Source organism: Eptesicus fuscus, chromosome 14 (genome assembly GCF_027574615.1).
Source record: "Eptesicus fuscus isolate TK198812 chromosome 14, DD_ASM_mEF_20220401, whole genome shotgun sequence".
NCBI lineage: Eukaryota > Metazoa > Chordata > Mammalia > Chiroptera > Vespertilionidae > Eptesicus > Eptesicus fuscus.
Genome location: NC_072486.1, coordinates 26,727,275 through 26,799,363, shown reverse-complemented (window position 1 = coordinate 26,799,363; position 72,089 = coordinate 26,727,275). Strand labels below are relative to the sequence as shown.

The window sequence follows — 72,089 nt, the reverse complement described above, 5'->3', positions numbered from 1 at the left end:
ATTTAAGGAAGAACACAGCTTTGTGTCTATATCATTCTATACTGTTGGATAATGAAAAAAAATTGGATTTTTTTCCTTAATCTATATGTCATTTTGGGGCCTTTTAAAAAGTATCCCTTTAAATAAGATAGGAACCCTAAGATCTGGGAAATAACTTATTTAGGCTTAGGGAAAGGAGGTTCATGGGAATTGCTAATAAGATTGTTCATCAAGAATGCTCTCCCTGTTTGAAAGCTGCCAAAAGAATCTATTAGAAGGACATCACCCATGGTCTTGGGATTTTAAAGAAAAGATTTTTTGTGAAGAAATGTGAGATGGAACTCCCAGATAAAATGGAAAATAGAGGAACTCTTTTAGGAAAAGGTACCAGATGTCATAGAAAGTTTGTTGAGAGATGAAACATAAAATAAATCTCTCTTCCTTCTCTAAATGACCATGGCACTAGGTCAGAAAGAGACAAAAGAGTCCCATCTAAGGTTTCATTTTAGAAAAAGGAATTCAACTCCTATAATTGGGAAACCATTGGATTACATAGTATTCATGTTCTCTTTCTGCTATAAAATTCTATAAGCATTATAAGAGCAGAATGTTTATTAAGTATTACTCTTTATAGTGAAAAATGTGCTCTGGGCAGAACATAATGATTATCTCCTAGGCTTTTCAAAAAGTTAGACACCAATGTCCTCTTTAGTGGCTTTTGTCTAGCCCCAGGTCCTCTGCCTAGGAGGTGGCTGGTTTTGCCAATGGGAAGTTACCCTCTGGAATGAGCAGCTCCCAATTCATAGTACCAAAGCCATATCGTTGCAAAGATCTCTCAGGAACACTGTTTCAGTGCCTATCTCTCGCAGGAAGGTGAGAACTTAAGCAAATGAACAGAGTAATAATATTAACACTGTTAAAGCCCACAGCAAAGGAAACAGACCAACCAAGAAAATACCATGATGCTTCTCTTCAAGATTGAAGGGAAGTCTGATGTCCTGACACCACAATCCAGGACAAAGCAACAACCTGATTAATAGTTGTCAGTAGGAAGGGCAACACCCAGCGACAGAATGTTATCCGTTTTAATGGACACCTTCCATTCCCATTCTCTCACCCAGGCACGCTTCCTGTTCTTCGTAGGAGGAAATGTGGTCATCCAGAGACTGACAGATGTGAAATTCTGCCTGTCAGACTTTTTATTTGGCAACAGGATCTGCCAATATTGCGTGTGATTTTATGCTTACGGGAATCTTCAGAAACCCACTCTCAGCTCTATGAATGACAAATTCTAACAGCTGTTATTTTCCTGTCAAACTTTCCATTCCCCTCATGACTGTTCAACAGAGACCACCCCCAAGCCGAAATTTGACAATTCAAATTTATCCTTCTCCCACACTCCTGTACCTCTCCTTCCCATATGTGTTCAGATTCCTTTATGATGTGGGTATTGTGGTCCTAAAAATTCATTCTGTGTCTTTCTACTGACCCACCTTCCTCTAGACATATGAAAGTTTCTATTCTTTCTGTCTCCATGTTCAAAATCTCTTGTCCTTTTCTCTTACAATCCTGAATATATGTCCTACGTGATATCCTTCTTATAGTAGTTAATTCTTTAAAAAATATTAATGCCTTTCTCTTCTGGTGGTAAGCTCCTTCCAACCTAATTATATGAGGGATAGGATCTGAGACATTCAGGTAGGAAAATAGTTTTTAAATAGCAACCCTCAAAAAGTTACTCAAAGGATTCACCAAAAACTGTGATGGGCCTTACTAAGGTTATATTTACCTCACTTGTAGGAATCTATTGTGGTGGATTAACCTTTTCTCTAAACTATCCCTTATCATTTGTAGAGTGTCTTTGCCCAAATTAAAGGAATTATTGGGCAAACATCTGGTTTCTGTAATGACTACAAAATATTGACTTGGGTGACTTCCTTCCCCAAATGCATTTTTGTCCAAAATTATTCAATTTGATTATCTTCATACCTTAATTTTTTCATAAAAAGTACAAGAGTTTTCTTTACTTTAGCATTATAAAAATAGTTTATGTAGTTTTGATATTTTTTTCTGGAACTTAGACTACTCTGTATTTCCTAAGATGCCATTGTAAACATGGGGTCAGGAAAGGCAACAAGCCAAGTGAAGGATTTCCAGGTTGCCATGGACAAGATACATTGCCTATGTGTGTACACAGGAGGATTGGCTTGCCCTAATCTCACCAAATCCTCCGCTCTAGAAGGAAGAGTTGTTGCATCGAGTCTCTCTCAATTCTCATCAAATACTCACTGGTAACAATGGTTGGCATAAGAAATCACCCAAAGCAAAAATTCCATTTTATTTCTGTGACTCCATCAGGGATTTACATGTATAACAAGCAAATCAGAACTTATTTCTTATTATTTGCTAACATCCATTTAGCTTATTTTATTCAAGTAATTCAAAGTGATTAAGCAGTTTAAAAATAGCTAGAAGTCAAACCTCCATTAATTTTGTTTTGAAAGCCCGGCCAACATGGCCTAGTGGTTGAGCATCGACCTTTGAACCAGGAGGTCACATTTCCATTCCCTGTCAGGGCACATGCCCAGGTTTGGGGCTAGATCCCCAGTGGGGGCATGGAGGAGGCAGCCGATCAATGATGCTCTCTCGTCATTGACATTTCTATATATCTCTCTCTCCCTCTCCTTCATCTCTGAAATCAATAAAAAATATTTTTTAAAAAAATTTGTTTTGAAATATTATAAGCATAGATGTGATGTGTTTGCTAGGAAAGTGATTTATAGAATTTATGAGCTAATTATCTTAAATGTGTTACTTTCAAAGGTAAATTGAGAATAAAAATCAGATACCTAACTATTTCAACTATTCATCTTTGGATAACCTCTAGTTTCTGATGGAAAAATAATTATTTTGCATATTTCCTCTAAGTCTGATTAAGGTACCTAATACCCTCTCAGAGCAATTTACTTAACATGGGCAATTATGTACGTCTCAAGCATCTCCATTCACAAGACATGTTTTGGGAATTCGGAAAAGGTGACCTCATTTCATGTTAATTAGACTAAAATTTAAAATCTCACCAGAAAACTAAGGTCATGTTCCCAAGTTTCACCTCATTTCCTTTCTGTGAGTCTACACATGGGAAGCTTTGCCATGCTTCTACATGCAGCAATGAAACTTCTAAGCAAACTAATCTTTAGTATCTAGGATGGATTTTGTCTGAAAAAATATTCAACTTTGTCAGCAGACTCAGTCAGTTTTAATCATTGTTGGAAGGCTAAATGTGCATACAGTTCTGTTGCATCGTGGGAGCGGGGCAGGGAGAGAGAGAGAGAGAGAGAGAGAGAGAGAGAGAGAGAGAGAGGAGAGAGGGAGAGAGGGAGGGAGGGGGGGGAAAGTGCTTTGTTGTTTCATCAAAAAATACAAAAGATCATGATGTTGCTTTTTAGAGGTTGGATGAGAAACAGCTCCACCAACCCCCTTCAGAGGATGGTGATCCTGGAGGTCTTCATGGTGAACTCCCTTCTGATATTATGTAACAATTTGTCCTTTCTCTTTGGCAATACCATGTCATTTCCACTGTAATTATCATTTACAAGTTATTTGCTTAGATTATTTTGGTTTGTGTTCAGTGAGGTTTTTGAATGGTTTTGTGGGGTAATTTTTATTTTTTCAGGATTTGTGGATGCTAAGTTGACTCTTATCATTATCAAAATTCATTAGAATAATATAATGACTCCTTATTGTATTTTGCATTTCTCTTCTTCAATTGGAGTCTTTGGCCCTTGAGAATATATGAACCCAATGTTTTCAGTTTTTTTCCCAACTGTTTGCTTTATCGTTAGCCCTGAGTTCATCCCAAATTTTGCATTTGATTTGGTCTTTAACATATTTTGCATTATTGGGTTAGGAGGACTGTGCATGCTGAACAGATAACTGACGTCTTATATTCAGGTTCACATAATTCCAAGGGACCTGGTCTTTGAAAGGCAAAAAGTGCATAGGAAGAAGATTTCTAGATCGTCCAGGTATTTCTTCAACCTTTAAATTGACTCAGCATAACTATCTATAATGAACTGAGTTTAAAATTTAATCAACATGGCAAAACCAATTCCATTTGTTAGGTTAAGCACAGAATCTTTGGGGGATATGATATTGTAAAATTGCACCTTCCCCTCTTGGTTTATATGGCTGGTTGAATAATTAAAAAGACATAAGGCAAATTAACAGGAGAAAAATCAAGTTTTAATACATACACACAAGGGATTACATAAGCATGAAGAATTTTGAAAGGTTAAGGCCAAATTAGGTATATTTGTTATGCTGGACTAATAAGGAGTGAGGAGCCTGGGACTTCACATGGAAGTTAAGTTAATTTACAGGTACATGAAAAGAGTTCATGTTTAGTAAACAATGTTTGCTGGGCCAAACATTGATGCATATAGAGACAATGCATCAAAGAAAAGGCTTTGATCAAACCTCCTGTCTACCACACTTAGGAATTTTCTATAGTTATCTGTGGTGATAGCTCCTTCCTGGAACAGGCCTTTAAAAAAAAAAAATCTTTATTGTTGAAAGTATTCATATGTTCCCTTTCCCCTCCCCCCATTGACTCCTTCCAGCCCACCCCCACCCCCACTCTAGGCCTTCTCCACCCTATTATCTATGTCTATATGCATACAAGTTTCTTTTTTAAAAAAACATATGTTTATTGATTTCAGAGAGGAAGAGAGAGAGAGAAACATCCATGATGAGAGAGAATCATTGATCGGCTGCCTCCTGCACGCCCCCTACTGGGGATCAAGCCCACACCTGGGCATGTGCCCTTGACCAAAATCAAACCTAGGAAGGACCTTTCAGTCTGCAAGCTGATGCTCTATCCACTGCGCCAAACCAGCTATGGTCATACAAGTTCTTCGATTGATCTCTTCCCACCCATACCACCCATCCCACCTTCCCTCTGAGATTCGACATGGAACAGGCCTTCTGCCTTAAATTATTTTAGATAGCTAGGAATAAGGTACAAAATTCTTCCTGAGCCTTCTGGGCCTACAAATTAACCAGCTTAAAATAATCAATATCCAAAAGAGGCATATTTTGGAGTGGCAAATTCTGCTCTTCTTCAATATAAAGGCACCTGGCTATATCTTAGGGTTCTATGTGAACATACCAGATTTGTCATTATGGCCATTATAGAAATCCCAAAGGAGGATCTCTGTGATGAGTTGACTGTGCTTTGAGTATGTTCAAAGACATGCTATTACTCCTTTGGGATGTTTCAGGAGACTTTCTTGCACTTTATTATAAGGTAAACACAACAGTTATTACAATTTTGTTCTTCTTTTCTGTGGTTATCATCCTGTGCTTTCCCAATACTGCCAGATACAGCTGTTGGACTTTTATTTCTTTCTTTACAAGTTTGGCTTGAAAGCAAGTTTCAGGGAAGGAAACAGAAAAATTTCCTCCTGCCCAATAAGTCTTTCTTATCTATTAAAATAAATAATGCTGCTACTGTTTCCTTGGTATGCTGTGTTAATCAACTTTAGAAAATTATATTTCCATTTTACACGTGAAACTATGAAGCACAAAACTGGACCACTTTTAAGGAAAAGAAACCAATTATATACAAAGATGTGCTTGAAAATAAGCAGCAATCATGGCAAATTATTTGTTTGCATGCTGCAATCTAATCCTTCTTGCTTTCAATGAACTTAGAGAGTTTATTGGCATCCACATAATTTACTCTGGAGATAATGACATAACAAGCAAACCATTTTATTTTCTCTTGGTTAGCTAAGTGAACATAATCAACAAAAAGATTTTATATAACCGTACAGTCTGAGTGGAAGATTTTTTTTCAAAGATATTCAAAATCCAAGGTGCCAAGAGAGAAAACTCCATTACTTCAAATTGGTTATTTCCCCAAAGTTAAATAATAGGCAGTGGTTGAGCTAAGAATATACAAGATGGTATAACCAAAAAAATTAATCATTGTACACTTGAAACCTATTTAATCTCACTAACCCAATAAACTTAATTAAAAATGCACTAGAAAAAATACAACTTTATAATTTTACCAAACTATAATAGAGTATAAGTTTAATCTTTATAAATAACAGCACTTTAGAGGTGACATCCTATCACCTCTAAACAGGAAGAATATTTTTGTATCAAGACAGATCCATGAAAGCTGAAACAACTAACATGACAGGAAGGGGAAAATCTGGGGAAACAATGATGTTGAGAATATTTGGCTACAATTAAATATTTAATATTCTGTAAGATTTACTTTGACCTTGTGGATTGCCTTAAAATATATATATATATATATTAAATAAAATGTCACCATATAATATTATTTGTAATTATATCATGCAGCCAGTTTTCTGTTCCAGATATCAGCAGAAATTACTGGCCGTGTTAGTGCTATATCTTTATTGAAGTTCTTATACATGTTTCTAATAAGGTAGGTGTTGTTATCAAGGAAACCATTGTATTCTACCTCTTCTACTTACTACATCCCCACTGAGCCTCTGAATTATTTGACTTAACCAAAAGAAATAAGTGTGTGCTTGCAAGTTATTTTCCATTACTTAAAAGTATCAACAAAAATTACAGTTAGCTATTATAAGGCAACACAAGCCACTGTCTAACAAATCTGGTTTGTTGGATCAAAAATATATTTTAAAACACACGTTCATGGAAAAAAGAAAATAATGGGGAAAAGAGTGTTTCTTTGGTGAAAATTTCGGAGAAACAGCATTAGGTACTATTTAAAATCATGCTGACAAACCCAAATCAATACCTTGACAGATTCAAAGTTCAAACCAACAGGAGAGGTGATTAAAGTTACATCTATCTAGATCTAAGACATTTGGCAATTTAGCATCTGTGTTCCCAATAAAGGTCAATAAAATTCCTTTTCCAAATTGAAAATCAGGTTTAGGAAAGAGAATCTTAACTATACTGTGGTCTCAGACTCATGTTTCCAAGAAATGGAGGAATTATAACAATTAAAAATTTTAAAAAATCAAATGAAATATCAGATTTGATGGGGGGAAATACACTGGCTCAAGATTCAACCAGTATATTTTTCTGAATTTTTACATAAAACGCAAAATAATGTGGAATATGCATTAAGGAAAGGTAGGCTGAAGTACTTTGAAAAGGTCATAGATTACATTGCCCAAAGTATACAGTTCTCAAATTGTTCAATGTTATTTATTACCCAATAGCAAGCAAGACAAGGAGTTATAAATATAAATATAAATATATATTAATATGTTTTAACTATTATCAGTGCAAATAACTGATAAATATCTGTCTTTGGGCAGAAAACAACTCTGGTTATACATCAAAGAAAACTGATAACTTGTTAGATCCAAGAGTGGATCACTCAATTATTTGTATTCCACCCTATAATCAAGAGTACAAATATGCTACACAGAGATAACTTTGTAGAAGCTACATTTTTTTTTGTTATTTTCTTCCTTTGACATAGTCTGTGAGTTAGTTCAGTCACCAGAGTGGCATAGGAAGCTGCATTTGACCAATTGTGGATGCAAATGAAAAATTTAGATAAGAAATATATGTGGACTGCTCTAGTTCCTCTTTTTAATTTGCATTGCTTCTCTCTCTCTCTCTCTCTCTCTCTCTCTCTCTTTTTCCATATCATTTGGTCTTTCACTTTGGTTCCAACTCTTCATCTACTTTCTATAAAAAGGTGACATAATTTAAAACTGTTTTCCAGCCCTAGCCAGTTTGGCTTAATGGATAGAATGTTGGCCTGCAGACTGAGGGGTCCCAGGTTCAATTCTGGTCAAGGGCACATGCCTGGGTTGCAAGCTCGATCCCCAGTGTGGGAGGCAGCCAATCAATGGTTCTCTCTCATCATTGATGTTTCTCTCTCTCTCTCTCTCCCTCTCCCTTCCTCTCTGAAATCAATAAAAATATGTTAAAAAAAAAAACACACCAAAACTCTTTTCCTTACCTGTGATGGTACAGTCCTAAGAGATACTTCACTGGTTCCTTGCTTGTGGACAAAGGGTGTCTCAATCCATTTGAGTTCTTTAGGCAGAAGGGATGTGATTGTCCTCAAATCGTTGAAGAGCTCCAGAAATTATAAACACATGATTAACATCAAAGATAACATTTTCTCTTATATTAAAAAAATGTAAATTACTATGTAGTTCAAAATATATGTAGATGCAATAAATGACAAAAATAGCATAAAATATATGAGTTGCAGAACTAAAAAATATATTTTTGTAAGATTTTTATATTTTGTATGAAGTAGTGCAAAATTAACCCTGAGTAGGTGGTAAAAATTAAGAATATATAATGTAACCCCTGAGCCAACCAATAGAAAAATAACCTAAGGATAATAGCTATAAAAGATAAGAGAAAAATAAAATGCTAATATGTATTTCATTAACTCAAAAATAAGGCAGGAAAAGGGGAAAAGGGAATGATAAAGAAAAGAGACAGAAAAAAATAGCAAGTGGTAAGCCTCCATCCAACTATATCAATACATATTTTAAATTAATGTATCAGTTATTGCCATTTTTTATTAAATCCAAAAGTTTTCTTACAAACAAATAGTTAATCTTGTCTATAAAACAAATAAGTAATTGTTTGGAAAAATAATTACATTATAGGAAATAATTTTAGATTGGATAAAATAGCAAGATCCCATTATATGGAGTCTACAAGACAGGTACTATAAATAAAAAGTCAGAGATAGAAATAAAAGGAAAATAGGTCATGAAAGCAATCAGTATGTATAAGAAAGCTGGAGTGGTTATTTTAATATCAGAAAGAATTTTCATGTTAAGAAATGTATTTTACAGTGAGAAAGATTTATTGATCAGTAATGCAAAACAATTATAAATATATATGCATCAAATAAGAGTTTCAAAATGCATGAAACAAAAACTGACAAAAGTGAAGAGAGAAATAGGCAAATCCACAATAATAGTTAAACATTCTGGCCCTTTCACTGTAATTGATAGAGCAAGGACACAAAATTTAGAAAGGATGCAGATGTTAACAACATTACCCAGGACCATGACCTAACTGACTTTTATGGGACATTACACCTAAAAACTGTGAAATAACACTTATTTTAAAATGTTTTGGAACATTTACTATAGGTTGTATCATAAAACAAGTCTTAATAAATATAAACATTGAAATATCACAGAGTATATGATCAGATAAAGAAAAATTAAATTGGAAATCGATAATAATAAGATATCTAGAAAGACTGATTATCCGAAATTTAAACAGTGCACTTCTAAGTAATCCATGGGTCAAAGAAATAATGTCAAGGAAAACTAGGAAATATTTAAAACAAATCAAAACTGATGAAATACAGCTAATGCACAACTTAGACATTTACATCTTTAACTACTTATATTAGGAAAGCAGGAAGGCTTAAGATCAACTATTTAAATTTACATAATGAGAAGCTTAAAAAAGTGAACCAAGTAAATCCAAAGTAAGTAAAAATGGAAATAACAAATATAAAGACAGAAATCAATTAAGTAGAAAACAGAGAAACAATGGAAAAAATTAACAAAGCTAAAAATGAATTCTTTCAGAATACTTATGAAACTGATAAATCCACAGTTAGACTGATTTAAGAAGACAGACAACAATCACAACTAGCCAATATCAGAATGAAAGAGGAGATCCCGCAGAAATTACATGAATAATAAGAAATTATTATAAACAACTTCTTGCCGATATATTTAACAACTTGTATAAAATAGACAAATTTCTGGAAAAACACCACTTACCAAAACTCACTAAAGAAGGAATAGCGAGAAATATTCTCAACAAAATATAGATGATCATTGCCATCTGGGGTATGTAAAATATGTTTTCAGTCCAGAATTATAGGGGGAAAAAACATTTAAAAAACTGATAAATTGGACTTAATTAACATTAAAAGTTTTACTCACCAGAAAACTGTTGGAGCCCAAGATAGTCTGTCCCAAAATATCTCGTAATGGTGAATTGATTACTTTGAATTAAAGTTACTTAACAACAGCCAGTGCCCAAAGGGTATCTTGATTCTCTCTTGCCTCATGAAAGGTATCCTCCTGGCACCTGGAAGACACACCTTGTCACTAGACCCAAACAATTCAGTGCCCAGAATTCTGTGTAATCAACCTTATTGCCTCTTTTCTAATTTACTGTGGGTAGGTTCTTCCCTAACAAATACCCAAACCTTACTTAGATTCCTTTCTCGTGAGTACTAACTTTCTTTGTCCCTGTCAGTTTCTCATCAATTTATTATTTCTTTATCTGGAAGTATAAAAGGTGCCTGGTTTGATCATTTCTCTGAGCCCTGTATTTATGATCTGAACATCATATTGTGGTTCTCCCATGCGTACATACTAAATTGGTTTTTCTCCTGTTAATCTAGTCTCGTGTCAATTTTATTTTTATTATTAGTCCTGCTAAAGAAGGGTAGAGGGGGAATTCGCCCCTCTCCTGACAACTCTATTAAGAAACTGAAATGTAAGCCATAGACTGAGAAAATATTTGCACAGCTTTTATCCAGCAGTGGAGTTATATCTAGAGCTTATGAGGAATCCCTGCAACCTAGCAATAAGAAGACTAACCACTCAATTAAAAAGCAAGCAAAACACTTCACAAAAAAGATGGGAGGGAAAAAACCTTAAAAAGTTGCTCGATGGCATTAATCATTAGGGAAATGCCAATTAAAGGCACAGTGAGATATTACTATTAGAATGATTAAATGTAGCCCTGACTGGTTTGGCTCAATGGATAGAGTGTCGGCCTTCGGACTGAGAGGTCCCAGGTTCGATTCCAGTCAAGGGCATGTAACTTGGTTGCGGGCACATCCCCAGTAGGGGGTGTGCAGGAGGAAGGTGGTCGATGTTTCTCTCTCATCGATGTTTCTAACTCTCTATCCCTCTCCCTTCCTCTCTGAAAAAAATCAATAAAATATATTTTTTTAAAAAGAATGATTAAATGTAAAAGGGTGACAACCCTAAAAGTGTGAAGAAACTAGAACTTCTATACATTGCTAGTGGATGTGTAAAATGATAAAAACCACTTTGGAGAACTGTTTGGCAGTTTTGGATAATGTTAAACATTCACTAGTGACCCAGCTATTCCATTCTTTGTGTTTTCCCAAGAGAAATAAAGCACATCCTTATAAAATGTGTACTACTCATCATAGTCAAACATTGGAAAAAAAATCTAAATAAATTGTGTAATATTCATATGATGGAATATTACTCAGCAATAAAATAGAAAGGACGTCCTTGGCCCTGTGGCTCAGTTAGTTGGAGCGTCATTCCGTGCACCAAAGGGTGGTAGGTTCAATTCCCAGTCAGGGTACATCCCCAGGTTGCTGGTTGCTGGTTTGATCCCTGATCAATGTTTCTCACATCAATGTTTCTCTCTCTCTCTCTCTCTCTCTCTCTCTCTAAAAAGGAATCAATAATAGTAACAACAATAATAATAAAGGACTACTGGATACTATCTCACAGGTGTTATGTTAATTGAACGAAGCTGGATACAAAAGAGTACATATTGGATGGTACCATTTCATTAAGTTCCGATTAAGCAAAGTAAACTAGAGGGAAAAGTATCAGAAATGTGGTATCTCTAGGGGGGATGTAATTGTGTGGAAAGTTCTGTGAAGGAACATTTTAGGATGATGAAACTATTTTTCTTTATTTTGATAGGTTGAGCAGAATTATCAAAATTCATTGTATTATACTTTAAAGTGTTGTGCATTTTATTGTATACAAATTTTACTGTTAAATACCTGAAAACAAAAATTAAAGAAACAAAAAGTAGGCGAGTTTGCCTTATATCATGAAGGTAATAAATGTGTACCTATAGGATGGTGGGAAAATATCTGTCAGGATGCTGTGCAAAGGGGTACCAGTAGCTTAGGAAAAAATACTCAGTGCCATACCACCCATGGAGTCAAGGAGCAGTACTTCTCAATTTAGACAGAAGTAGAAAACGATGTAATCTGACCAACATAACTGATTTCAACACACTCTTTGAATTGATTTTATAGATGTGAATCTAATCTAATAATAGACAAATATGCAAATTGACCATACCTCCAACACACCCAGAAGCCACGCCCACAAGCCATGCCCACCATCCAATCAGAGCGAGTATGCAAATTAACCCAAACCAAGATGGCTACAGCCACAGAGAGCAAGGTTGCCTAGGTAACAGAGGAAGCCAAGCTTTCTGCCAGCCGTTGCAGGCCTAAGCCTCCACTCAAGCTACAAAGTTTCAATTATAGAAGGTAAACAAATTCAAACAAATGGCGGCAGAATGGAGCTTGAGAGAGCAGGCCAGGGTTGCCACCAGCAACAGGGGTAGCAAAGCTTTCCGCACACCCTGGCCGGGCCCACCCGCTTAAGGCAACAAAGTTTCAATTATAACCCCAACACAAATGGATTCGAGCCTCGGAGGGAGCCCCAGGCTTGGCTCTGCTCCAGGCTACAAAGTTTCAGTTGTAGAAGGAAAATAAATTCCAGATACCAGGGTCTCCACTTGCATCCCAGGGGGCGTGGCCGGCCTTCAAACCACCACAGGCCCCTCGCTCAGGCCGCCCCACACCCCAAGGGAACCCCACCCTGATCAGGGACACCCTTCAGGGCAAACCATCTGGCCCCCACCCCTGTACCAGGCCTCTATCCTATCTAATAAAAGAGAACTATGCAGATTGATCATCACTGCAACACACAATATAGCTGCCCCCATGTGGTCAAAGATCCTGCCTCCATGTGGACACAAGATGGCCACCACAAGATAGCCAGCAGGAGAGGGCAGTTGGGAGGCACCCGGCCTGCAAGGGAGGGCAGTTGGGAGGCACCCTGCCTTCAAGGGAGGGCAGTTGAGAGGGACCAGGCTTGCAAGAAAGGGCAGTTGAGAGGGATCAGGCCTGCAAGGAAGGGCAGTTGGAGGTGATCAACCCTGCAGGAGAGGGAAGTTAGGGGTGACCAGGCCAGCAGAAGAGGGAAGTTGGGGGCAAACAGGCTGGCATGGGAGTGGTTAGGGGGTGATCAGGCTGGCAGGCAGAAGTGGTTAAGGGCAATCAGGAAGGCAGGCAGGCAAGCAGTTGGGATCCAGCAGTCCTGGATTATGAGAGGGATGTGTCCGACTGCCCGTTTAGGCCCGATCCCTGGGATCGGGCCTAAACGGGCAGTCGGACATCCTTTGAGGGGTCCGAGATTGGAGAGGGTACAGGCTGGACTGAGGGACAACCCCCCTCCGTGCACGAATTTCGTGCACCGGGCCTCTAGTAGTTTTAATAAAACTGTTTCATGGCCTATGAGTAGAAAAAAGTTTTCTCAAGTACCTGTATACACTCATTCACCCTGTACCTTCTTCAATATGGAAACAATTCAGACCTTTCCAGAAAGAGTAGGGCCAGGTGCTGGAATTACCCAATTATGACAGGTTAACCTTGAGTATCCATTTTCCTGGAGTATTTTTTGGGACATGTCTCCCTAAAAACTGGAAGAGGGGGAAGTTTCCCCCTCGGCTGTTCAGTCCCGGGCTCCTCCAGTCATGCTGGCATGCAGTAGTCCAATGAAAAGGGACCCGTAGAGTACCCCAAGTCATTCTTTGTCCCGTCCCCATTTCTGACCTGGCCTCTCTTCCTGCTAGCCAGCAGTGATATTCCAGCATGTCTCACATTCAAGTCCCCGTAGATTACGGAAGACTCAGACAGAGAACTCTGGACCAAGCAGGGCACATCACACCAGTGTTCAGCCTGCACGCAGGAAAACGTCTTGCTGCTCTAGCTTGAAGTTTACAACGGGTCCCTACCGACAGACATACCTTTTGTCACCCCCACTACCCTCCCTAGGGCAATTTTACTGGTATAGTTGGCATTAGTCTCCTTCATGCAGAGCTACCTAAGACTCTCCGTCACCACTGGTAACGGCTTTCACCACTCCCTCCACCATGCTCCTGTCTCTAACCAAAACGGAGACCTGCATCTGTGGGAGGCCTGTCTCTGCCCCGGCGAGGCAGGAGGATGCCCCAGGGGGAACGCTTTCCAGACTCCCTTGCTTAGGAAGCATTAGGTATCTGCACTGTGTATGGTGGACTCCCCACCCACGTAGTGGATCAAATATTAAAGGCTTCCCCCTCACCCCCCTTATATGAGGACACAAGTCAATCCCTTCACCAGGAATTGGCTGAGAGAAATTAATTCCTGTTTATTCACACCACATGTCTTCAGTTTTAGCTCTCCCTGACTCTAAGCCAGCACATCTCAAAGAAGCCCCTGCATTTATTTCTAAAGTACTGCCTTTATGCGGGAGGGGCGGGGGGTTAGAGATAAACCAAAGGACTTGTATGCATGCGTATTAGCATAACCCCTTGACTCAGACACTGGGGCCGTGGGGGCTTGCCCTTGGGGATGTGAGTGGTGGTGGCGGGGGTGGGGGGGTGGGGGGGGGGGGGGGGGGTGTTGTCAATCGGGGGAAAAAGGAGACATGTAATACTTTAAACAATAAAAAATAAAGTACTGCCTTTAATAGTAGAGCATCTACTCATTCCTACTAAAATGCTCAAATCTATCGCCCTAGGAAGCTGGAGTCTTGTTCCCAGAATTTCTTTAGACAGAACTTCTCGCTGCTCCTTAAAATGCCCCTTGTGGTGCCCTCTCTTGCCCTCTCTCTGCCCTTTGCCCTGGGAGAGTGGATACATCAGCCACTCCCCTTCAAGCACTATCCATCTCAGGCTTCGGGTCAGTTTTGCAACTGGGTGAGTGAAACTGCCTAATGATGTGCGAACCCTTGGCCTTGCAAGCTGAACAAACTGACCTGAGGAGATAATGCGATCTCAGCATTAAACAGTGCACAACTCACTTCTCTAGAAGATGTGATTAATGGACTAGGGAGTATGTCTCAGCGTTGAGCAATCCAAATCTCTCTTTTATTACACTTGGCATTACAAGGAAGGAAAAGTTATTCAATTTTTAACATAAAAAGAAATGCGAAATTAGTCTGGAAAAAACAAAGTTAATTTCTGTTCCCTAACAAATGGAGTTGTTCAATTTCTATAGCAAATCAAAGTATCTATTTGTAATCATCTACTATTCATAGTCTATGAAAAGCTTTAATAAGAAAAGGCAAAAAAGAGTCACTGTTGCATGCTAACTTGTATTTCGTAACTTCCTTCTTCCTATGCACCTTTATTCTAAAAGTAATAAACCTGAAAAAATAAAATTTAAACTAATCTTCGACTCTCACACTCTGTGGTTAAAGGGCATGTCACGTTTCCATGAACTTTGCAGTTCCTGCTCCTAACTTCTCAAAGAAAGGATGTTTGCAGCACATGGTTTGTAAGTTTCACGGTGAACAAGTGCTGTTTGAACAAGTCTCTGTGGTCCACATAGTGATTAATTTCCAGGTAAGAGTGGAAACATGGCAGTTAGAGAAAGTTACACAAGTTATTTCTTGCTCACAATAGATAACTATGGTGATTAAACACGAAGCAACACAGTCTGGCACAAATTAACTTCTGCTTTTCACTTCCAAGGACAGGAAAATTGGCCATTTATATCATTAGGTAATTGCCCCCCCCCCAAAAAAAAAAAAAAAGGAAAAAAGGTTGATATTCAAGTCCTTTTTACAAAGCGATGAGTCCAACCTGAAATAAATAATACAAGTATATGATGAAGCTTTGCATGGTGATTGCTTCCTACAAACTAATGTATTTATTCATTCAAAGGATAGTTATTAATTGCCAGTAATTTACAAACACTATGGTAAGCATTGAAATCTACATGTGGAAAAAGAAACAGTGAAAAAGCTTTCACAGAATACATCTAAAATGACGAAAACCTCAGGAAAGATGGCTGGGCTGTAGAGAATAAAGTCTGGACACTACATACCTGGCCTTAATAGAATATTAAATTTATGATTCATTTACTTCATCATAAAGTGGTTAACCGATTTAAGAAAAGCTTTCCAGGAATTCACATTTTCAAAAATAATTTACAAACTGGTAATCTGTACAATCATTTGAAGTGGCTTGCCCAATATCAAAGATATAGACAAAGATACGGAGCAACTGGAACTCCTGCACTGCTAGAGGTACAAATTGTTATCCCCTCAGAAAACAAATTGTACTTATCTTGCAAAATTGAACATGAACACACTTTCCATCATGGTGGTAGCAGAACCCACTTACAGAACCACTACACTCTCTCCATAGTGTAGAGCTGTTGGAAAGATGCTGCTCAGCCAGGGACTAGAATTTCCTGGCTTCTTTGCATCTAGTTTGGATCATGTGATTAGTTTTGGCCAATAGACTGTGAACAGAATCTGTAAGAGTCATTTCCACGCCAGGTGGCTATGTATCCTCCCAGGATCCTTTCTAGGCCACTGTAGAGCCAATTGTTGAGGACTGTGGTAACAAAACTTGTAGAAATCTGCCAAGGAGAACCAAAACATAGACTAGTGGGTGATTTTATCAGGTGCCATGTCAAGGGCAGTCTGTCAAGAAATCAAGAGTATATAAACAAAACTATCCTTAAAGACTGGCTAAAGCAAGAACTTCCAATAGAAAATAAATTATAAAAGAAAGAATCATGGGTACCAGGAAAAAAGGAATGGCAGAAAAGGAAGAAATAGGGGTATATATAATAGACTATTCTTTTTGTCATCAGTTTTGTAAACCATATTTAAAACAAAAAATGTAATGCCATACGATACTCAAGACCATTATACTTAAAAGTTGGGAAAGTTAAAAAGACTTAATTGGAAATGTGCTTTCCACAGTTTGCTTGAAGTGGTAAAATGTTGATACCAGTAGATTATTGTAAGTCACATGTGTATATTGTACTCTCAAAGCAACCACTATGGAAACTATACAAAAAGATACTCAAAGATACACTTAAATAAGTCAAGGTAGAATCCTAAAAAATGTTGAAATACCCCACAGGAAAGCAAGAAGAGAGAAATGGAGAAACAAAAACAAGAAGAAGCAAATGAAAAACAAATAAAATGGCAGATTGGTTCTAATATATCAATAATTACCATAAATGTAATTGGTCCAAATGAACAAAAGATGGAATTGATTTTTTAAGTGACCAAGTATATACTGTTTACAAGAAACTCATACTTCAAATTCAGTAATATAGGTAAGTTGAAAGTAAAAAGATAGAAAAGAATGCTTACTACTTAAACATTAATTTTTAAAAGAATAGTTGTATTATTGTCTGATTAAATAGACTTCAAAAAATTGCTAGAAAGAAAAAAGAATATAAGAAAAGGATCAATTTTACCAGAAACACATAATGTTATTACTGGTGCACACCAAACAAAAATGTCTCAAAATAAATGAAGCAAAAATTGATGGAACTGAAAAAAGAAGCAGAAAAAATGTGCAGATTCTTACTAGACATACATTTTCAACTCCTTGGGCAAATACCTAGGAGCATAAATGCTGGATCGTATGATAAGGCTATGTTTAACTTGATGAGGCTGGGTCCCCAGGAGTTTTGTGTTTTATTTTTCTGTTTTTATTTATTTCAGAGAGTGAGAGGGAAAAGGAGAGAGAAAGAGAAACATCAATGATGAGAGAGAATCTTCATGCCCCCAGCAACCCAGGCATGTGCCCTGACTGGGGAATCGAACTGTGACCTCCTGGTTCATAGGTTGATACTCAACCACTCACCCCACTCCCCAGGAGTTTTTAATCTCAAATTAGCCCATTCTCAGGCTTCAGCAATTAGTCAATTTCTATTTAAATGTTCCTACTCCTTGTTGGCTTCAGCCCTGTGCTTCTGCTCTTGGGTCTCTGCCCCTGGTAAGCTGTTATCTTCTGTATTCACTTTCACTTTTAAAATTTTGGGGGTGGGGAGTGGGAGCAGTTTATCCTGTGGCCTCAAGTTTCTGATGTATCTATGAAGAGTAGTTGATTTTAGTTTGTCCAGTCATTTTTTCTCATGAGGACAAAATGACAGCTCCCAAGCTCTTCATAAGCCAGATTGAAAACAGGAGGGCTCCTCTGCTTTTATTAATATATGTATTTTACTCGGTGCTCTGTTTTCTTTCCTTTTTATTCTGCTTCTGTGATATTTCAGTTCTTTCCCATTGGCTGCTTTGTAATTTTACTTAAATTTACTTAAATAAAATGCTCTCCATTCCCTCTTCCTTTAGTCCCAACCTCTCTGTTCCCTACAGCAGAATTAACTCTTATCCTCTAGCCTCCTGGTTGTTATTGCATATTTTTAGTCAACAGCATGAGCTTAGTATTTGTATTTGTAAAAATGTTCTTATCCCAATTACTCAATCTCTCAGCTGTTGAGGGATACCCTTTGATTCCTGGCCATCTCAGCTGCTTCTGTTTTCTGCTTTCTTTTCCCTCCTGATGTTTGTTAGTTGTTTCATGTCCACATTGAGCAGAAAACAACATCATTCCATTCTATTATCCTTATTCCCACCTTTTCTTTCTTCTCAGTTCTACAGTTAAAAACATGCGTAGCTCCCAACATTCCTTTTCCCTGAAATTTTATCAAAGTTAGTTCAGTACTGATTCTTTTTAAATCATCACCTGAAGGTGTGTTTTTTTTTTTTCCATTGATTTTTAGAGAGAGGGGGGAGAGAGAGAGAGAGAGAGAGAGAGAGATAAGTTACCTCCCATGGGATGATCAAACCTAGGTATTGCCCTGACCCAAGATCAAACCTGGAACATTTGGGTGCACAGGATGACACTCGAGCCGCCCTCTGCCCATGTCCGTTCAATTTAAGATTTCTGCTTTGTTGTCATAAAAATTGTGGCAAATATGCTCTTATTGTCGTTGTCATCTCTATTCACAGCTATACTTACCGATATTTATTATTTTTGCTATCCTTTCTTTGTGTTTGTTTTGTTAATCTTGCCAGAAATATATTCATTTTACTAATCTTGCAAGTTAACCAGGGTTTGCTTGTTTGCTTGGCATTGTCTATTCTGTCCCTTTATCTTTGTTTCTACTTCATATTTTTCTGCTTCGGGGGCTTTGGGGTTTTGGTGTTTTTAGTTTTCAGTTATATCCCATTGTTCTGACTCTTTCTTGGGTAGTATAAATGCTCCAGAACAGAGATCAACAAACTGTGGTCCACAGGCTAAATCCAGCCAGCCACCTGTTTCTGCCAATAAAGTTGTAATGGAACACAACTGCACCCATTTATTTATGTATTGTCTCTGGCTGCTTTTACACTACAATGACATTGTATTAGCTTTGAGTTGTTTAATAGTTTACATATCCTTAGTGATTTTTTTTTCTGTCTTGACCTTTCAATTATGGAGAGAAGAGTAGCAAGATTTCCCACTATGGTGGCATGCAGGGGTGGGCAAAAGTAGGTTTACAGTTATGGGTACATAAAACACAGTTTATTCTTATATTTTTATTTATCAATGACTGTATTATTTTCCATATGAACAACTATAAATCTACTTTTGCCCCACCCTGTATTTGTTCATTTTTCCTTATAATTCTGTTAAGTTTTACAGTTTTGCTATAAGTAGACAGACCTCTTCTTATATGCACGGAAGGTAGAATACTTATATTTCCTGGTGATTTTTTTTTTTACTTTAAATATTGGATGGAATTTTGGCATTATTTTAATAGAGATACAATTTTTTTCCCATTGGTACTTGCCTAGTGTATATTTCAATCCTTTTTCAGTCAATCTTTTTGTTTGTATTTTATATTTGCCCATGTTGAAGAGCAAAGAGCTAAAATTTATTATTTATTCCAGATAGATAATCTTTGACTTTAAAATTTATTCCGAGTGCACTTAAATGTAGTTGCTGTTAAATTTATATTTATCAGCTTATATTTTGCTTTCTATGTGTCCTGGCTTTTGTATCTTTTGAGTCTTGTTTGTTCCTTTCTCACCCTCATTCGAATTTATTGTTTCTAATTTTTTTTTTAAGAATTTGGAAACCACATATTCTATATTTTTTAGTGACAGTATTTAACCTAATACAATCAAATGTACTCTCCTAGAATACTATCATTGCAATCAGTTTCCCTTCCACTTAAGCTTAATTTTTCCAATTTAATTCTATCATGTTTTAACCACACTCTAAAATTTGTATTACTGGGTTCTTGCATGGATATATTTGAATTTAACCACAGATTTCTTCTTTTTTAGTTAATTTATTACATTTCAAATATTCCATATGAAGCCATATCAACTAAAAAAAAAACACTGAAAACTTATGTACTTACAAAAACAAAATGTTAGAATTAATAAACATAAAAGGAAATTTATTTATTATGACACATACAAAAAGTAGAATCATGTTTAATTAAATGTTTGTTTATTTAAAAGTATAATAAAGTAGACAAAGCTATAATCAAGGATAAAATACAAAATTCTTCTTAAAATGATATGATGTAAAATTCAATGCTAAAATTTTTGAAAATTCCATCAAATTACATGAAAGGAAATATTAATTATTAAAATCAGCTCAAGAAGATATAAAAAGCTTGAATAAATGAAAAGTCATAAATAATACCAAAAAAGTTAACAAAGAACAACCCCTAAAAGAGTGATAGGCTTAGACAGTTGAACCTGTAAGCTATTAAAACTCTCCAAAAACTAACTAAATCTTATAAAATATTTTAAAATGCCAGAATATAGAAAAGATAGACTATTTTAAAATAGACTGTATTTCATGGGGAAATTTTCAAGATTGGAGACCCAGGGGGGTGTTAAGGATAACACTGCCAAAATTTGACAGCATCAGGAAGAGAAAAACAACAGATTTTAGGCCAATTTCTTTAAAAATTATCCAAGTTAGTTCAGTACTATATTAAAAGTTTTAATGTTCAAATAAGGTTTATTTTTTATAATGTATAGATAAGCTCATATGGATACAACTGTTAGATCATTTTTTTTAATTCACCCTTTTAGTAACTCATTTATTCTAAGTGGTGAGAAGCAGATATAGAATTAAATTAATATTCACCTGTCATTATTTGTAACGAATGTAGTTGCTATATACAAGTAGTTAAGTCCTTGGTTTGCCTGACTGGGGAGTATCTCTGGCTCTAGAATTAGCAAACAGAATATGGATCCCATGTAAGCCATCTTCCTTTGAAGGACCAGTTTGGACAAGTCACTGAAAAAATTAACCTTCTAACAGCACAGAGAAGTGAAGCAGAGGTACAGATGATTGCTCATAGTGCTTCCTGTTCCATAAAAGGATAAGTAGGGAACATGGACGGAGAGCAGGCTTCTCCCTGAGTCTAAGGTTGAATGTCCAGATCTGTTATTTGTGACTGAAGAAGCCTCGCAATTCCCACTAATCTTAAACTATCCAAATGAAGCTAACAAACTTTACTATCATAGATTGGTACTAGGGCTTCCATGAGTCTTGAAGGTAGGATCTAGTGGGGGGAGGGGGGGACATCATATGATTTGATAAAATAAAGAAGATAGAAATATAACCCTACTGTATTCTTTGTGTTCCTGATAAATTTCTTACTTTACAGATGATAATTCTATAGAAAAGGTATGTGTTATATAAATCCAATTAATGGGATGGGATTTTTTTTTTAAACTTAAAAAACAGATTTTAAAATTCAATTGAAGAATAAATGTCTCCAAATAGTGAAGAAATTACTTTTAAGGAAAAATAAAGCACTGTGATTTCATTATAAAAACCAATACAATTCCTTAGAAAAGAAAAGCCAGAAATAACCATTTGTCTTTGTTTTTTTTTAAACAAGATCCCTGGCTTTAGTGGTTAAATGTTTAATACATTTTAGGACTATTGATTTAATAATTTAGAAGTAGCCTGATTTTAAAGATAATTATGTCCTTGAAGCATAATAACACTGAACCTTGAGACTAGGCTAGCCTTGATTATTAGTTTTAAGAAGTGACGTTTGCATACAAAAGTTTGATTTAGAAAATAACATCTACCACATTTTATTTTAGGCAGGAATATTTGTTTAAAAGTTATAAATAGTTTTGTTTTATTCACTTAAATTGTAGATGATATTTAAAACAAAAGTTTCTTTTTAGCAGGTAATAATTAAACTGATGATATTCCATCATTCAACTAGCTGCAGTATATTCAAGAAAAAGACTGAGAGACTTTTCCCCCCCAATCCTGACTCCTTAGTAGTCTGCCAGTGGGAGGTCCTTGTTACCATCCCCTCACCTCCTCGAGGCCACGGAGCCCTAAAAGTCTCAGTTATGCGTGAGTGCATCTCCATTCACATTGGCCAGGCTGGTGTCCAGATTGGCAGTGCCTGCTGGGAGCTCTACTGCCTTGAACATGGCATCCAGCCTGATGGCCATATGCCAAGTGACAAGATCATTGGGATGGGAGATAACTCCTTCAACACCTTCTTCAGTGAGACAGGCGCTGGCAAGCATGTGCCCAGGGCAGTGTTTGTAGATTTGGAACCCACAGTTATTGATGAAGTTCGTTCTGGTACCTACCACCAGCTCTTCCACCCTGAGCAGCTCATCACAGGCAAGGAAGATGCTGCCAATAACTATGCCCGTGGGCACTACACCATTGGCAGGGAGATCATTGACCTCGTCCTGGACCAAATTCGGAAAGTAGCGGACCAGTGCACAGGCCTTCAGGGCTTCTTGATCTTCCACAGCTTTGGTGGGGGAACTGGTTCTGGGTTCACCTCCCTGCTGATAAAACATCTCTCTGCCGATTATGGCAAGAAGTCCAAGCTGCAGTTCTCCATTTATCCAGCCCCCCAGGTTTCCACATCTGTAGTTGAGCCCTACAACTCCATCTTCACCACCCACGCCACCCTGGAGCACTCTGACTGTGTCTTCATGGTTGACAATGAGGCCATCTATGACATCTGTCAAAGAAATCTCAACATTGAGCGCCCAACCTACACTAACCTTAACCGCCTTATTAGCCAGATTGTGTCCTCCGTCACTGCTTCCCTTAGGTTTGACGGAGCCCTGAATGTTGATCTGATCGAATTCCAGACCAACCTGGTGCCCTACCCCCGCATCCACTTCCCTCTGGCTACGTATGCCCCGGTCATCTCTGCTGAGAAAGCCTACCATGAGCAGCTAACTGTAGCAGAGCTCACCCATGCGTGTTTTGAGCCAGCCAACCAGATGTTGAAATGTGACCCTCGCCGTGGTAAATACATGGCTTGCTGCCTATTTTATCGTGGTGACGTGGTCCCCAAAGATATCAATGCTGCCATTGCCAGCATCAAGACCAAACGCAACATCCAGTTTGTGGACTGGTGCCCCACTGGCTTCAAAGTTGGCATTAATTACCAGCCTCCCACTGTGGTACCTGCTGGAGACCTGGCCAGAGTCCAGCGAGCTGTGTGCATGCTGAGCAACACTACAGCTGTTGCTGAGGCCTGGGCTCGCCTGGACTACAAGTTTGACCTCATGTATGCCAAGCGTGCCTTTGTCCACTGGTACGTGGGTGAGGGCATGGAGGAAGGAGAGTTTTATGAGGCCCGTGAGGACATGGCTGCCCTTGAGAAGGATTATGAGGAAGTTGGAGCTGATAGTGCTGAGGGAGAGAATGAGGATGAAGAATATTAATTAATCTGTTTGCTGCAATGTTACTCTCCATGTCTTGAGACTGTCTTATTTCTGTTGTTCTGTGAAGTCCATTGTGCTATAACTTGTCAATAAAGATGTTTTTATTTAAAAAAATAAAAGTAAAAATAAAACATTGATAATATATTCTTAAAATTTATAGCCAACTCCTCTGTGTGGAAAAAAAGGTATTTTACAAGTAAAAGTTATCAAAAAAGATTAACATGTAACTGAGGAAATAATATGAAGATTATTAAAAAACACAGGAGTGTGTAGTGGGATCCTACTTTAAAACAGATTGTAGAATATCATGAGAGTTATAGTGCTGTGATTCAGATGAAAAATTTCCAGGAGAGGATGGTTAAGAACAGTGGATAGACCTCTTCAGTATCGAATATCAAAATAATTGTCTAAACCAAAGATTAAACTCCGGTTTAGTTTCAGAGGGGAACAGCTAGACTCAACTACAAAACTCTAGCAATTTTTGTCTTTGCTAAAGATTCTATTTGCATCAAGTACTAGGTAACATAGGTTAAAAATGCATCCGTGGGTTAAGGAGAGTAGGCTCTGAAGTTAGTGTCAATATATAATTTTTATTCTGTATGCATTAAGAAATATGAATATAAAATCAAAGCAAGTTAAGAAAAGAAAATTTGATATATTGTTTTTAAAACTTAAAATATTATTTTAACATAATGTTTGGGATTTCAGATTTAGATAATTTGGATACTTAAAGAGTAATCTCTTCACACACCCTCCAAAGACTGCACAGAATAATGAGATCGAATAAAACTGCCCATACTTGCATCTTGGGCAAAACTGAAAGAAAAGAAACACATACATTTCCATTTACATGTAACTGAGGAAATAATGTGAAGATGATCCAAAAAACAGGAGTGTGTAGTGGGATCCTACAATTGGTGAACTGTAATGTTACCCTAAGAAAAAGGATTTTACCCCAACTGCATTGAAGCCTGTTGGGGGGAATTGGGATGGAGAAGAGACATGGAAGTTGTAGAACCAGAGGTGGGCAATCATGGGAAGTCATTGATTAGGGTGGTAGTGATGAAAAGGCAACAAAAAAACATATACCTTATGCTAAGGCATGAAACAGTGGTCCTCAAAGTGCGATGCAAGCGTCCTTCCTAATCACCTGTTGCCATTGTTTCTAATGTACATCTTTGAGTATCAACTCAAACCCACTAAATCAAACCTGGGGCAATAGGAGCTGCAATGTCCCTGGATCCCCAGACGGTTCTCAGACACAAAATTTGAACAATCAGGTGCTATAACATGCTTTGGAAACTTAACATAATTTAGTGTAACTGAATTGTAGGTTACAGGTGACAGTGAAATGAGACAGATCAATCCAGAGAGGAATGTCATGATCTACTTGTAATAAGTCTTAAATGACACACCAGGGGCTTAGACAGGAACATGAAGATGCACTAGGAAGCCACTAAAGTGTTTTAAGCAGAGGAATAACCAGATAAGATTTTTTTCCAGATAAATTACCCTGGCATCAATGTGTATGGTTGGATATACTAGTAGAGCAAACATAGGCAGGAAGGAAACTTGGGAGAATAATTTTCCTAAAATAAGATAAAGATTAAAATAGCCTTGAATTGATACACTTGGCGGCTAATTGAACTGGTGAATGAAGGGAAAAGAAGTAATTTTGGATGAATCTCATTCCCACATTTGCTTGCCTCCATTGCTAAGTTTATAATAGAATATATAGACAAATAATATTTTAAAGCTACAACTCTGCACTTTTCCTTATATATATCACAAGACCTATATTTTACTAGAAACGTGAAACTTGGAAAGACAAGTCCCTGCTACTTGGTTGGAGTCCATAAGTTCCTAAGAAGCCCAAAGAAGGCCTAATAGACATCCTGGTGTTGATTTTTGTGCTACACTCCCTGGGGACAAGCATCCCCCTCACTGGGAACATTGTTAGCTAACGGACCACGAGACTGCTGGGGCAGGGGGAGGGGGGGAGGTAGCATGTATTCTGGGAGGTTTGTGAGCCAGGCAATCTTGAAGGCTCCATTGCAATTTCTAAGGTTGAACATGTGACAATGTGTGTGCGTAAAGGAGGCATGAGTGGTAGTCCAGAGTAATTTTTTTTTTTCAATAAAAGACTGTGTTATTTAAAGCCACCCCGTTCCTTTTTTGTCTTTTGGTGAATGAAAAATAATTTTGGATGAATCTCATTCCCACATTTGCTTGCCTCTGCCGCTAAGTTTATATCATAATATGTAGATAAATAATATGTTAAAGCTATAATATTTTAATATTTTAATCAGGCTGTCTGATGCAAACATAGTAGTGACTTGTCTCCAAGCTGATTGTGGCAAAAATAAATTTCCCTTTGATAGCAGAACATCCTACAACAGCTTTATGAAATAATCTTCATTAAAATAAAATGGCAGAGGTTTGGGGTATTAGAACAGTTGTATCAAAAACATCTCCTTCCTACCCATGGTGAACTGAGAGCTGCAGCAGAGGGCTTTGACTACAGGGAGAGTATAGGCAGCAGGTATCAATCCAGCTTCTCTGTATCACTAGGAACCCCCCAAATCCCAAAGGCTCTGTATCACTCATCCGACAACCCCAGAGCACACACAAGATCTGGTTTTCAAAAACCACCCAAAACAGTCATAATTCAACTAAAAATCCTTTAATGGCATCTGCTTTTGTCTCTAAAAGCACTGCCTCCCCGTCCTCCTTTTAAAAATTTCATTGGTTTGTTAGAGAAACTGAGCTGTTTGTCCTGTAGAGTGTCCAACATTATGAACTTGGCTGATTGACTTCTGGTGGTTTCTTCTAACTTGCTCCTTTATTCCCAATACTCCCCTATAATCGGACAATATGATAGTAAGATCTAGAAGCTTCAGGTTCAGTTGTTTTCTTTATTTCTTTCTATAGAATTACTTCATGGGAAGGGGTGTGCACTTCATGTTACCTCACATTAGATAGCAAATACTGTCTGTTGGCACACTATTAGTGATTTTATAATTATTTATGGGTTCAGAGGCATTCTTCTGATTCCTCCATAATATTGTTCTTCATCAACCTGCCAGCCATGGTTTCTACATCCATGGATGATTGTTGCCTAGATGCATATTTTCATTGGGGGTATATTATAACACCTGAATACATGTGTTATAGATTCTCTTATGAGTAACATTCTTTCATACACTATTTAGTTTCCTTTTGGTACAGTTTTAAAGGATAAAAAAAGAGAAGGATAAATGCTTTATTTTTTCTGTATAGTCGTCATTTTTCAAAGTAATGAGAATGTCCTAGAAGCCTCCAAAAATGACCAAGAAGTGTTGTGTAATTATGAACTAATTTTATATTCATATTTAAATACTTATATATGTTGTGGTTGTTTTGATGCTCAGATTGTCGCATTTTAGCTACTCTCCTGTTGTTTTTTTTTTTCTGTGTGTGACATGATTTAGTAGTCCTTGATAGCTTCCTTGCTTTCTGGGGTTGCCCAGATTCACCTTACATATTATTCTCCATTCCAGACCTGGACTCAGCAGATTCTCCTAGAGCCCTGGCCCCTGTTCCTTTTAGTGAAAAATAATATTTAGAGACCACAAGCTAGATAGTAGGTGCACTTGCTGCTACTGGGTTGTCATTCCTTCAAGGTCTTTTCAATGGAAGGGTGGAAAAACATGTTTTGGGGGGAAATTTGAATTCATACTAACCTTTGTAATTTCAATTTAAAAGTTGATGGTTTTTCCCTTAATTTCTTAATTTTATACTTCTATCTCTTTTTCTCTTAACACTGAAAATTGTGACTTCTAAAGAAATGTAAATAATTACATTTCCTAACAGAACATATAGTATAACATAGTATTCTATATATGATAGCTTCAAAATAACAGTATCAATACTACTAATAACAATAAGTTTGCTAAATGCATTTTCAAATTTCTTCCGAATTTACTTGAACCTTAAGAATGTATTCCCCAAAAGATGTATAATCAAGATACTGGTTTGAAAAGTCACTGAAAAGAATTATGTATCCTTTGTGTCATTATCCCACTGTTTGGTGTTCATTTGGGTTCAATAACTGGTTTGTTTCCAATTTTAGAGGGAATGCCTTTTATTCTTTTAATTTTGGTTTTTAATTATGTAAAGTATTCACATGGTCTATGATCAAAACTATATAGCTATGTACGTTCGCATACATTTTGTTCTTGTTGTTAATCCTCACCCAAGGATATTTCTCCATTGATTTTTATAGAGTGGAAGGGAGAAACATCTGTGAGATGGACATGGATCCAAAGAAAGAGATGGAGATCATGAAGGTGGAAGACCTCTGTGAGCTGGAGACAGAGACAAAGAAGGAGGAAGACACCTGCGAGATAGTCTCCGAGACCATGAAGGTGGAAGACCTCTGCGAGGTGGAGACAGAGACCATGAAGGTGGAAGACCTCTGCGAGGTGGAGACAGAGACCATGAAGGTGGAAGACCTCTGCGCGGTGGAGACAGAGACCATGAAGGTGGAAGACCTCGGCGCCATGGGCCCCGAGACCATGATAGTGGAAGACCTCTGCGCGATGGAGACAGAGACAAAGAAGGAGGAAGACGTCTGTGAGATAGTCTCCGAGACCATGAAAGTGGAAGACCTCGGCGCCGTGGGCCCAGAGCCAAAGAAAGAGGAAGACATCTGTGAGATGGATGAAGCCATTCCCTCCTCATCCACATTCGACTGTGCATCTGGATCAGGGCCATCGGTGAATCTGCCTCCCAAGGTGCGTGTCCTTGACTGGAATCTAGCCTGGGACCCTTCAGTCTATGGGGCAATGCTCAATCCATTGAGCCAAACCAGCCAGGGCTATTCACATACATTTTATCTCCATAACTAAATCTTTTTCCTCCCTCCCCTAGAGGCAACCACTTTTATTATCTTTATATCTTCTGTGATTTGTGTGTGTGTATACATATTGTCCTAAACCCTGTTTTTCTTAATGTATTCTGAGGATCAAATGATATCTATATTAGATATTTTGCTCATTTCTCATCCATAATTTCTTCAATCAATCCCCTTTTTATAAGCATCTGATTTGTTTCCAGTTTTCAGTTATCCCCCAAAATACATTAATGAATGTCCTCAGGCAGATATCATTTTATATATTTGTCACAATACCTTTGGGATAGATTGTATTGTTGTTAATCCTTACTTGAGGATATTTTTTCCATTGATTTGTTTTTTAGAGAGAGTGAAAGGGAGGAGTATGAGAGAGAGAGAAAGGAAGAGAGAAATATGGATGTGAGACAGACACATTGATTGGTTGCCTCCTGCAAGGGCCCTGACTAGGGCCAGGGATCAACCTGCAACCCAGATACGTTGTGCCCTTGACCGGGATCTAATCTGTGACCCTTCAGTGCAAAGGCCAACGCTCTAACCACTGAGAACACTGGCCAAGGCTGGAATTGATTTTTAAAAGAGGAATTGCTTAAACAAAGGGAAAATGCATTTCTAATTTTGCTACATCAAGTGCATACTTTTAAACATATTAATCTTGCCAAGAAAATGTGGGAACTAAAATAATATATCTTTATTATTGAGAAAGAGAAAACTATTTTAGCTGGAATGATCAGATTTATCAAGAATAATTTATTAGTGGGAATCTTAATTATTAAATTCATGCATAGTCTCAGGTGTAATGTAAATAAACGCTTTGAACAGTCAAACAATTTTAACTTCAGTGGCCTCCAATCCATTAAGTCTTAGGAAATAATGTAATAACTGGAAAACTATTAAAAGCGATCTATCTATATGTATACACAAACACAAACATGCAAGTGGGGAGGGATGGATAGATGGATACATAGATAGATAACAGGAGACAAAGAGAGAACTTTTTCCCTTGAGAACATTTCTGATTTTAATAAATTTACAAGCTCTTTCATTCAGTCAAAATTTTATTTTATTATTTCTTAAATGACACAACAGAAATTGAAGTAAGTTAGCAGTGTCTAAATAATAGCACTTGTAATATTTTTTAAGCTATAGGTAAATATGCATGTTTGTCGCCTGGGACCTAAAATATAATCCAACTTTTAAATGTAAAAGAAAATGTATTTATCGGTCCTTTTTATGTTCATATGTATTAAAAGAACATGATTATGCTGTCTTTGTTTTTCAGTCCCAATCTTCGACTAATTTCAAGAAAGCAACCGCCAAAACTGGGTGAGTCATATTTGCTTTCTTATTTTATACTTATATCTCTTTCAGGCAGAGCAAGGCTTCAACCTCATAAAAAATAGTTATACGGTAAATAAAAAAAATAACAGTTTCACATTTGAGTAGCAGCTAGTTATGTATAAAAGTGGACAAAGTTTTTAAAAATAACTTGGATCAATAAAAACTGGTAAATAATCACTAATTATTCATTTACTCGTGTTAGCATATTATTCTTCAGATATAAGGCGATAATTGCATTCATAAGATGACATTAAAAAAACAACAACAGTTAATACTTCTTCTGAAGTTTCAGTCTTCTATCAGGAAAGAAAAACCTTGGTATCTTCTTACCTATTTTCTTCCTCAAGGCTAAAGCCAACAAAATAAAAATCAACATCACATCAGTCTGTAGGATCACTATAAACCACCATTTCCAATGTGTTTATAAACCGACCTCATCTTATTTTTAATGATTACAAAGTCAGTAGTACTGTCCACTCAGTTAATAGCATTAGAACTTTAAAACACATTCTTAGCTAGCCAGAATAAGCATTTTCACAAAATGAAAATGTAGAAGTAGTACTAAAGTACCGTTTATGTAGAAGTAGTCTGGAAATGGCAATATGCTATTAGTAAAATAAATACATAAAATATAATTTTGCTTATGAGTTATTTATAAAGTTGGTTTAAAAAGTGAATAAGAAAAATTCACTACCTTTCATGCAAACACGTTTGCAGTCCTTCATGCTAACAAAATTGTTGTCATTCCCTCCGCAGCCAGTGTAAGTGAAGGCCTGGCAGGCATTGTGTCTTGGGTTAAAATGATAGCGAGTCACATTAGCAGAGCATAGTCCCTCATCTCTTGGGCTGTAGCAATATGACGGACCTTGATGCAAAAGACAATAAAATTAGGAATACAGTGATAGCAGAATGAATAAGCTGTGGTGGTTACTAAAGTCACTGGAGAAAATATAATCCCATGGGAGCTTCATGCTGAATCCAAAATGCCATTTTAAACCATTTAAAAAGTGTGCCTCTAACGTTCAAGGAAGTGTTCCATGGCGTATTTGGCTAATTCTATATTTTGATAAACTGAACAGAATTTCTTCTGAAGCTATGTCCTTATATCATTTGATTGTGTAAAGAAATGAAACCCCAAAAAGCAGATATGATCAGGTAAAAATGGGATGCATTTCAAATGATAATACATGGCATGCTTTGTAAACTTTCTTGTGCTGGTAGTGTTATTTTCAATGTGTTTATCAGTTCTCCTTCCATTATTAATCATGAATACATGTATCTAATTCCCAGGTAGCCACTAGAACATTTACATTTACACAAACAATTTAAGAAAACATCAGCAACAACCATCTCCTCATTAATTCAGGTGTGCATATTCAACACAGTATTATAGCTATAGAGATTTATCAAAGTCTCTGCCAACGCAAATTTTCCGTGGTTGAATTTATTTATCAACGTGTATGTATCTCTGTTGTGCCTACGGAAATACCTGTATTGTCTCTCTCTACAAATATTAAATGCTGCCAGAGCAACCCATTATTTAAGGGACTGTGTGTGGGCGTAGGGGACGGTAGATAAGAAACGGGGAGGAGAGAAAAGAGGGATAGAGATCTCTGTATGCTCCACAATTTGCAATTACTAAAGGATACAGAAATTTAACCAAAAACTTTAGAAAGAAATTTTCAAGTTTCACCATCTTAAGTCTATATACATTCTACTATTTTGTGCATACAATTGAGTCCGTGCAAACCTGAGGTCATGGCATGCCTTAATGAATACTTAACTGTAATTTTATGTGTAAGTCAAATAGATGATAAATCGTTTTAAAGAAACAGTACAGAGGAGGAAGCAAAAACTGGAATCACGGCTTTGTAGCTTTACAGGCCTGAGAATGTGGCAAGTTATTAACTTCTCCCAGCTTGTACTCTTATAGGTAAAATGGCAACAATAATACTCCCTCAGAGGGCGATAGTGTGAAGACTGATATCGTATCATATATGAAATTGCAACAACGCAAACCATGTGAATTTCACATTGAAGTGATTTTTTTTCACCCTGAAGTCTTAATAAAGAAATGAAATAGAAACACCATTAAAAATATTATTTACGTTTCCTTGGTACACAGAAGTCCCTGCAAGTAGCTTCATCCGGGAACTGGTTCCCACTTCGGTGACACCCACCAGACATGAATTTTTCACATGCCATGGAGCTTAGATTGAAGAAATAGTCTCCTCGGGACTCCCCACAGTGCCCCTCACTGACTTCCAAACGGCAGATTTTGGGAACTTCTAGGAAAAGGAGGACACAAAGCAGTTCAAAAATTAGCCTTCTTAGTATTACTTTCCACATTTTACTCTATTTTCAGAAACAACTGGGTGGGGGAATGACATCCTATTTAGTGCTGGGATAGTAAATCCCCCCAAAGGCTATCCATTAACACAGTTATTTTAGTTTTTCTGTTTTTTTAGCAGTGTCTCCAGACCGGACTGAGCTGTGACCTTTCAAATTCAGTCGCAAAGACTGTTCGCTCAGAGAACATCTGAAGTTAAATAACTTATCCGCGGGAATATGCATTTCCCCTGGCTCGGTTCATTGAATGGCAGAGCCCCACGCCCTGTTGTTCACAGGCCTTCACAGGAACAACAAACATCATCAAAATAGGAAACAGTACCTCGAACCTCCACTCATCTATCCTTGATGCTCCCACAGACATGTTTGGTTAGGAGGAGGCAACAGCAAGGTGACCATTAGCTAAATCACAGCCCAGTAATAAAATCCGCTAAAAGTGTTTCAGATCGATGGGTAATTGACAGGAGGAAATGGTGTTCCCAAGGAGGCGTAAAAACCATAGGTGCAGCACTAATAATGATCAATGCAGAAAGGCACGTAGGTTGCACCTAACACCCTGCACCCTTGCAGGAGACTGCCCTGAGGGGGCCTCTGGCCCCGAGTCTGTGCGGGCACCCGCTGATGATACATGCCAATGAGGAGGCAGGAAAGCGCGTCGCCAACTTGTGATGACCTCCAACCGGGGAGCCCTCGGCTCGGCCTTGGAGGGCGCTCAGGCTCCCCCGCAGACGATGGGACCTGGAGCGAGCCGCTCCTGCTGGCCGTGCAGCCGCCACTTACTCGCTATCCTCCAGCAAGCTTCCTCGCAGGCCTCCCGGGTTTCGAAGTTGTTGGCGTTGCCCTCGCAGCCGCCGTACATGAACGGGCGGCAGCTCTGGGTGTACCTGCTGTAGTAAAAACTGGGGACCCGGGCGCGGCAGGGCCCCACGTCCGGGGGCAGGAGGCAGATCTCCGCGTTGTTTCCTACGGGAGGGACCCCGAGAGGGTCCGGGAGAGGGAAGGAGATCAGCCACTTCCCGCCCCCCCCCCCTGCCCCCAGGAGGAGAGGTTTCCCCGGCGGCAGCGCAGAGGGGCCTCTAGGGAGAGAGAAAGTGCACACTGGGGCGGCTGTGGGACCTGGGCAACGTAGGGGAGCGAGCCGGTGGGGGGCACCCTTGCCACGGCAGCTGGGCCCCGGAGGAAGCCAGAGGGATGAGGGGGTCCCTGGATGGGGCGGTACCTAGGGGATCCTGAGCAGCTGTTCCGAGCAGGAGCAGGGGCAGAAGCAACAGCCCGAGGGTCCCAAGAGGGTCCATGGTGTCCAGGTCCGTGGATCCCGCGGCAGGAGGGGTCCCCAGAATGCCCGGCAGGAGAAGGGTGCGCAGGGTGCGTGCGGCTCCGAGGCCTGTGAGCCGGGCGGTGGGTGTGGGCTTTAAGTAGGGGTGAGTGTCCTCCCGACCCCGGACGGGGCGGGGCGTGCCTGTGGGGAGCCCGGCGGGGAGCTGATTCACGCCCTCGGGGCCGTGATCCTGGCGCTGGAAAGTGTGCGCTGGGAGAGGAATTCCCCTCCCAAGTTGAACCTGTCTCCACAACTTTCTCTTGCGTGCGCAGGAATGACCAAACGGGGCATTCTGTGTCAGTGATGGGAAATGGACAAAGCGGAGGGAAGCAATTGCATAAGGGTTCCGGCTGGTAGCATCGCCCTGAAGAGTGGACCTATCCTTTGAAAGCATAAGTCCACGTATTTCAAAGGCAGAGAGAAAGTGTGAAATTCATGGGGCTGAGGCTCATTATAACATACCCTTTAGTTAGACTAGAAAGTTAAGTAGATGTGTGTTTATTTACATCTCTACGTGTATACGTACACACACATTTCAATCGAGGACCACATTACATGTAATAAAAGGCTCCTAATATATGTTAAGTGTCGTTTCAAGAATGTTTCATAACTATGTATACCTTTGTAATCACCACTCTAATCAAGAATTAGAACATTTCCAGCACCCCAGAAAACTCAGTCATACCGTTTTCCAGATAATCCTCCCATCCTCAGGCCAGAGGCAACTACTGTTCTGATCACCGTAGATTGGTATTGCCTGTTCTTGAATCTCATGCAAATAAAATCATAAAGCAAGTACTCTTTTGTACTTCATTTGCTTCACTGCTTTTTTTTTTTTTTTTGGAGACACATTTGCTGTATAGTTTGGTTCCTTTTAAATGCTGATGAGCCTTCCAGTTTGTGATTGTTCCACAGATATCCTGTTACGGGACATGTGTGTTGTTCCTAGTTTGAGATTATTATGAGTAAAGCTGCTTTGTGTGCACGTACAACTTGTATTACTCTTCGGTAAAGTACTTAGAAATATTAGAAACTGCCAAATCGTTTTTCCAAAAATGACAATACCATTTTACACCCCCACCAAGCATGTGTCTAAGAGTTGTAGCTATGTTTTTTTGAGCAGGACCGATCAGCCCCTTCCCACACAATGTCAGTGCATGTGTTAAAGTTCATTATTCCTTTGTCATATTAGCCTGAGTCTAACTTTCTTTTCTTAATCCCCACCCAAGGATATTGGAGAGAGAGAGAGAGAGAGAGAGAGAGAGAGAGAGAGAGAGAACAAACATGAAACACGAATCGGTTGCCTCCTATACACACCCTGCACAGGGATCGGCCTGCAACCTTTTTGGTGTAGGGGACTATGTTGCAACCAACTGAGCCACCAGACTGGGGGAGTCTAACTTTTTATTTATACAAAACAAATCATCTACTCTGGTATTTTTCATGAAATATTAAAGATATTTTGGAGGCTATTTTAATGAGTTCTCATGATGAATGTGACTTCCCTTCCTCCTCCTTTTCTTCTTGTTCCATTTAATATTCTCAATTCCTGGCTTCTCCATATTCTCTTGAGGATATGGAAGCAAATTTACAGTATTTCTCTTCCAAATTTCTGAGAATCCCTATGCTCACAGTAGTTAATAGTCTGGGCTACTTTACACATCATAGCCTCTTGTGCTAGTTTTCAGTTATCCTGACATCATGGCAGAGAATCGTATTCCTAGGAAAACCAGGCTGGCTGGAAATACTCACTGTCCTTTATGCTGTCAGATTACCAGATATGTATGGTTAAGAATGACAGAAATACAAGGATAGATGTTTAACAACCAGCTTTCCAGGAAGAAGGATGGAGCTGGTTTGCACAGTTTACTGATTTCCATGTGGCAAATGCCCCCACTATGATCAATTTCAACCCTCATTTTGCCAGAGCCAGTGTAAGCTGGCTCTTAGCACACCAATGAATGAGAGAGCCAGCTGGTTTTAGAAAGACACATTCATAAGAGAATCAGATTAGACCCTCCCAGTACCTCCCAAATATTACTAAGGGGGGGTGGGGTTGGGGGGGAATTTTTACCAGACATTTAGTCGGGATCATGTTCAGGAGAAAAATTAATTCCACTTCAGACTTACCTATTTCCATTCTTCTGAATATGATTAAATGTATCTTCCAAATGGACTACAATTAATTGGACTGATTCGGAGTCAGACTTGTCATTCAGCATTGACTATTGTCCCTTCTGTTGTTTGTTCTCCGCCGCTGGCATTTTGCGATCATTTTTTGCTTCATACAAAAGAGGAATCTTTTGAATTAGGACAGATTATTTTGGGAAATTGCATGATGTGTCAAAGAAGACCTGGATTTTATCCCCTGCTCCTTTGGACCAGTTATATAAACTCTCTAAGGCTCAGTTTCCTTATTTGTAAAATGAATAGAATAACTGGGCCTTAGAAGTGTGTTTTGAGGATTAAAGGGAAAGTGCCTAGGTGCTCCAAGAGCTGTGCTTGAGATCCTCACACACAGGTGCATAATCCACCCCGATCCTCTCATGGCCCAGTTCCTATTGTGCCTTGGCACCAACCACATTCAGGGAACAGAGCCATAGGAACCGTTCTTGTAGGACTGAAATCTGTGACTTGGCTCATATCCGCTCTTCTCTTCGGCTGAGGTCAGAGACCTCTCTGTCTAGAAGGAGTCACACAATCAGACCTCACTCCGTGATGGTCTCTTCTGGAGAAATGAGTTCCAGGGTTCTCTTGGCCAGAGCAGAGTACTCAGTCTACTCAGGCCTGCTGTGTAAACACATGGAGGAGGGGAAGGGGGAGAGGAAGGGACAGGAAAAGGCCAAATCCAGGCTTTTCACCACCCTCTGTGGTGCAGAGTCTGTAGACACAGGCTGAAACCTATGTCCAGAGATATTCCAGAAATGTTAAGTTTCCTTCCCTTGTTCTATGCCAAATAGGGTGCATCTTTAATACCTCTGTGAGTACAGAGTAAGAACAGGGAAGAAAGAGCATTGAACAAGCAGGGTCGTTAGAAATTTGAGATCATCAAGCCAGGCTATCAGAAAGGAAATTGGTCCTCTTATTGTGAATCCCTTGAGTACTTTCACGTCCACGAAAAAATAAAAATAAAAAAATCTCCCCATGTAAAGGAGAATCTAAACTTCCTGGAACTACTTTAAATTACTGAATTTATCCATGTGACCACCACAATCAGCCTCCACAGGGATGTCATTGTACTTCTATCCCCTTAAACCAGGGTCTAAGCCAAAGGTTACGACATAGTTGAGGAAAGCAATTCCTTTACCCAAAGTCAACAGGAAATGCAAAGCTGGAGGGAACTGGGAAGAACAGTCACCCAGATTGATTTGTCACTGCAATACCAAGTGACAGCATGGGTGACTGCCCCTAAACACAGAGGCTCAAAATAGTTTGGAGTTCTGCAAAATAAGGCCTGGAGTTCTTACAGTTAGAATGCCGAACGGAACTATAAATAAGATCTGTTCCGGTATTTCCATTTTACAGAGTTACAAAATTGAGACCTAGCAAGATGAAATGGCTGATGGTGTTTACTTACCTGAGTTGTTGGCAAGCTGAGACTAGAACCCAAATTCTTGAAACTCAGACCTATATTCTTTTTAACATCCCCAGGCCTGGGCTCTCCTCTACCAAGACGTTAGAGTAGAAAAGCAAACAAACAAACAAAAAAACAGAATTAAAACAGACAAACACTACAGTGAGTTCAGGAGCACCTTTCAGATCCCTGCCTCTGTTCTTTCTCCCCAACTCCTCTCAGGCCCCACAACAAATGGATATAAAGTTGATTTGGAACACATTTACTCCTAGAATTCCCAAGCCTTTGGCTTAATGTTCTATCCTCTGCGAACCCCACTGACTTGGAAGGGAACAATGAATTCAAGGAAAGGATTGAGGCAGATGGTCTTCCTCTCCGTCAGACACCTTAGAGAGAGGTTGGCATGTCTAGCCCATGAGTGAATGAAGAGAATTCATTGAGCCCAGTGATTTGGGGATCCATATTATAAAAAACAGTTGCTTAAGGAGTTGCACTGGTTACGCTTTTAAAAAAGTTCTTGCTGCCTGTTAGTTTAAGCCCTGTCAAAGTAAAGTCTGAAGTGAGTCCAGCTGGCACCAGCGAGGAGTTTACACATCTGCTAAGAAATCCAGTTAATCTCTTCTAAGAGATTAGGGGTCATGAGGATTTTGTTAAAGTTTAGGCAACTGCTTCACCAATGAGGCATTTTTTAGCAAGTTGGGCTGCGTAGGAAATGTTTATCCAGTATGCCCTCTGTCTGACTCAGACCACATTTGTGAGTGTTATTATATAAATTGGTGCCGTATGAAACGAGGAGACATTCCCTGTGCTTAATTTTATTAGGCTCATTCTCTCCAGAAAGAACAAGATCCTGGAGTGTATAATGTGTCTCCTACCATGGTCATCCTTTCATTCACCTATTTAAAAAAAGAAGCAAATTAAATATTTTAAAAATGTCAAACTTTGTGCTAGGTATTTGGGGTGAATAAATACATTAGGAATCTCAAAACATCATAGGGTAGACTGATGAACATCATATAACACAGTGTTCTTAGCACACCATTAAAGATATGTATCAGGTCCTCTGGGACCACAGAGGAGGAAATAAATAAAGTTAAGCAAGAGCTCAATTCAAAATAAAAGCCAATCCACACAAGCATATCTAGCATTCCATCTTCAATACTTATGGGACCCACTCATTCCTTCATCAGCTAGTTGCTTTGGTTGGTTCTTTTAGGAGCTGTGGTTCTAGCAAGGCATTGTCTTCTATAGGAAGGAAGAATCTCTGAAACCCCTTTCTCTTCTTGCTGGGTGTATGCTTCCTCAAATGCCATGCTTACTTAGGATGCTGGCGATCTTTTCTCTTGCCCAGATTATTGTATATTTAACTACTTAGGACACCCAGAAGGTTGGGATAAATTTTGGACTATTTAATCCCAGACCTTTCCTGCACAGTGCAACCTCACCTCTTACCCAGAATTCTAGCCTGGGTGACCAGTCCACAGGAGATTGGCATGACAAGAATGGGGGAAGGAAGAGAAACATTCCTCTAATTCCTGTATACCATGGGGGACCTCTATAGCAGTAACTATAATGACGGATATAATGTTTATTGAGAGTTTGCACTCTATTTTGTATTTGTTAGTTCATTAAATCCCATGGAATAACCACTTAAGGAAGATCTTTAGTCTCCCCACTCTCCTAATAAGGAAGCTGAAGTTCTAGATTGATATGGGACTTGGCCAAAGCTATGCATCTAGCACAGCCCATCTGAATCAGGATTCCCTGGTCTCACTCTGCACACATCTTTTTTGTCTACATTAGTGGGGACCAAAGTCAAGTTTATTATATACAACATATTCTCATAACCCTAGTTCAGTTCCTGGACAGCTCTACCTCAGAAATCTTTCTCACTCAAACGTAACATTTATCATTGAGAACAAATAGGTAGCTACAATTTAAATATGTTGCTATAAAGCTCTAAGAGAGACATCTGCCAAAGTTGATAATCAGATTAGAGGATTGAGAGAGTTAAAGACTAAAGTCTTTATTTTCAGGGTTATATTTAGCAAAAAGAAATGGACCTTGACCTTTCCAAGTATAAAGCCACCCTTTCTTGTAAAAATACTGTCATTTTTTATACTCTACCCCAAATCTCGTGTTAGTTATACATTACTTACTAACGTGGCCTAAGCCCTCCAAACGTTCATTTGTTATAGCTTTATGTGGAAAAGCTTTATATCTTAAATCACATGAGAGGGTCAACCTGCCTTTTGGAAGAGGCAGTAGCTGCAGTTTGAAAGGGCATACATATCCTAGGACTCTCACTATTTTTTTCTCTTATTGACTATTAGTGGGGAGAGGGGAAATAGAGTTGAACTGAAAGGTCTGCATTGGAAGAGAGTTGAGTACACCATTTTATTTTTCTTCTTAGCCCCTAGCACAATCTGATACAAGGTAGGTTTTATTCTTTTATCTTGTTCGTTGTTTTGTTTTCCTCATTAGAATGTAATTTGTTTGGGGACAAACTTCTTTAAGTTTTTCCTCTGCTTTACCCTTAAGCATCTATATCGAATAGTGTCTAGCACATAATAGTACTTTAAGATATAAGAAATAAGGAAATTTAAACCCACATGATTATAAGTTTACTGTACATGACACATTGGACTTATATCTGAAAAAAATGTGTCTAAGTGAATGTTTATAACTCAAAATACTTAAAGTATACTGGCAACATTTCTATTTCAAAGAATCTATGATTGATCTCTGTATAAAACAAAAGATTTCAAAAACTAATTTTAATAATTTCCCCATAATATTGCCCTTATAAATTAAATATTTGTCCAGTTTTCTTCAAAATGTGCTAATCTATAAAGTATAAAAAAGAAAGCAGGTAGTCTTTGAACTTCATACTAGCCTGTTTTAGTTGTAAAATAAGTTAGCGAGAAACTCTTAAAGATGCTGGTGAGACACTTAGGCTACCAACATCCCCTCACCCACATCCACAAAAACCAGTGCAAACCATAAACTACCTAATATATTTTCAAAAGTCCCTCTAGGGGGCAATATTGCCCCCATTGAGAACCACTGTTTCAAGGATAAGGTAGGACTGAGATATGTCCTTCCCCTCCTCTTCTATTTGTACTTAGCTCTTCTAAAGGTAGGATGGAGGAAGATGTAAAAGGCAAATACCTTCTATTTAATGGGGGTATGTTTCTCCCCTGGGTTAGTTTAGCTACTACCTTAGCTTGTTGATCTATATGTTTTCAGTCTTCTTATATTCTAATAAAGATGAGGTTAGGATGCTTGGTAAGAGGGCCAGCAATCTGATCTAGCCCCACTTAGGACTTCCATGCAGAGGTAGCCCAACCTGAAAGCATAGAATATAAGCAGCCCCGGCAGCAGGGTAGGAATGGGAAAGGGTGAGTAGTAAACTCTGCTTGTTGTTCTATGTAATTGTGGGGTATAAAAGGACAAGTCTCTTTTATGCTAGTTGAAAAAGGGAAACTGAGAGAAGTGTGCTGGAGTAGAAAACACTCCAGGCCAGAATACAAATACCTAAGTAATAGCGCCAGCTCTGTTGCCGCCCATTGAATGGTTTTGGATATTTTAATTCTCCAGACAACCTTTGACTCATCTGGAAATTTGGATACAGATTAAATTAGAGGATGTTATATCTGAATTCTTTCAACCCTTGAACTTAATACAATTCTGGGCATTTGGACTCTCCTTATAGACAGTCTATACTACTTTTATCTGTGGGTCTGGGTGTCCTTGAGAAAGGTGAGAGTTTTGATCCTCACTCTTTAAATTTACAGAACAATAGGCAGTAGTAAGGACATAAAAGTTACGAAGGATATGTGTGCTCTTGTAAAGGTTGGGCTACCTCTGCATGGAAGTCCTACGTGGGGCTAGATCAGATTGCTGGCCCTCTTACCTTATTATCCACAGTGTCTTAGATTTCTTAGAAGCAGAGCCAAGACAGACCCTTGTCCAAGTGATTCATGGAGGGTGAGCTCTCAGGAGAAACATCTGAAGGAAGGAGGAGAGCGGGATGAAACAGTAACAGTTAGGCAGATGTGGGGTTTCAGAAGTCTAGCATCATCCTGAACCCATGGGTCTCAGTTACACCAAGATTCTTCAGCCCAGAGTCAGGAGGCCTGGGCTATTAGAAACTCACTTCAGCCAGCCATTTACGACAGGTCACCTACAAGGGCCGGTAGTATCCCAGGCATCACCTGTTGAAGTGGTTCCCATAAGCCCAGGACAAACCAATGCAGAAGGTTTTCCCTTGGCAGTCAAAACCCACAGCTGTTGGAAAGATGATGAATGCCCACTCTGGAAAGGAGAATCTGGGTGGGGCACCAAGAGTATCTACTAGGCATGGTATTAAAGGAGCCACATCATGTCCTTGCGCTATCCTTTAAGAGCACTTATAAAGCCACCTATCAGTAAGTGACAGGAAAGACAGCACGGTCTGAATGAAAATGGGGCCACAGAGACAAAAGAGAAAGAAAGTGGAGATTATAAGCATGATGCCCCTTGGCTCTAATGAAATACCTTCCAGGCAATTTCATAGAGGTACCACCAAGCTACGTGCCATCTTTCCCATGGCCCATGGCTAATGAAGGAGAAGAGGTGACTGAGAGTGCAGAAGAAAGAGTCTATTCTTTTATGATGATACTGACAGATCAGACTCACTAGGCCCCCTGTATCTTGCCACGTTTGCTCATCGTTGCTGTCCAATTCCTTGAGACGGTTACGTACAAATTCCAAGTATTCTAACGCTTTGAAGTAATATGCTCATTATTTTTCAGTAACCAAGTTGTGTGTTCGCTTTATTTTCATTGTATTGGTGCATATTTCGGTTCCATACTTACAAAGAATTTGTAATGACACTTTTTTATGGTTCTCTGTTAATACCAGATTAAATACTCTAGTGATTTAAGGGATTAATGGGCAGTCCTCAAAATGACCTTAAACAAACTTAAATGGCATAAATCATATAGTGGAGGGCTTTGGAGCTGGAGATGAGGGTAGGAATCCAAATTTTGACACCGTGGAGGGGAAAAAGAAAAAAAACCCACAAAGAACAGAAGGAGGAGCTTTGGGTATTTAAGATTACCTACTGACTACACTGACCTCCCCTCACAAACCTACTAGCAGGTGTTTAGAGTCTAGTGCTTGGCTTAATCATATTAGTGAAGATTATAAAGAAGCTTTAAAATCCCAAGACTAGTGTTCAGTGCTAGAATTGTTTGGAGAGCATTCGTGAGAAATCGATTCTCAAACACACAAAGAAAGGGAGAGCTCACTCAGCAAGTTAAGAGCTGAGGGAAGGGTTGGCTAACATTGACTTGAAGCAAGTTCCACAATTCAGGTGTACGAACTAACTTTCTACCTTTTAGCAGGAAGAGGTTGCCTCCAGTCAATATGGAAGAAATGGCAGAAAAGGAGAGACTGAGGAAGGAAGTTGCGCAGCTCCGCAGAGAAGCGGCTCTGGAAAGAATGAAGGTAAATTGTTTTCTTTTGAATTATATTTTAAGCTAGAGATACCGTAGGCTTGGCCAGATTAGAAACCACTGAAAGGGTACAGAATTTGCTACCCCCAAATGTGCCTCTTTGGCATAAGGATTACTTTAGTCTGATTATTGTTAAGAAACAGCAGACACAGGAGAAGCTCTGAAAAACGTAGCAGAAGTTGCCCTTTGGTAAGAGATTTTGACATTTATAAGGGAAATCTCCATGTGTGAGGGTGTCTCCTCTCTGAACTTGGAAGAGGAGGGTGACTAAATCTCTAGAAAATATTATTAAGGGAGGTGAGGACTTCAAACTGTACAATCTTATCCTAGTTTGCTGTGCTTTGCCTGGGAACTTCTGATAAAAGGTCTTCAGTCCCACCCTCCCACCATCTTTTATCTTCGGATGGAGATGGTACATAAGGAGCTGTCTTGGGCCATTTTGGGGAATTACTCAGTTTTCCTGAGTATCCCCATGTATACAAAAGGTATACATGTTATTAAACTTCTGTTTGGTTTTTTTCTGATTAATCTGCTTTTTTTATTACAAGGGCTTCTGAGCCAAGAACCTAGAAAGGTAGGGGGGGTGAATTATTTTTCTGGCCCCACACCATTCACTGGAGAGGTTCACTGAAGTTAAAAATAAACTGTGCAGGTAAAAATTTACCAGAGATTAAGAAAATGAATAATCACAATTACCTCTTGATTTAGGTTCTAAATCAAAGAATTGGTAAACTATTTTCCATGATTCAAATCCAGACGTTGCCTGTTTTTTACATGACTACTAAGTTAAAAACCTTTTTACATTTTTAGAGTTGTTAAAAAGAAAAGAGAAGAATATGAGACAGTGACCATATTTTAGCTAAGCAATAAAATAAAGTAATGCATATTGGCCTTTTGTTTTTATTTTTCTAAATCGAGAAGCTTCTCTTTATTTGATGCAGTGCTTTGATATTGTTCAAATACCCTTAACCAAGAAGTCATCTCTTCTAGTACTATCATAGCCAGTAAGGAATGAGTACATTCTATTCCTTCTTTAGAAGTATAAATTAGTTCAAGCACAAGAACTCGTGGTTCCTCCCAAAAACATCTGACAAGTCTTGGAAATGGTTATCAAGAATTCTCTGCCATTAAAGGAGAATAAATGGCAAAGGCATAAAAGTTTCCATGGTGTTTAGAACATGTAGATATGTATTTTAGATTTGTTCATTTTAGGAAAGTTAGTATAAACAAAAGCTCCTTCACAAGTGTAGTGATAAAAGTACATTTTATATATTTTTTTTAAAAAACTTATTTTATCAGGTCAAAGTGAAAAAAGGAGTGTATTATCTCTATACTGTGCTCAATATTCTTACTCCCAATAAAAATAAGAATTTTGGCTTCTTTCATGTTTACAAGTGTCTCACATTTCCCTGTTGCCCTTCCCATAGAGGCAAAACATATTTTGCTAGAAAGATAAAATGAAATCTATAGACAGTAGAGAAGCTTGGAGCATAACCCAAAAGTTCAAATCGTTATCTTTATAATTTCAGGAATATAAAATAAAATTTTGGAGGAAAGGAGAGTTATTTTTTCTTCTTTACTTAAAACACCCAAAAGGTTTTTATTATTTATATATTCAGGATTGTGGTTTTGTAGGCAATTTGGCTGTCTTCGTGTTTATTATTCACTTGTGGGAAGTTCACCTAGGAATTTTTACTTGTAGTAAACAGCGCATACATCACCATCTGTCAGGTTTTGTGTTCCTTTTTCTGTTCTTTAACATCTTCTTGCTCTTAGAATCAAACTAATTTAATCTGAGACACACACACACACACACACACACACACACACACACACCACGGAACCCGACACTCTGACAGAGGATGACATAGTGTCATTACAGTATGGCTAAGTGGATGGGCTATGGAACTATATCTCTGGTTCAGATCCTGACTCCACGACTTACCCCCTGTGTAACACTCACCTAAGTTATCTAACTTACCTGTGCCTCTGTTTCTTCTCCTGTAAAATGGGCATAGTGACAATACCAAATGCAGAGGGCAATAGGGAGGAATAAGTGGGATAATACATACAACATTCTGAGTGCAATGCCTAGCACATGGCAGGTACTTTCTACCATTATTATTTTTTGAATTGCTATTAATATCTATGAACCAGACTGGTCCATAATATGCCTCAACTTATTTTGTTGTTAAGGCTGCAGTATGGTCAGTCAGCCAACTCTGCATCCAGTTCCTAAAGCTGAGAGATTTGCAATGATTATAAGTCAGTGCAATAGGCAGACTAAAGATAATCTTTGGAGTGATGGCTAAAAATAGCTAGCATTTAACTGAGCATCTTAGTATGCCAGGCAGTTAATAATGCAGCTAGCGTTGCTCTTGCTATTTCATAGAGGAAGTAACTAAACCTGAACTAAGATACAAAGTTGGTCAGAGCCAAAATTCAAACCTGGAGTGGCTTGAATCCATTATGAATGCTTTCCACATACCTGTAACCCTGAATTAAGCTGATAAGAAGCTGCGCTGAAATAATTTCAAACACATACGTTCACATAGGGATCCTAGCCAGACACTGTCAAACGCCTGCATTAGGAGAGCAACTTAAACCTCTGTTCCTGACTTCTGATTGCAGCCAATGAGCTGGTGTTAGGAGGAAAGGAAAAGAAAAGTGAATTTAAATCTCAATTTTGAATTTTTGAGGGAAAAAAACAAAGTTAACCTAAATGACTGTATATTTCAAAAGTGTTTACAAACTCCACATTTCATTCTATGAAGGAGCCACTTAACGGATGCCTTGCCCCAGTTAGAAATGACTTGTTCTGCTATGTAAATAATGAGTTTGCAGAGTTGTAATCTTATGACTAATGTTGCTTGGAATCTGTGTGCAAATTTGGCATAAAGATTTTATTTAAAAAACAACAACAACAAAATTGGTTACATAACTTATGGGCTCTGGAACTATATCTCTGGTTCAGATTCTGACTCCACGGCTTACTCCCTGTGTAACGCTCGCCTAAGTGGAATGACCACTTAATGGACTGCCAAAAATCAAGTTTTTTGTGTTCATGTCTTGAATGATATATTAAGTGAAAGCAAAGCAAGTTGAAAGTTAAACAAATGAATACCTTGTTCCCCTATGTGCCTATCAATGTACACACACACACACACACACACACACACACACACACTTATATTTACATATGTATAAAACATTGCCTCTCCCTAAAACGTATGTTAGAGTGGTACATTAGCAGGCTCTGGCTGAGTCCGTTATGAAGCCTGATTCTTCATAATGGTGCAGATGTATGAGGAGCAAGCTCCTAAACGAAACAACTTATTCAGTTCAGCGAATACTTATTTACTGAGCACCAGCTAAATGTAGGTTCTGCTCTACATGCCTGGGATACATGTGAACAAATCAGCCAGAGGTTCCCGAGCCTTTGGAGTTCACCTTCAGGTACAGTGTCGTGATCAATCACTATAGACAGGATTAAAGAGAAATTATCTGTTTATACTTCTGAGATTCCAGCAGGGGTGATAAGCCTGGAATTCAACAATTATTCACTCCCTCCCACTTTTACAGGTCACATTTTTGGAGTGAGGAAAAATATTTCATTAATATTCCCTCTGGTGACATTCTTGACTTGTGTTGCCAGCTGTGTTCTGATCTCTGTGTCTGCTGGGAACGCTTAGCTGGAGTGTGGCCAGCTGTTTATTCTCTGCCAGGAGATACCCAGGAGGGCAGGGGAGGGAGCGGCTATTTCCTCTTCTCGTCTAAAAAGTACATAAGTGAGGACAGAAAGCAGAATCACATTAGAAAGAGAGAACACACAGAAATTAGTATCCTAAATACTTTCTTGGATTCTGCAGTATTGTATATTAAACCCAGTGAGTCATCTCTTTCTGCTTTCCTTTAAGGTCTCCCAGTGCTGTGAAGACTTGCGGGAGTACGTCCTCCAAAATGCTGCCAACGATCCACTGCTGAAGGGTGTCCCAGATGACAAGAACCCCTACAAGGAGATCAAGGGAGGCTGTGTGATTTCTTAAAGAAACAAAACTAAAAATCTCTGGAATATCTTGAGCTCTCATGACAACATTCATTTTTCATCGTATGTCATAGTATCATTGAGCATATGAATGAATTTTAAAATTCATCAATATAAATCTTTACTGAAAATTGGCATGTGATAATGTTAAGTCTATGTTTTAATATGTTTGTTTAGCACAGGGTCTAACGCATAAGTGACAAGAACATCGATTGACCCCTTTCTTTAACAGTAACTACTGTGTTCTATGAATGAGTCTGTATTACGTTGGTTGCCAGCATCTAGTTACTGTTTTATGTTTCTTCACTTCCTTTTCAACACTCATAATATCCCATCTGGAAATTTCATGGTTAGACTTATATTTTTTTTTCAACCTTTCTCTTGCTTACTGAATTGGGAGGTCTATTCTTTTGATTCATCAGACTGATCTTGGCAGAATGTGTCCTGTGACGATGGTTGTTGATGTTTTGTTTTCTGTTTCTCTCCACCTTTCACCCCTCAGTGAGCAATGATGGTTTTAACATTAACCTCTTCCTCCATTCTTACCAGTTCGAGTTGTCATCAATGATGTGACTTTCCCCTGGAATGCCAACTGGATCGAGGGTTCAGTGTAAGGTCACAGGGCACCGTCGGTGTAACCAGCACCAGAATGAGGATGATGAGAAGCCAGACAGCTCGGGCTCTGGCTCTCTGACTTGGGATAAATGACATAAGCTGTCTGAGTCTCAGTTTCTTCTACTGTAGAATAAGGAGAGAGAGAAATGGTGCTCTCCCCTTTGTCATGGGGATTAACTGTGATACTAGGGTGACTATAGCCCTTAGCATGTTGCCTGGCAGATAGTAAGACCCACTGGGTGTTAGTTTATTACTGGGAAAGGAACTGGACTACATGCATAGCATCCCCATGATAACTCTCACCAGTCCCATCTTTTTCTCTGTAGCAGGGTAAAGGCAAGACGATAAGAAAGTAGCTATCCGCATCCTCCTGCTAGTCAATTTCCTCCTGCCTACGCCAGACCTCACTACCTTTGCGCTGCTAACTAATGCCTCTGCTTCTGTAACAAGTGGCAAATATTAATAGATAACTAGATAACTATTTTTGCTGCGAGTATTTCCTTGTTGCGCTCTCACATTTACAGTGCTATTTTTGTAATAGATTAGAAATGCTAATTATACTTTTAAAAAGATAAGAATTAGCTTTTATTTTTTCTGAAAGAGATCTATTATTGTACGAATATTTAAAATCGCTAGAGCAAAGATGAATTTATGGAAGAAAGCCTTATAAATGTCCTCTATTATTATTAACCCTATCAACTTCCTGTTGTCAACACACCTAAACATTAAGTAATCCCTGACATGACTCCCCATCTTCCGTCTTCTAGAGTTTAGTCCTACGAATCCCTCCACCTGAAATGTTCCTCCACTCCATCTCATTTCAGCCTTTTGAAATCCTATTTCTCTTCTGAAGCTTAATAAAAATGATCTCCTCTGTCCCTCACCCTATTCCAAGAGCAATGTGTATTGTGTATCTCTTAGGTCATTTTACATTACTGTGCTTTCTCTCCTTATAGCTTGTATGGCTGTCTTAATTTCAATACATATTGTAAATTTCCCAAGCTGGAAATTCTGTTCATCTGTGTAACTGTTATATCAACTAATAAAGTCTCTAAAATTTAATTGACTTAAGTGTTTAATTTAAGGATAATTCAGAACCTTAGTGGCTTACTACTTAAATCGGCAGTAGGGTAAAATTCCTATTGCTTAAAAATACAGATTGTCAGAGGGATTTTTAGTAAGATAAAAATCATAGGAAGGAAGTATAGAGAAAGATGGTTCAGGGAGAAGGAAATGAAATCATGGCTGTCCCACAGCCCACACAACGACAAGTGGCAGTAAAGGATTCTTTTTTCACTCAGAAGTTGTTATTTCAGGGACACGGATCACTAGGTTAAATGGAATGAGGTAAAACTAAAGGAAAACAAAAAATACTCCAGGCATAGCCTTAGCATTTTGTTCAACAAAACTACCTGATATCACTAGTGAGAATGGGCAAAGTGACATACTTTCTATATCATTTGAGATACTAGCCTTTTCAGGGTGTTTTATATACATAGGTAAGTTTAAGTTTTAGTAAGAAAAAAAAAATCACTGTTATTTTCATTGGGATTGATTGATGTGAACCACATTTTAAAACAAGGCTAATATCAAACTTCCAAATCTCCTAAAAACCTGTGAGGGAAACTATAAACCGAGTAATGAGAATGACCAATTATATGCAATGAAAATTAAAGTCTTGTATGAACGTAATTGATGAAAGAAATAATTTTGATACCACAAATTATTAGTTGTTAAGGTAACTGGAGCATCAGACTTCCCAGTGTCTCCATCTAGAAAAGGAGTCTTATGGGTCAGTTCATGAAAATGTCCATGTGATAGTTATGATACATTGAACCCAATGTCAAATGAACCAAGAATGCACAAAATGTATGTTCAATACTTTCCTTAAAGAAACCATCATTTTAATAGCCTAAACAATCACCACTTACTTTATAAATTTTAGAGGAGTATAATCTGGGCACTAACTACATTTATTTACCCTAACAAAACAAGAGGCAAAGAGAATCTATGTCTTGCAAAGATCATAAGATAAAAAAAAGAACCCTGATCTTTTTTTAATTCAAGTTAATATAAAATCAACTCTAATATAACTGCCCTCAAATTTTTCTTATGATTTTCTGTATATGAATTTTTAACAACATACTTAATACATCAGAAAAATAATCAAAGAATTTTTTTTCTTTTTTTGCATTCCAATGTAAATATTTCATGGCCTTTGCTCTTTTATAATTTAAAAGTAAAAATAACCACATGGTTAATATTATTTTTATTAAGCAAATTTCTTTTTTAAAAATTTTATGGAACCAAAGATATTTTTAAAATTTTAAATTACAGTTGACATACAATATTGTATTAGTTTCAGGGGTATAACATACTGATTAGACATTTATATAACATATAATATTTATATAACTTTCAAAGTGATCACCTCACTAAGTCTAGTACCCATCTACACCATACATAATTAGTACAATTTTATTGACTGTTTTCCCTATGCTGCACTTTACATCCATCCCTCTGACTGCTTTTTATGACTGGCAGCTTCCTTAAAACATTTGTCAACAGATGGTGGGATAATAAAAGTTTATTTCTGATTATACCTGTCATTTTCACTGCAGAATGGTTTCTACACATATTATTTTGCACACTAACTTTGATTAGGGATAACACATTAAATATATATAAAATGTTAAAAGCACATTTGGATACAACTGACAGGGCTTTTACATTTGTTTATAAAAAAAAAATTTTGCTGATAGAATAGGGACTACATACTGTGTGTGTGTGTGTGTGTGCGTGTGTGTGTGCGCGCGCACATGCACGTGTGTTGAAGCATTTCTATCATTTTACCATTTAAAACCAAACAACGAAACATTTTTCAGAAGACTGTGTGATCATGGGACTTCAGCATGTCCCAATTCATTTTAATTCAATCCATTTACTTAAATATGATATTAGCATATGAATTACTTGGTAAGAATAAAACCTTTTAAAAATAGACTAATATATATATATATATATTTATCCCTAATTTAAGTCTCACAACACTGTGGAAGAAGTTAAAGAACCATTATGGATTTATAAATATTTTTCACCGAGTGCAACTAGATGATTTCACTGGAAAGAAATTTCCAGACCAAAATAACTCTATTTTTATGATTTGGAACAGACATACTGACATTCATTTACTTAACCAATTTATTTCATTTGGATGCTGCTGCTTATTTAATTTAGGCCACATTAGCTACTTTCACTAACTTATTTAAGCTATTTTTAACCAACCTTTTAAATTTAAACAATAGGGAATCCAAAAAAAAAAAAAAATGCATGAGTTCTGTAAACATGAGTTTTTGTCTTGGCTCACAGCTCACCAACAGGGAACACTCCATCAGCTGACCTAACTGCTTTGAGTCAGGGAGATCCTGGACTGTGCGCTATTTCTAATACAGAAAAAAGAACCTCCTAACATTTTCTACATTTATCACATGTAGAGACATAAACACAATTAGAAAGGGAACATACTTCAGCTAATTCACCTCTCCCCTGCCCCATCACATATTTTACACATTAACAAAACCAGAATCAGGGAGGGGGTGGGAGTAACCTCTCCAGTGATGGCCAGTGTCAGAGCTGAAACTAGAATCCAGGAATACTCAGCAAGTAGATTATTGTTTTTTTGGACAAAAAACAACAACAAAGAAACAACAACAACAACAACAAAAAAAATCTTTGCTTACAAAATGAGGAGTGACTATGGCTGCCTAAGTCCAAGTACCCTGAAATCATTCGGTTAATGCCTCCACTCTTAACTTGAATTTGACTCAGTAAGCAGTAGGTAATCCCCGGAGAGAAAGGGAAACATCTGACTGCTTGGGAAGATTTCTCACATTCATGCTTTACTTTTCTTCTAATGTTTAAAGCATCACTAACCAGGTTTTAGTTTATAGTCCAAGGGAAAGTTTTTATTGCAGGCAAACATTTTTCACATCCGTCACTTTTCCTGGCTTTACAAAGTGGCAGCTGGAGGAACACTGCTTTCCAGAAAGTGGAGAAACCAACACTTGGTGAATCAGGAATTCAAAATCCTTGGTGTCAAGTGTCACCCACACGCTGGCAGACGGAGAGGAAGAAATCTTTTGGGGGAGAACAGGGGGGACATTAAGATGCTGGCTCTCTCCTCTGGTATCATCCACTTATCCTTCAGTCATGACCAAACACTCCCCAATACAAACTCTGCTAACAAGGATGCAGATAACTATTTAATGTCAGAAAATGCCCCCTGCAAATTGTAACGAATATTCATACCCTGGTCCCCCTTTGATCCCCAAATGTGTCAGTGCTCCCCAGTTCCTTAATACACTGGGTGGCGAGACAGCAACAGCGGTGGAGGGTGTTTCTGAGATCACAGCCCAGTCCCATTGTCCATCTGGGACTGCTCTCCAGCGCCCACGGTTCCCCCAATAAATGTGCGCATGCGACTGGGAAAAGGAACGTGCGCGCTGCGTCTTTTTGAAACTCTTGGAGAAGTGAAGAGCTGTTATTTCCTGCAGGGTAGTGTCCCCCTTTCTTGCTTCACAAACAAAGCCCGGATATGACTTGGGAAAGGGCAAGAAAGGAAGGGGAAAAAAAAAAAAAAAGGAACAAAAAGTAAAACTTTTGTTTTTTCTCCAGGGGTTAGCGCGCAACCCCACCCCTTGGGCCCCAGCCCAGGCCGGTCCCCCGAGGGCGAGGTGGGGTCGGGAATCAGGCCCGGGGCCCTTGGGCTGAACCCTCCCCGGGCTCCCTGGGGCAGGCCTCCTGGGTTTTGGGGCTTTGGCGAGTGCGATCAGGGGTTTTAAGCTCTCGGGACGCTGGGCAGGGCTGGCGTGAGGGGCCGGGCGAGGCCGCTGCGCGCTCCACGCGGGGACCACCGCGCGGGGGGCGGTCCCGTCCAGCGGGCGGGCGGGCCGGGGCGGGCGGGGGGGGGGGGGCGCGCAGTTATTTTGGGACGCGCCCTGGTTTATAGCATTTCCAGCTGCTCCACTTCCAGAGCTGCCCCTGGGCCCAGCTCTGGGGCGAAGATGCCGGCCCTGCACATCGAAGATTTGCCAGAAAAGGAAAAGCTGAAGATGGAAGTTGAGCAACTTCGCAAAGAAGTGAAGCTGCAGAGACAACAGGTAAACTGGCTGCCCCGGGTTATTTCCTTCTCCGGGGGTCAGCCTCTCCTGGTTTGGTGCAGTAAAACAAGTAGGTGGTGGTGGTGGTATTGTGTGTGTGTGTGTGTGTGTGTGTGTGTGTGTGTGTGTGTGTGTGTGTGTTTGCTGTTGTTTTTTGTTTTGTTTTTGCAGCTGGAAGTAGGGCTTTGGTGGCGCCTGGGACCTGCCAGTTGATGTGGAAATCCTAGGAGGTGAAGGAGAGAGCGGGGATCTGATGAGTAATTTAAAGCCAAAATGTCAGAACATCTGGGGCGCCTAGACTGGGGAAGCAGACAAGAAAGTTTGCCTGCTGTCAGACAGTTGGTTTTAAAGACTCAAGCTGTAGGAAGAAGACAGATGGCTGCTTACTTCCTTGATCTTTTTCGTCATGGGAAGAATGGTATCTGAAAGGCTTTTTAAAAATCACAATTTAAAGTCTTGCATCACCTAGCTTTGAATTTCACAGGGCTCTTTCCAGAGGTGTTCAGTGGGCAGCCCATTGGGGCTTGGAAGCAAAACATTACAATGTCCATATGTATTTGCGACTCTCATCCCTTTGTAATGCCCCGTTTATAAGTAATGAACGAAGGCAGTAGTATCGGTTTACTTATAAATACTTACGCATATACTGAGATGCTATAAAAATACTGCTGTGTTGAAAGGGGGAAAAAAAACCAGTTGCCTGACACAATGAATAGGCTTGTTTCTTGAAAATGTAAGGGACCCATTTGGTGGATGGCAAAGCCCAGTGGTAGAGCATGTGTGGACCCCTTAGTGTTTTCACACAATGAAACTTAGAGGTTACATATTAAACAGAGTTGCATATACTGAAGTAAAGCATTGTCGCAAAGCTGGAACAGCTTAATATCTAGTACCCCTATGCAGACGTTATAGGGGGGAAAGAAACAAATATCTTCCAGTTATTTTAAAGCTTCAACTTAGAAGTTGGGCAGGGCCTCGGTGCAGCTGACTGGGGAAATATTCGTTAGCAGGTCCTCCCTGCCAGTTCCCCAACATCCACGTCTCGGACACACCCTGCTAGGTCAGCTTCCCAACTTCAGAAACTCCAATTGTGTGCCAGCGGGAGAGAAATTTCCAGGATAGCCTTAGGGGATCGAGGGAGAGGCACTGACATCCTAACAATAATAGTCAAACATATTTTATAATGCACTTTGAATTACAGAGTATTAGCGCTAGACAAACACTGTGGCTCTTAGGGATCATTCAACCCTCTTACTTTTAAGAATTTTAAAAAAAACCCACAAACTTGAATTCCAGTGGGGCCCCAGAGCTAATGAGAGGACAGTTACTGGAACACAGTCTTGTGATGCCCGTTGGTTATTCTGTCAATCAGTTGTTCCTGTCTGAGCTGTGTGCTCGGCTCCGGCCAAGGGCATCAATTCACAGGCTGGACTCGGGCTCCAGCTAATTGTGGTTCAAACATATCCTCTTGACCAGGCGTCCTCAAACTACGGCCCGCGGGCCACATGCGGGTGTTTTTGCCGTTTTGTTTTTTTACTTCAAAATAAGATATGTGCAGTGTGCATAGGAATTTGTTCATAGTTTTTTAAAACTATAGTCTGGCCCTCCAACGGTCTGAGGGACAGTGAACTGGCTGCCACCCTGTTTAAAAAGTTTGAGGACCCCTGCTCTTGACCGTGGAAAGAAACGCACCCGAGGAGTACTTTGGCAGGTACAGATCTCTTTGGAAACCTGATGAAGAAGCCTCCTTAAGAACAGATGCAATTTAGGGGGAACTTAAATCTTATCCATAAATTTACCTGGGACCCCAGACCCCACGTTATGGATACTGGCATCTCACTTTTGAGAATTCAGTGTCAGCAAGGATGGAGAGCAGATGCTACCTGAGAGAATGGTGCTTGAAAAGGTTTTATTTTTGCCACATTTTAAGCCAGATAACTACATCACCTACTTTTAAATTTTGGATCAGTGGCCTCCACACTGGTGTGCAAGGAGTCTTTGGGATATGGCAGGAAAATATTAAAATTTATATTTTTGGTTAGTTTTTCATCTCTATTTTTAAATAATTTCCAGATTATGTTTTATAATTATGAATGATGTATTGATACAGTAGTATCTGCATTTATTTCTAAGTAAATAATTATATACAGTTTGGGATACACATGCAAACATGTTTTAGTGGTCACCATTAAGACAGTTTGAAGATTAGTAATTAAAAATTTAGTGGGAATATTTTTGTCTAGTCTTAGGTGGTCTCCTCTGGAATTTTGCTTGAGTTCTATAATTTTTGCTTCTAATTTCTTACTAGTAATAGAGACCTTCATTTAGACACGAATCCTTTTCTTTTCCTTTCCTTTTAAATACTTTTTAAAAACTCACTCTTGCAACCTGTCTCTTAAGGATAGACTTTTTAAGGAAACTATTGAATCCTTTCTCCATTTCAGATAAAGTTTTTAAAGGATTACATACACACAAGAATCTGAGGTTAGCATAATAAGTCTCAGACAAGTCTTTCACTATGGCCATGGCTCTCAAGCAACTAACAGGAAGGAATTCGGAGCAGAGACAGAATGGGGTGACTGGGCAACTTCAGCCTTTTCCCGAGTCAGACGTTCAGTGTTTCTCTCATTTTGTGAAATTGCAGAATGTGGCACACACCCGTCATAAATGAGAATGTTGGCAGGTGTACCCCAAAACATTTGGGAGTGTGCTGCTACACCTGTTCATTAGCATGGAAAATTGAAAGCACACTTTGGTGTAGTTCCTAAAATATTGTGGACACGTCATTAACTGCATTTTAGCAGAGGAAGGAAATCATGTGAGTCACGATGGATAGAAATTGCTGAGGATAATTTATTTAATACAGTGACTCTCTAACATTCTAGCCCATAGTTAGAGATATATTTTAGATAGAGTGTATCATTTATTATATTATATATGCTCTGTGCTATACTCTAATATTTTTGGTCTCACTGTAAATGCTGGTCATACCCAATTATATTAATTTCACTAAAAGGTGGTGATACAGTTTGAACAATCCTGACCTAATTCATTCTTCCCCCTCTTCCCCCTTTAAGGTGTCTAAATGTTCGGAAGAAATAAAAAACTACATTGAAGAGCGTTCTGGAGAGGACCCTCTGGTGAAAGGCATTCCAGAAGACAAGAATCCCTTTAAAGAAAAAGGCAGCTGCATTATTTCATAAGCAACTCTGGGGAGAAACTTTATCCTCAGTGGAAGAACTAGCTTATTTTAGTTTTCCGAAATAAAACCGACATGCCTTTTAAAGAAGGAAAAACTAAATTAAAAGCGGACTTTCTCAAGCACTTACATAGATACGGTTTTGTATAAGAGCTGTGTGCTTCTCATCTTTGCTCACTCCCCACCCTCTTTAAGGGGGCAGAGAGTATCAAATGTACAATTATGGAAATAAGGACATTACTTGCGCATGACTCACCTCTTTCAGTATATTGCTTGATGCCTCAAATAAAGTGTTATCGCTGGAAAATGAGTGTTGGCGATTTAAGAACGCTTTTTTTTTTTTTTTTTTTGCATTCACTTTAATATTTTTCCCCATACAGTTTGGGTGTTTGGGACATGTATCCAAAGGTGAGATGGCTTGATAGACCAGGTCTCCAATCCAGTTCTTTCTGCTCCAGACCTATCGAGAGTTTTACATTGCTGTGTTTGGACTTCGGCAATGTGTTGGAACATTGTGTGGGAACTGGGGGAATAGAATCGCTAACGTTGACAGGAGTCAGATTATCTGAGTCAGGAAGGAACCAGGCCAAACCACAACTGCACCAGCACTTCCTCAGTTTATCATCACACAGATCGTGTTCAAAGTGTTGCTGTCCTGGTGGCCTTGGGCAAGTGAGGGGGTTGGGGATCATGAGGGGCACCCTCGGCCAGCTCTCTGTGTTCACCCTCAGGGCACTGCATCTCCCATGTGGTCTCCTGCTCTTGGGCATAGCAACCCTCCAGCTGTGTGGCATTGGCACAGACACGTGGCTCTGTACCCTGTCCTGCCAGCCTTTCCCAGCAGCCCTGAGTCAAGCACGCCTCTTTTCCTTCTCCTCGAAAGGCACCCGTTCATCTTTTGCCCCTTTCTAAAACTAACTTGCCTTTTTCCTCATGGACTTGTAGGAATTCCTCCTCTAATTTTGAGCAATCATCCTTCGTCAATAATAGGTGTTGCAGATACCTTTTCCCAGTCTGTGGCTCAGCTGTTCACAGTGGCTCCCAGCTGCAGCGGTGTTAGCCAGAGTATGTGGTCTGTTTGAATCCTTTGTGAGGGCCACTGCAGGTTGGACCACAAAGAAATGGGACCTTTCCTCTTTTCTTTGAGCATTTTACTCCCTCTTGGTCTAATTTTTGGAAGAAAATTGCTCCAGGTTTGAACCAGAAGAAAGATCAGCAAAACCCTTGCAAGTTAGCTTCGGCTCACGTGGCCTTAGTTACTAAACGCGCCCAGCAATTTTAAATGGGGAGCCAGAAGCCCAGGTTTCTCCTGGCTGAGGCCTTTTCGCCTGCTGAGATGCACAGGTGTATCTTACCAAGCCGGAGAGGGTCATGTGAGCTCTAGCAGCTTCCTAAAGCACATCAGCACCCTCACTCTGAAATGACTTTCCTTTCCCTCGCTGCATGAGAACAGGATACCCCTGCGGCATTTGAAAGAGCAGGTTTGAGAGAAGGGACTATTTCCGCCAATTTCCTGCCTTTTTCCCAGTGCTGACGTCAACTGGAGTTACTAAGGGCCACAGGATAATTTTAGCCCAGAGCATCATCTACTCCAAGGTGAGCTTAAGAATAGCAAACACGTATTTCTCCAACAGCGATAGAACCATTAGTATTTGGGGTGGGTTTCTACTGTTAGTCATGGGACATTTAGGTGGCAGAGGATTTCAGTACCTTGGTGCTTTCTGAGTTTTACTTGAATGAGCTGTTTCATTTCTTTCAAGTCTCAAAGTTTTCTCCAGTTGCATAAAAAAAGCCAACGTCATTTCTGGTCCTTGGTAAGACAGATGAAATCATGTGCTTCCCTCCTGGAGGGCCAAGTCAATACATTTATCTCCTAACTTTTTTGAGAGTTGAGGATTACCAGGCAGTACCCTGGATTTCTGGTAGCCACATTCAACTATCCATTCATGTGCATCTCCAAGTCCTAGTTTTTGTTTTTCATGTACTTTCAATCATTTGACAAATTAGCCCACTTCTGGTTTTTCCTTAACAAAGAGCCAAGTTGTTTATACTAGATCTAATTCTATTCTCTCTTTCTATGTCATCATAGTAACTCGGCAGACCTAGAGACATGTGATAAAAATCATTTTGATTTTCTAGTAAAAACATACTGGCTTGCATTATGAAGAAAATGAAAAAAATCTGGTAACTACATTTGGATATATTACAAAAGGAACCTTTAGTAAGTGGGGATTTAAGTGAAATTTAAATCATATGTTCAGTTTCTGCCTAGTATACACATTAAGTTTGAAATCATTTGGTAACTGATAAAATAGTTACTATGCTTTGTATATTGAGACATAGATTCTATGAACTCAAATTAACAAAATTGGCTTTTCTATTTCTAGGCATAACCTGTAGTACCAGCTCACCCATACTTGGTATTTTAAAGAAATTTATTTTATATGTTGCATGCAAACTGATAACTCCTTATTGTCTAAATTTGTATTTCCTTGATTTCCTGTGATTTTTACAGTCAGATTTTCTTGTAGCTTTGATCACTTGCACCCATTTCACCCACCCCCAACTTCCTGCCTATAGTAATCATCACTCTGTATCTATGAATTTGGTTTTTTTTCTTTCTTTTTTTTTTTTTGTTGTTGTTGGTAAGTGAAATCACACAGTATTTGTCTTTTCTGTCTGACTTAATTGACTTAGTTTAGCATAATGCCCTCAAGGTCCATTCATGTTATTGCAATCAATGGCAAGATTTCCTTCTTTTGTTATGGCTGAATAATATTCCATTGTATAAATATATATAAATATATTATATTGTCTTTATCCATTTATCCACCGAGGAACATTTAGTTTCCATATTTTGGCTATTGTAAATAATGCTGCAATGGACATGGGGGTGCATATATGTTTTCAATTTAATGTTTTTGGGGGTTTTTTCTGATTCTCAGAAATGAAATTGCTAGATGATCTGGTAGTTCTGTTTTTAATTTTTGTGAAATTCTATGCTGTTTTCCATAGTAACTGCACCAACTTAAGTTCCTACCAATAGTGCACAGGGATTCTCTTTTCTCCAAATCCTCACCAACAGTTGTTATTTCTTGTCTCTTTAATAATAGCCATAACAGCCATAATAACATAACCTAACAATGTAATAGCTATAGCAAGTGTGAGGTGATATCTCATTGTGGTTTAGATTTGCATTTCCCTGATAGTTAGTGATGTTAAGCACCTTTTATGTGCCTATTTTTGTCTGCTTTTATTTGTTTAAAGAAACATTGGAAGGTCATTCAGGAGACTGATAAAAATTGCTACCTGTTAGGGCCAATTTTTGGTGTAACCAGGTGGGAAAGAATGAGATTGAGATTTCTCATGGTATATCTTTCTATAAAGTTTTTATTTTTGGAACCCGGGAATATATTATCTTGTTTTAAGAGTAAAATTAATTTCAAAATAAAAAATAGAAGCAAAATTTATAGTGCTATGTTTAGGCTTTGGAGAGTAAGTATATGTTGGTATTAAATAATCAGAAATAAGTTTGTATAATCAACATGCTTTGACGAGTAGTATATTTTGGTCTGTTAAGCTTATCCTACCAAGTAAAGCAAAGATATTGAGTCAGTAATAGTTATATTTCATCATTATCCCCTCTGAGTCTGAGAATGATGATAATTGAGAAGAAATAAACCCCTATTTTGAATATCAGTCTAGAAGAACAGCAACTACTGAGAAGATATCTTTGGTTTAATAGAGAGGAGTGGGATGGTGACAGAAGAAAAGTGCTCTCTGGTTAGAATGAACCCTGACCCCCTACTCTGTGCATTGGGCTGTCCTAATGGAAAGAACATTCAACCACAAAAATATTTGGAGCTCTTTGTATGCACAGGTGTATCTTATCTTTAGTCTTAAAGGATATAGTGGTGGGTTAGACAAAGTCCTTAACATCATGGATTTTATAGAAATGATAATAAATTAGAAATCAGTGGAGATAGAATATGTTATGATGTATAAGTTAGGATAAGTAGGAAAGTGTTGTTTTTTTTGGTATTTTTGAGGATGATGATGATTATGGTGATAATGATAGCTTATACAAATGAATTCCTTAATATTTGTCTGGTTATTGAAGTAAGCCTTTTACAAAGATTATGTCTTTTAATTCTCACAAGTACCTTATGTATGGGGTAAATAATTTACACAAAGTCATATAACTAGTGTAACTGGCAAAACAGAGACTGTGCCTTATACATTATGCAAAACTACCTCTCTTGTAGAAGCCAATGCATATGCAGAGTTAAAAGAACTATTAGCACAGCAATCTTCTGAAGTGGCTTTTGGCATAGATAGGTAAAGTAAGTCAGCTGCTATAGCCTTAGAAAATTTTAGCCCTGGTGTATGACATAGAACTTTATAGTAACATTTTAGTTGTTGGTTGGTTGATTTTCTTTCATCACAGCCTAATACAACAATTTTAACCTATAACAAGAAGGTAAATGTTGCTTTCATAATAAAAATCATATCATGAATCAATTATTATAGCAGTGATAAACTTCAATTATATATCAAATAGCTTTTGCTCATTTGCTGAATAATATACTCTCTCAGATTAGTGCCAGAATTTTATCTGATAGAAGCTACATGAATGATGATAGAATGCCTAGAAGAAATAATTGAGACTCTGTAAGGACTTTCTGGGAAATATCGAAATGATTAAGTGACAGTCAGCCCCAGAGAAATGCCTAAAGTTACTAACCAATCTTTTCTAATAAGTGATCAAGCTTAATCTCTGTAAAAACCTATATGTTAAATCTAATAAGCGTAGCCATAGGCTTTAGCTGTGTCATCTCAGCCTTTTCTTACAATCAACCTGAGGCATATGATGTTAATGACCTACACCACAGAGTTGGTTTGGGAATTAAGGGGCCTGATTACTGAGGCTATGAGTAGAGCTCTTTAAATCCATAAAAAATCCTCCTGTATTGGCAATGAACACCTTCAAATCCCTTTTGGAAGTAATCAGATTAAATAGAGATACATGAAAAATATATCTATTCTATAGAATCAGTATATTTAGTCAAACTTTCACAGTTCTCTTTGGTACTGTGTAGGGAAGCAAGGAAAGGGAGTTGGTCTTGCTTTACTGAATGTTTTGAAATAGTATAAAATAGGATAAAAAGGTCTATGTATCTCAATCTAAGAGAGAAAGAAGGAAGAGGAGAGAAATGTTTGAACCTATATTAAACAATTTGAAAACGTAATCTAAAAACTTTAATACTGATGTAGTTCATTGATTGCTTAAAATATTCAAAGGCCATTGTTGCTAAATGTTTTCTCTTTATAACTAAAGTGTTAATGAGGAGCACCACAACATGGGTGTGCATGCTCTTTAATTGCCAATATCCAGACTCCCCTTTTCTCTTTTTTAATTTTAATTAAAGTTTGAAAGATTGTATGCAATTGGGCTTTCAGCTGATTCTTATTTACATATATTATTTTAATATAAAAGCACATATAAGGTATAATAAATTAATATTTATTAACATTTGGGTTTTCAATTTGGGGCAGGGAGTAATTTAGACATTTAAAAACCATTTGTTTTCATTTGATTCAATAAATGGACTAGGAGTCTGTAAACATGACAGTCTATGGACAAGTTCAGCCAATATTTTTCCTCATTCTAGGAACTGGCAGTTGAAACAAATGGTAGTGACATTAATCAAGTCCTATTAATTAAGCCGATTTTATGTACAAAGTATAAGTGGATTAAGTGTTTGAGAAAAGGAAGGGTAATAAGTGAACAAATAATGAAAGACTAGGACATTTCTACTTTTTTTTTATGGGGACATTTCATGGTAGGAGATGTAGTAGCTTAAGTGAAAGAAAATAATTTGTGAAATATTAAATGATGAGGGAGAAATTTCACTTACTGAGAGGAGCTTGGCAAACCAAAAAAGCACTTACCAAGTTTATGTAACAAGAGCAGAGGAAACCTATAGATAATGGGGCCTATTGCCTTTGGTAAAAAGTCTTTGAAATGCTTTTTCAGCTGTTGTGGGTAACAGATTACCCCAAATTCAATGACTTAGAACAATGCATTTGTTATTGCTTATGAGTCGGCCAGTCCTTTTATCTGGGATTGGCTCTGTTGATCTTGGCTGGTTTCACAATTCCTCTGCAGTCCCCTGATGGATCAGCTGGAGGCTGACTTGTTAGCTGGGTACTGGCTCAAGGTTAACTGGGGCAAAGTTGGTGACTGGGTTCTTTCATCTTTTAACAGTCTTGCCTGGACTTGTTCTCCTAGTGTGGCAAGGTTCTGAGACGCGAGTGGAAGCATAAATGGTATCTTAAGGCCTAGAGAAATAACACACCATCCCTTCCACTGCATTCATTTGTAGAAAGCAAGACACAAGGCCAACCCAGATTCAAAGGGAGGGAAACTATATGGCCCCTCTTGAGTGAGGGAACTGCCAAGTCACATGGCAACAGGCATAGATACCAAGAAGGGTGGAAAGGTGGGGATATTTTACAATCTATCCACACGGTTGGATGAGGATTTTGGTTTCAGCCTCAGGCAGTAGAAGCCAATAGGAGTAAGCTAGGGACAGGTGAGAAAAGAAGCTTCGTTAGGATGAACCAGAAGACTCTGATGCTACCCACCAACCTTGGGGATGGTCAGGACACAGACTCACAATAATCCACAGAGGTGGGAGGGGCGCATTAGAATCTGTTGTGAGAAGAAAAGCATCAAGATGAATGTGAGAGTTCCAAAACGTGAAAGACCCTCACAATTAGTGTGGCAAAGCTGAATTGCACCTAAGAGAGAAGGAGCAGCCTCTTGAAATTAACTTGACTAACTCAGTTTATTGACACCTCAAGTTCTGGAAAGCAGAAGACCAAAAGTTCTGATTACACCCTTTTCACAGGTTGTAGAATAGAACGGATTCCTGCAGCTGGATCACCTCTTCACGTAGAACTCATTTTCAAGAGAGCCAGACTCTGTGAAGTCGCAAGCTTTTACTTCTGTCCCCAACACTGATCAGCCAGTCTGGTGAGGGTAAAAGCTATAATAAGCCAATCCTGCCAATACTTCAGAAACTGATCATATTGTACCGCTCTTAGCTCACTCCCTGGGGTAGCCTGTGGTTTTTTTTTCTCATCTTTTTTCTAGCATTCTACCTTCGATGGCTGAGATGAGGGAGATGTCCAGAGAATTTGGGTTTGCTATTTAATTTATTCCTCACCTCCCAAATTTGCTTGTGTTTTGATTGCTTTGAACATTCTGTCTGAACGTGGTCTTTAGAGAGAGTCCTGTTGATATTTCTTTGGGTGTATGTCTGTGTTGGAACTTCTGTTCCTGGTACAGTACATTTCTCTTTGAGAGTAATCCTAACCAGTATTTCTGAGGTTTCTGATTTCTTTTACAATGCCAAAAGTTTCTTACATAAGTCCTCATCCTTTGCTATAGCTGAAGGGGTGTAGGTTATCTGGAAAGGAAGGTGCTAGTGAATACTCTTTGATTAATGAGTAACAATCCCAAATCTGAGGGCACGCATAGCATGAGCTTAAAGTATGACACAGTCTCGGTGCATCCATTGACTCGGTAGCTGACCCTGGAAATATATGATTCTTTTATCCATTTTAGAAGGACATTTCCCAAGTCATTAGCATGCATTTGTATAAACTGAAAAAAAAGATGGGTGTGTAAGGTTATGCATTTGTCATAAATTGGAAGGAATATAGGCAATTTTATAAATGTATTTTCCTTGGGATCATAAATCACAATGATACACTAGATCAGGGGTTGTCAAACTTTTTCTGTAAAGAACCAAATAGTAAGTATTTTAGCCTCTGCAGGCCTGTGCTATCTCTGTAGCAACTACTCCAATATGGAAAGCAGCCACAGACTATAAAATACATAAACGAATGGCTGCAGTTGTGTTCCAGTAAAACCATTTTTATAAAAAACAAGTGGCAGGCTGGATTTGGCTCACAGGGCCCTGCTCTACACCAATGCTTTCAAACCGAGTGTTAATACCTATTAATGGTCAATTTCGTGGAATATTACCAATATTTTAAGTACAATATCAGCATATATTCCATATAGTAAAGGGTATTTGTCTTATAAATATATATGTTCAAGTCAACATGTAAAATTAGTATTTTGTTGGTTGCAGTCAGTAAAAGCTGATGTAGAGTGTTAGAGCTGGAAGTTCAACATTTGATAGCATATAGTGAAGACATTAACCTTGTCCAAAGAGAAGTCTGGTCTTTCCCTGCCTCCTCTGGAAGGTCCTCTCTAAGCCCTGTGTCCTGTTTGACAAGAGTGTCCTGAGGACTGGGGCTAGGATCAAAAGTAGTACATTGTGACTTATGGTGAGTCTTTGAGTCATGTGGTGATCAGCTTGACCTGTGCAGAAGCAAGAGACTGAAGCCAGCCACCATGGAGTCCCAGTAAAGAGTTTGGACACCAAGGCTTCAGTGAATTTCCCTGTTTGGCAATACTCCATGCATATTGTAACACATTGTTTCCGAGAGAGCGGTGTTGTCCATGACACCACTGGGGGAGGGCAACTGATAACTCTGTCCTTGGAACTTTCCTGGACTCTGCCCTGTGCATCACTTCCCATGGCTGATTTTCATGTCTTAGCTGTAATGAACTGTCATGGCTATCAAACTGGCCTCCAGGGAGCTCTGCGAGTCATCCTAGCCAATTCGTGACTCTCGGGGTGGTCTTGAGGACTCCTGGGCTTGTCACCGGTAGCAGAAGTGAAGGGGATTTGGGGAACTGTGTCATTCTAACCTCTATGATGAGGAAACCACGGGCCTGTGGCATTCATAAAGGTTGTGCTGCAAATTAGTGGCTACGTCACAAGGAGAGTAGCCGGTGTGCAGTCTCCTTATTTAGAAGCTTCTTCCTACTCCTGTACCTATTCCTGCCTCTTGCTAACATTTGTTGAGTTTATCTGACTTTGTGCTATGGGCTTTGTACATGGTGATTCTTTGATTTTCACAAGGACCCTTATGAAAGTTAGACTAGGATTATCACCATTTTACTGCAACAAAACTGAGATGTGGATAGTTAGGTACATTTCCCAGGTTCATACTGGCTTTAAATGATAAAACCAGGATTAGAAAGCAGAGAGTCTGATTCCACTTGAATCTCATTTTCTCTTTGCTTAATATTGTTTTCTTAGATGTTATAGATTACATTCTCTAGTGAAGCTAATTTTAATTCCTTTCATGCAAATCCATCAGGTTATCTGGCATATATGTGGATAATAAAGTTCACCGTATAGACCTTTTGCATTCCCCTCAGTACATGACATAGTTAACCTTTAATAAGTAGAGGTTGATAATGGATGAGAATAAAAGAGATAGGACACTGGGTTAGAATCCCATGCACTTTCTTGACTTTCCTCATTGTTGACATATTTGTTTTCTTCTGCATCTTTTTCTCCTTTTTTTCCTCTCCCTTCTCTTTTCTCCTTTTCTTCCCTCGTCTTCCTCTTTTTCTTCTCCCCTCCTCCTCTTTTACCTCCTCCTCTTCCTTCTTCTTCTTAAAACCTGAATAGACTAATCTCAACTTCCTTTAACTCTTAAAAACTGAGTTAAGCCAAAATTGCAGTTGAATGTAGTATTTGGTTGGACTTTGCTTGAATAGATTTTTGCTATAATACTTCCATAACAGGGTTTTACTGCTGTTTACTACATGATGGAATCCACATTTATTTTTTTTTCCAGACACTTAAGAGTCAGCATATCTATAAAATGAAGTCTGAGATTAAAAAGCAATGAAAAAATAGGCTCTGTATAATTCCTATCAGTATCATTTATCATGCACCTAAAACTGAAATTAAAAGACTCTTCTGACTATGTATTTCATAATTCAGGCCACTTAAAATTTTTAAGTAAAAATCTCCCTTTTGAATTGTATTTTCTCCTTTTTGAAATGTTTTTATTTTCTTTTTTCAAACCCTGATTACAGATTACAGATGAGGAGACTCACCAGTGAGAGTAAAAAAAGATGTTTTCCTATTCCTTGTGTGTTCAATATTCTAGGAAAAGCTGGGTTCGGGGGATGAATAAACCGTAATTAATAAGCATAACACTTTTGGAGTGGTAAACACACAGTACAATATACAGATGATGTATTGTAGAAATTGTATCCCTGAAACCTATATAATTTCATTAATCAATGGCACCACAATAAGTTCTACTAAAAAACACTAATAGTGACTTCTAATTATATGGTCCTTTGATGTTTTCTGTGCCCCATCACATTACTTCATTGGATCCTGAGATGTAGGCAATATAAGTACTCAACTGCATGTGATGTTTTGCTTTATATAAGAAATATATATATGTGGTCTTTGTGCCTGCCCATTTTTGGCCTAGAGCTCTTAAAACCTTTGGAAATTTCCTAAGTGAGGAGAGCCTCAAAGTGGAGGCAGTCACCTGCTAACTTTGATTCTTCCTTGATGATATCAGAGACCTGGACTCCACCCTTCCCTTTACTTTCCTGCCAACTTCTAAAATAATGAGGTGATTCTGAACACGTCAACCTTAGGGTTCTCAAACTCCTAACTCAGGTGATTACAACAGCAGTTGCACTCATCCTACTATTGCACTGTGCCATGCTACTTTATGCTGTGCCATTTAAAGTGTTAAAATACCAGTATTTTTGCTGGTATATTAGCAATTTGGGGTATTAATAATTTCTATTTTGAGCTATGCCCAGAGAGTATTAAAAACTGTGTGCACAATGACAGTAAACTTTTTAATGCAAAAGGAACCTATGGTGTTAGAAGTCAAGACTGTGGTTGCTCTGAGGTGTGTGGTGTGACAAAAGGGAATAGGAAAGGGCTTCTGGGATGCTGGTAAGGTTTTGGTGTTGCGTGAGGTCCCTAAATAGACAATTGAGTTTGCTTTGTGAAAATCCTTTGTGCTGTCTACTCTTATGATATATACACTTTTGCTACCACATGAAAGATATTCTGATTCCTTTTTTCCTCTGTGAAGCTGTCTAGTGATATTTTTCTGTTTTAATTCTAATCCCCCCGGTTACTGATGAGCTGAGCCTATTATATTTTAGTCACTTGTAGGCCCCCCCCCCCCCCTCCCAAGGCCAGTTTGTCCTGCACTTTCTGAGGTTCATGATAGAATCTTAAAAAGTGTGTGTATGTGTGTTGGGGGTTGGGGAGACAATGGAGAATAGGGGAGTGTGTGGTAGGGGGCTGTGGGAGTAGAAGACAGTAATGAAAGGTTGGAGGTCAGTACCTCGTCCAATTCCCAGATCATCTCTGCAGGCTGATTACTGATGCACTTCACTCTCCTTCGCTTCTTATTCTAAGCCTGACAAATTGTCAGGGACCTGACCCCTGCTGCTCTTAGATGATTTATTTAAACAGGGACTCTTTTTCTGGATCATCTGAGCCAGAAGGTCAAAAGCACTTCAGGCCTGGACCCTGACCCTCTTTCAGGGAGCAGCACCCTGGGGCAGACTGTAGAATATAATGACACCCACGTCTTGCTTTGTGATAAATTACCAACTTAAATATCAAACTATCAGTATTGTCCATTTGCTTTGGTATTGCAGTTGCTACTGTGTTTCATTATCTTCTCTTTCTCTTTACTTCTGTCAGCACTGTTTTATCTTAAAATTCTTTCATCTTCAATCACAAACTTGTGAATTTACTAAGCCTCCATCTCTCCCTCTCCCTTGTATAAATCCTGATGTTTGTCCACATCCGCCTTCATAGTCCCTCCACTTTACCAAACTCCACCCCTCCACCACCCCCAATTCTGGTTTTCTTTGCCTCTATCCAGCCTGGATCAGGTATTCAGCATTTTAACATCATACTGTATCACTTTGATGTCAGATCATTTCACACTATCCTTGAAGAGTTTGACAAAAATCACTCCGCTCTCCTGTTGTTATATCCTGTGGGAAGCTGAGGCCTGTGTGCGAATTCCTGAGACTTAACTTTCTCAAGGTCACATCTGGTTTTGAATCTACACAGCTCATCCCTCCAGCCCACTCACATATCACCTCCTGCCACTATTCTCTTCTCTGAGCCTTTTCTTCATTTCCCCAAAGTTCTTCTCATAGGGCACTTCTGTATGTAGCCGATATTATTCACTCAGTGAATTGGAGTTTACAAGGTAAAAGAGGAAAGGACCTCGAGTTGGGCATGTTGTCTCTGGTACTGTCATTCCAGCATCCTTCTGTCCAAGCCTTGCTCTCCAGTGCCCCTTCAACACTTCTCCTGCCCTTCCTCTATTTTCTTTCTATTTCACCTCCAAATTCCAGTTAATTTTGAATGAAAATTAGCCATGGTAGTCTGGAGTTTATTTGCTCCCAGGATGTTGACTAGGTATGGAGAAAACCCCCCTAACCTTGCCTAGGCCCTTTGCTGCATGGGGCTTGTTTTCCTGGTCACTGTTACCTATCTTTTCTCTCTCGAGCTCTCCACTGCATCAGTTAACCATCTTTCTCTTTTCTGTTCAGCAGTTCAGCGTTCCTTCAGCCTGCCCTCTTGCTGACAAGTGTCCTACCCTTTTACTCAGCACAAAGGTTTGAAATATCAGATGTGCACTATCTCCCTTTTTCTCCTTCTACATGAGAAAGTGCCCAATGCTCACCTTCCTTTCTTGGTCTCTTTCTTTTCTGATGAAGAAACAAACATTTTCTTTTTCTTTCTTTCTTAAAATTATTTTTGTTTTTATTATTTTGCTAAGCCGACCTCCTTGAGCTCTTGTACCCCTGGATCTCCTGGGATGTAAGTCTACACGTTATGCTATATACCTTAGATTTTCTAATTTCCACCCTTGATTGGTTTCCTCTTTTCTGTCTAAAAAATGTGACTTGCACTTTCCACCCAAATCAATAATAACAACAACAATTGTAACGATAAAGCCAGAGGAGAAAGTTTCCCTTGTTCCTGCCCCCTGGGGGAGCAAGGCGGCCCATGCTTTCATTCACGTTTGTTTCCACTTCATAGGGCACTGCCTGCATCGTTTGCCCGACTCCATTCCTCGCTAATTACTCATTCTTTGAAATCTCTCAATCTCACATCCCTTCCCTTCTCACTGACTTTCTCCGCATGGCTTTCCAACTGTCAAATCTAGTGCATTTAAATTCTCCCTCACTGTGACCTTCTCTCTCACTGGAAGCTGCTTTCCACTCAAAGCCCCTTTGTCCCTTGGCTTTGAAACCTCGCCCACCATGTTCCTCTGCCTGCCTCACTCTCTTGGAGCTTTTCCAACGTGTTTGGTAGCAGCTCTTTCCAGGCTCTTGTACACAGACGTGCCATGACCCCGCCCTTCAGACCCTTCACACGAGGAATCTCACTATGGATCCGATAATACACTTCCCCTTTCAGAAAACGTCATGGCCTTATTTTGTCTGTTTACAGATAAAAGTATAGACTACTCAGGATGGCTTCAAGGTTCTACACTACACATTTTGAATCTACCATGTTAGATTTGTCTCCCATTCTTCTCCTGTATATTCCCGCCCACGCGACTGCTGGCTGATAGCCAAGTTAGCCTTCAGCTTTTTAGCCTCCCATCATCGTATTGCATGTGCCATTTACTCTGTCTGAAACTGTCTTCCCTCCCCACATTCTTCCCTTGTCCAGGTGGCCCCAAGGTCAGAGTGCACATTGAGCAAGGGCTTTTACAACTACTTCCGGGTTATTCAAATAACAAACTTACTTAGCAATGAGGCTTTCTTAAAATGTGATTCTTTTATATGTATTCTTGGTGAGAAAGATAGTTCTAAGTGTGAACACCAATGCAAAGATTGGTAAGAAAGATGAATAAGTTGACTAAAGAAAATAACTATTTGTACACAATAAACACCATTAACATTAATATATTCCTAAACAAGTTCATTTATTTTCCCTCTAATCTCTTAAATAATTCTCCGTTTTCAAAAGAGAAGACATGTAAATGCTGTTCTATTTATGGAAGTGTCACATGATATTAGAAAGCAAGTCTGTTCCTTTTTCAAATTAAGAGTTTGAATATGATCACTACATATTTTTTTAGTAACAAAGGTATAATGTTAGAATGTTGTTCCTCACCTCTTGGTTTTGTTTTGTGTGTTTTTTTCTAATTACTTAAATAGCACATTTTTCCGTGTGCTAAAGCCTTGGATTCTGTATTGGGGGAGGCTTGGGAGGTAGACACTTCATGGCTGTGTCAGTGAAAGCATGAGCAGAGTGTTGACTGGTTTGGCTTAGACAGTAGGAAACATCTGGCAGTTTCCTGATAGTTATCAAGACAGAACTGTGTTTCCTTTAAAAACAGCTTCACATGAACAATGAACTACATAATAGCAGAGGAATTTTATAGTATAGGAAATAACAATGCAACTATGAAACTCAGAAATTAGTTTGTTAACAGTGTCAATCAAAAAGTTAATTAGACTCAAGAAATAGATTAAGCCCTAACCGGTTTAGCTCAGCAGGTAGAGTGTCAGCCTTCAGACTCAAGGGTCCCAGGTTCGATTCCGGTCAAGGGCATGTACCTTGGTTGCGGGCACATACCCAGTAGGGAATGTGCAGGAGGCAGCTGATCGATGTTTCTTTCTCATCGATGTTTCTAGTTCTCTATCTCTCTCCCTTCCTCTTTGTAAAACATCAATAAAATATATATATTTAATAAAAAAGAAATAGATAAATATTTCTATTCTTTATCAAGTATCTTAATAAAATGACGGACCTTTGATTTTCTTCTCTATAGCTAATGTCCATCTCCAGTTTATATTGAGGCGTTGAAGCAAATGAAGAGGACTGCTGCTCCAACCACACCGGCCTTCTTCCCACTGACCAACATTTGCCTCATTGATAGGGGCCCACCATGCAGAAAGTGTATTGCCACCACGATCCCACCTACCCTGCCACACCTGCAGAGACTGCTCTACAGACGGAGATACGAGTATTCTCCTCTCTCCCTACCATCTTCTCTCACTTGATCCACTTAAAAGAGTACATTTTGGAAACGTTTTGGTCCAGAATAGTGTTTCTTTCTACTGAAAAAAATATCAGACAACCAATCTTGGATTTGGATAGCAATGCAAATTTTGCTTATACCTTTTTTTTTAATTACTTATAGTCTTTGTTTTTTTAAAATATATTTTATTGATTTCTTACAGAGAGGAAGGGAGAGGGATAGAGAGCTAGAAACATCGATGAGAGAGAAACATCGATCAGCTGCCTCCTGCACACCCCCTACCAGGGATGTGCCCGCAACCAATGTACATGCCCTTGACCGGAATCGAACCTGGAACCTTTCAGTCCGCAGGCCGACGCTCTATCCACTGAGCCAAACCGGTTTCGGCTGCTTATACCTTTTTATTTTTTATTTTTTTTTTTTCGGCTGCTTATACCTTTTTAATATAAAGTTCAAATGTGTTTACAAGCCAATGCCAGATGAGTTTGGAGGAAGGAGCAAAGATGAACTATGAAAACAGTTTAGAGAAATGAGTGGAATCTGGTCTTTCTGCTTGAACACTCTGGGTGTTTCAAAACCCAGTTTTGAAGTCCAAATCTTTCAAGTTAAGGAATCTTAAAGTAGGTTGGTTTTTGCCTGACATTTCTACTTTCATACAAACCTATGATGTATATCCAAATTATGCCATACTTCTGACCTGTATATCAGAAAATTGGACCGAATCACTTATAGTTATGATTCCTGATTTAGCAAGTCTATCAACCCTCTATGCTTGGTCAATCACAGGTTGCTCTTCTGATGCCCTAGAACAGGCCTCATAAGCCTTTCCAATAGTGCTGCAGGTTTACTAATAATTGGAGTTGACATGACAGACTATACCTATTTGCCTTCCCAGGTTTAGACTTTTCTAGATGTAACAGATACAGCAATCACTGGGCAAAACGTATCATTAATCACTTTCAAAAGGGATGCTGAAGAACTGTTGGGACAGTCCCTCTGTTCTATTTCATACACGGACATCTTAGGTGATGAATTAACTGAAAGTGATCTGATTTCTCCCTTATCTTTCTTTTCCAACAATGCCCTAAAGCGTTATCTCATCCATTTTGCAAGGACTTCCGAGCACATCGTTCCCATGTCCTCACAACCAATCTATATTTGGTACTGGCTGGAAGGACAAGGATCCTTCCTGTTTTTTCTGTAATTTATCTTCCCCCCCATTCCTTAAATTTGTTTCGCTTCTCTGAGTCCAAAATGTTTATCGCTTAATTATTTCTTCAGCATATCATGTCTCTTCCCTCCAACAGTTTCCCCTCCACACCATATAAATATGCTGTCAGGGTTTTCTTAACCTAAAATAAGCAAAAGGATAAACTTTTCACCAACTCTACTTCCTTCTTAAACTAGCATCCTATAACTCTTTTTGCCCCTCCTTTAACCACAACATTTTTTCAAAGTCTGAGCTGTCTTCATCGCTCTCTTCTTAATCCCTCACAAGGATTTAAAAACCCTCAGAAGGTGCCTCATGCTTTTCCCCACTCCTGTGCCTCTCAGAAGCATTTTTTTTGTGGTCTTCTTTTTTTTTTTAAT

The 72,089-nt window shown here is 38.9% G+C and overlaps 4 protein-coding genes across 4 annotated transcripts; 3 read left to right on the top strand and 1 right to left on the bottom strand.

The window, feature by feature from the left end:
• The first annotated feature begins 22,208 nt into the window (after nt 1-22,208).
• LOC103292767 (tubulin alpha-1C chain-like) lies at nt 22,209-23,558 on the top strand. Its single transcript, XM_008149029.3, has one exon. It carries the CDS (start codon nt 22,209-22,211, stop codon nt 23,556-23,558), a length of 1,350 nt encoding a protein of 449 aa, XP_008147251.2.
• Nucleotides 23,559-29,489: 5,931 nt separating this feature from the next.
• On the bottom strand, nt 29,490-33,553 carry TFPI2 (tissue factor pathway inhibitor 2). The gene is made up of 5 exons (XM_008151059.3): nt 33,359-33,553; nt 32,920-33,102; nt 31,899-32,078; nt 30,485-30,655; nt 29,490-30,138 (listed from the first exon to the last, which is right to left on the bottom strand). The coding sequence occupies exons 1-5, from the start codon at nt 33,432-33,434 to the stop codon at nt 30,059-30,061; spliced, it is 690 nt and encodes a 229-aa protein (XP_008149281.2). The 5' UTR covers nt 33,435-33,553; the 3' UTR covers nt 29,490-30,058.
• A 7,840-nt stretch (nt 33,554-41,393) lies between these two features.
• LOC114234933 (guanine nucleotide-binding protein G(T) subunit gamma-T1-like) lies at nt 41,394-46,578 on the top strand. Its single transcript, XM_054726611.1, has 3 exons — nt 41,394-41,461; nt 42,419-42,524; nt 46,450-46,578. The coding sequence occupies exons 1-3, from the start codon at nt 41,394-41,396 to the stop codon at nt 46,576-46,578; spliced, it is 303 nt and encodes a 100-aa protein (XP_054582586.1).
• A 5,575-nt stretch (nt 46,579-52,153) lies between these two features.
• On the top strand, nt 52,154-55,857 carry LOC103292756 (guanine nucleotide-binding protein G(I)/G(S)/G(O) subunit gamma-11). The gene is made up of 2 exons (XM_008149018.3): nt 52,154-52,351; nt 55,429-55,857. The coding sequence occupies exons 1-2, from the start codon at nt 52,256-52,258 to the stop codon at nt 55,552-55,554; spliced, it is 222 nt and encodes a 73-aa protein (XP_008147240.1). The 5' UTR covers nt 52,154-52,255; the 3' UTR covers nt 55,555-55,857.
• Nucleotides 55,858-72,089: the final 16,232 nt, after the last annotated feature.

Bases quoted from the DNA above. Each gene is read 5' to 3' on its own strand.
- LOC103292767 (XM_008149029.3), top strand. From the start codon at position 22,209: ATGCGTGAGTGCATCTCCATTCACATTGGCCAGGCTGGTGTCCAGATT.
- TFPI2 (XM_008151059.3), bottom strand. From the start codon at position 33,434: ATGGACCCTCTTGGGACCCTCGGGCTGTTGCTTCTGCCCCTGCTCCTG. The intron at 33,103-33,358 runs GTACCGCCCCAT...TCCCTCCCGTAG, and splicing joins AGCTGCTCAGGATCCCCTAG to GAAACAACGCGGAGATCTGC. The intron at 30,656-31,898 runs GTAAATAATATT...TTTTGCATCAAG, and splicing joins CTTCTGTGTACCAAGGAAAC to GTCCGTCATATTGCTACAGC.
- LOC114234933 (XM_054726611.1), top strand. From the start codon at position 41,394: ATGGTATTAAAGGAGCCACATCATGTCCTTGCGCTATCCTTTAAGAGC. The intron at 41,462-42,418 runs GTAAGTGACAGG...TCTACCTTTTAG, and splicing joins ACTTATAAAGCCACCTATCA to CAGGAAGAGGTTGCCTCCAG. The intron at 42,525-46,449 runs GTAAATTGTTTT...CTTTCCTTTAAG, and splicing joins CGGCTCTGGAAAGAATGAAG to GTCTCCCAGTGCTGTGAAGA.
- LOC103292756 (XM_008149018.3), top strand. From the start codon at position 52,256: ATGCCGGCCCTGCACATCGAAGATTTGCCAGAAAAGGAAAAGCTGAAG. The intron at 52,352-55,428 runs GTAAACTGGCTG...TCCCCCTTTAAG, and splicing joins TGAAGCTGCAGAGACAACAG to GTGTCTAAATGTTCGGAAGA.